This window comes from Balaenoptera acutorostrata, chromosome X, assembly GCF_949987535.1.
Source record: "Balaenoptera acutorostrata chromosome X, mBalAcu1.1, whole genome shotgun sequence".
Taxonomy (NCBI): Eukaryota; Metazoa; Chordata; class Mammalia; order Artiodactyla; family Balaenopteridae; genus Balaenoptera; species Balaenoptera acutorostrata.
In genome coordinates this window covers 36714422-36786510 of record NC_080085.1, presented here as the reverse complement: position 1 = coordinate 36786510, position 72089 = coordinate 36714422, and the positions used below count along the sequence as shown (strand labels likewise).

Genomic DNA, 72089 nt, shown 5'->3' with positions numbered 1-72089 from the left:
GGGACAAGACACAACCGCTAGATAAATGAAGAAGGGGCGCAGCTGTTGGGATTCGATAACGACCAGCTAGAACCAGCTGAAACCAAGGAGACTTTGAGAAGAGTCCGGTGATTGACCTTTAGCTCATTATGCCTTCATTGTAATACTCAAAATCACTCCCCCTTACACCATAACAGTTCCAAGACAACGGTAAAAGACCAAAAAGTGGGCAGTGGCCCAATTCCTGCGAAGTCCCCACTCTTCCCCAAAACAGCAAGAATATTCCTCCTGCTCGTTAGCATACGAAATTATTCAGCCCATCAAAACCAACGACCCTATACCCCAGGGCGCTCTCACTTTCTGAGGCGGTCTGCATTCTGCCTATGGAGTGTGTATCCCTCTGAATAAACTCACATTTGCTTTTCTTTGGCTTGCTCTTGAATTCTTTCCTGCGCGGAGCGAAGGACCCTCACTTGGGGGGATCCCAGGACGCGACGTTTCCTCTCCGGCAACAGTTTTACGGATGGGGAATCTTACAGGTCTGAAGCAAGGACCTGGCGCAACATCCCACCAGCAGGACATGGCAACAGTCTTCAGTCCGGGGGCAGGGGGAGGTTGCCAGTTATAGGGGGAATTGATGTCAGGTGGGCTTATCGGTTACCAGGGAAACCAGCAGAGGGGCACGCCCCTCACCACCCCTCTGATACGCTATCGTGGTGGAGATGTTCTGATCTAAAGGTTAGAACAAACCACTAGCTGGAGCCTGGGGCCAATATGTAGGAAGGTCAGTCATGTGAGTAGGTGTAGGTGAAGCACTGGTTGGGCTGGGGATATACAGAGAGCAAGAGAACAGCCATCTTGGGTGGCCTGATCGTACAATAGTTTAGAAAGTTGGGAAGTCGGGTGAGTTCTCTCAGGGGTGGGGATAGGGGGAGGGGGCTCTGACTTTTAGTCCATATGTGACCCTGGAGAAGTTTGGATGTGAAAGTACCCTTGTGTATATTTTGGTTGCCTTGGTCAAATGTCTGTTGACATCCTTCCCACAGGTGACTGGGGAAAGTTACATAACAGGCCTCTAGTTTCCTAGGGTGCCAACCAAGTTGTGGCAATCTCCCTTTTTATATAATTTCCCTTTTTCTGGAGTAATAGAACCCTCATTGTTTAGCTGGGTACATAACCAAGTGGGAGAAAAATGACATTTCCCAGCCTCCTTCCCAGCATTTTGGTTTGGTCATGTGACTAAGGTTTGGCCAATGGGACGGGAGCAGAGGGGTTTGTGCAACTGCCAGAGAACATTCTTGATAGAAGATGTGTTTTTCCTCACCCTCTTCCTCCCTCCTTCTGGCTAGAATGTGGATTTGTTGGCATGATACTGTGATTTATAATAATGTATTTGGTCTTCCTCTTGTTTCTAGCATGGAGCTCCTACAACCTTGGGATTTCCTAAGTGATAAAAGCCATGAAAGTGACTTTTTTACTCTTAACAAGCCGCTTTCAAGCACCCGTGGGTATGTTAATTAGGTATTTGGGGCAAGGTCCTGGATTAGCCTCGGGATGGGGACTGGTTGCCAGGGGAACCAACCTTGTGAGCCGAGGGTTAGAAATTTCAGCCCCACCCCACCCCCCAACCTCCTGGGAGCAGCTGGAAATTGAATTAATCACCAGCTGTCAAGGATTTAATCAATCATGACTCCACAAAAACCCAAAAGGACAGTGTTTGGAGAGCTTCCTGGTTGGTGAACAAAAATGCATCCACATCCACACTCCAAACTACATGTGGACAGAAACTTCTGTGCTCAGGACCCTTCCGGACTTCGCCCTATGTATCTGTTCATCTGTATTCTTTAATATCCTTTCTAGTAAACCGGTGATCTATAATAAGTAAACTGTTTTCCTGAGTTCTGTGAGCCACTCTAGCAAATTAATCAAACCCAAGGAGAGGGTCATTGGAACCTCCAATCTATAGCCTGTCAGTCAGAAGCACAGGTGACAGCCTGGATTTGTGAATGGCATCTGAAGTGGGGGCAGGAGGAAGGGCAGTCTCGTGGGACTGAGCCCTTAACGTGTGGGATTCTATCTCCAGGTAGATAGTGTCAGAATTGAGTTAAACTGTAGAACACCCAGCTGGTGTCACAGGATTGTTTGGTGTGGGAAACATCACCGCTCATTTGGTAACCAGAAGTGCCAGGAGTGAAGTATTAAGTAGAGGAGATACACAAAGGAGTGTATTTCCCCTCAGAGTTGGATGGTGCTCTGGCAGCCCTCCTGGATCAAGAGATGACTGTGAGAAGAGAAACCACACCCAGAGGACCAATAACACAGGCAGAATCTGGGTCCTTAAGAGCTCTGTGGAGCAGAGCTGCCACACATGCTCCAGACTTTGGAGGGTAGCAGAATATGCCACCCCAAAATACACCTCTTTGCCATGTTAAAAAAACAAAATTCAACTAAGTAAATTGTAAAGATCTTTTTTTTGTTTGGGGTTTTTTTTTGGCCGTGCTACACAGCTTGCAGGATCTTAGTTCCCCAACCAAGGTCAAACCTGGGTCCCCAGCAGTGGAAGTGCAGAGTCCTGACCACTAGACCACCAGCGAATTCCCAATTGTAGAGATCTTACTGGCTTTATTCAATGATTCATGAATTGGGTAGCATCCCATCTAGCAGATAAAAAGGAGCTCTGAGGAGCTGTACAAAATGAAAGACTTTTATAGGCAGAAGAGGGTAGGACAAGGAAGTTACTGGCAAAGAGTGGATTGTTTGTGACAAGGTCACATTCCTTTGCGGGACGACAGATTACCTCATCAGGCAGATTACCTCACTAGTGCTGACCTTCCAAACTGATTGGTTTAAGATTCTACTCCCGGGAGAGGTTGAAACTGTATTTTTTTTTTTTTTTTGCTCATTTAATTTTTATTGGAGTATAGTTGCTTTGCAATGTTGTGTCAGTTTCTACTGTACAGCAAAGTGAATCAGCTTATACATATACATATATCCCCTTTTTTGGATTTCCTTCCCATTTAGGTCACCACAGAGCATTGAGTAGAGTTCCCTGTGCCTTACAGTAGGTTCTCATTTATTATCTATTTTATACATTGTATCAATAGTGTATATATGTCAATCCCAATCTCCCAATTCATCCCACCCCCCCCTTCCCCCCTTGGTATCCATACATTTGTTCTCTACGTCTGTGTCTCTATTTCTGCTTTGTAAATAAGATCATCTATACCAATTTTTTCAGATTCCACATATATGTGTTAATATACGATATTTGTTTTTCTCTTTTTGACTTACTTCACTCTGTATGACAGTCTCTATGTCCATCCACGTCTCTACAAATGACCCAATTTCATTTCTTTTTATGACGAGTAATATTCCATTGTATATATGTACCACATCTTCTTTTCCATTCCTCTGTGGATGGACATTTAGGTTGTTTCCATGTCCTGGCTATTGTAAATACAGCTGCAATGAATATTGGGGTGCATGTGCTTTTTGAATTATGGTTTTCTCTGGGTATATGCCCAGTAGTGGGATTGCTGGGTCACATGGTAGTTCTATTTTTAGTTTTTTAAGGAATCTCCATACTATTCTCCATAGTGGCTGCATCAATTTACATTCCCACCAACAGTGCAAGAGGGTTCCCTTTTCTCCACACACTCTCCAGCATTTATTGTTTCTAGATTTTGTGATGATGGCCATTCTGACCAGTGTGAGGTGATACCTCATTGTGGTTCTGATTAGCATTTCTCTAATGATTAGTGATGTTGAGCATTTTTTCATGTGTTTGTTGGCCATCTGTATGTCTTCTTTGGAGAAATGTCTATTTAGGTCTTCTGCCCATTTTTTGATTGGCTTGTTTTTTAAAATTTATTTATTTAGCTATATTGGGTCTTCACTGCTGCACGCGGGCTTTCTCTAGTTGCGGCGAGCGGGGGCTACTCTTCGTTGTGGTGCACGGACTTCTCATTGAGGTGGCTTCTCTTGTTGTGGAGGATGGGCTCTAGGCGTGCGGCCTTCAGTAGTTGTGGCTCACGGGCTCTAGAGCGCAGGCTCAGTAGTTGCGGTGCCCGGGCTTAGCTGCTCTGCGGCATGTGGGATCTTCCCAGACCAAGGCTCGAACACATGTCCCCTGTATTGGCAGGCGGATTCTTAACCACTGTGCCACCAGGGAAGTCCCGAGTGGCTTCTTTTTTTGATATTGAGCTGCATGAGCTGTTTGTATATTTTGGAGATTAATCCTTTGTCAGTTGCTTCATTTGCAAATATTTTCTCCCACTCTGAGGGTTGTCTTTTCGTCTTGTTTATGGTTTCCTTTGCTGTGCAAAAGCTTTTAAGTTTAATTAGGTCCATTTTTTTTGTTTTTATTCTCATTACTCTGTGAGGCAGGTCAAAAAATATCTTGCTGCGATTTAGAAGCTGTATTTAAATTAGGTATTCAGTCTCGGTTTGGTGACGTGGGTTTAGCACAAGTGACTCCATTTTGGGCCCATTGTCTTTTTTTTTAACAAACATAAGGATAATTTTGAGCTGATTATTTTAAGAAATGAGACATAAGAGAAGCTCTGAAAACAGAAGCTACTCTTTTGTAAGAGACATTTACATTTACAAGGAAAATCTCCATTTGTGTGTCTCCCTCTCTATACCAGGAAGAGAAGAAGGACTAAATCACAAGAAACTCTTATCAGTGAAGAAGGTGCCAACTGAAATCTACATAACAACCTTACCCTTGTTTACCATGCTTTTCCTGGTCACCCCCCAACACACACACCCTTCTTTCTTTTGTCTTTAGCTGAAGATGGTATTGAAACTGGTTAGGCCACCTCAGGGAGTTACTAAGTTTCCCTGGGTCTCTCCCAGGTATACAGGAGATACATATGTTAATAAACTTCTAGTTTTTTTTTCCTTTGTTCTTTGTTGTGTGTGTGTGTTTGTTTGTTTGTTTGACCGCACCTTACGGCATGTGGAACTTCCCTGACCCGGGATTAAACCCACGCCCCCTGAAGTGGAAGCACAGAGTCTTAACCACTGGACCACCAGAGAAGTCCCTTTTCTCTGTTAATCTTTTATTACAGTGGTCTCAGCTAAGAACTCAGAAGGGTACAAGGAAAAAATTACTTTTCCTTCCCCACAACTTCCCTGAGACTTGGTCATGAGAGAGGAATGAACTTCTACCTTGTTTAAGCCACGGGTATTTGGAGGTTTCTGTTACTCACAGCTGAGCCCAATCCTATTTGAGACTCAAATGGTGACTCACATTTCCTTGGCTGGCACAAATGCTTCACAGCTATTTCTACTCTCCAATCCTCACAATAGCTCTTTGAGGTAAAAAGCCTTTTCCCAATGAGGAAATGGAAGCTTAGGCACTTGGTGGTGAAGTGAGACAAGTGATGCTGGCTTTGTCTTTCCAGGAGGCTGTGCCTGCAGTCACTGTATTAATCACAATGAGTCAGCCCTGTGATGTCAACCATGTACCAGGGAAACCAGAAAGCACAAGTCGTTCTTGGTCAGCCCTAACCTGAAATTAGTGAAGTTCTGTGGTGGGTTCATCTGTCTGGAAACCAGCTCTGGACCAGAGGATGCTAGTAGTTTACAAGACCAAAACGCATGCCAGGGAAACACGCAATGCCACTTCTCAGCTTCACAGAGAGACATTTCAAAGCCCCAGGGGGGGAGTTTTTGATGATGTTCTGCATAGTGGACAGTGTTCTGTTTTGCTGATGAACATATTTTAAACTAGAGAAAGCAACAAAGGTCAGCAAAGAAAATTACTAGTGGGAGCCAGGGCAAGCCAAAAAATGCAACCATGTTGTGGGAGACCAAAATACACCACTCTAACACCTCACACCAGTCAGAATGGCCATCATCAAAATATCTACAAACAATAAATGCTGGAGAGGGTGTGGAGTGCAACCTCTTGCACAGTTGGTAGGAATGTAAATTGATACAGCCACCATGGAGAACAGTATGGAGTTTCCTTAAAAAACTAAAAATAGAACTACCATATGACCCAGCAATCCCACTACTGGGCATATACCCTGAGAAAACCATAATTCAAAAAGAGTCATGTACCACAATGTTCATTGCAGCTCTATTTACAATAGCCAGGACGTGGAAGCAACCTAAGTGTCCATCAACAGATGAATGGATAAAGAAGATGTGGCACATATATACAATGGACTATTACTCAGCCATAAAAAGAAACGAAATTGAGTTATTTGTAGATGGACCTAGAGTCTGTCATACCGAGTGAAGTAAGTCAGAAAGAGAAAAAGAAATAACATATGCTAACACATATATGGAATCTAAAAAAAAAAAAAAGGTTCTGAAGAACCTAGGGGCAAGACGGGAATAAAGACACAGACCTACTAGAGAATGGACTTGAGGACACAAGGAGGGGGAAGGGTAAGCTGGGACAAAGTGAGAGAGTGGCATGGACATATATACACTACCAAACGTAAAATAGATAGGTAGGAGGAACCAAGATGGCACAGTAGAAGGACATGCTCTCACTCTCTCTTGTGAGAACACCAAAATCCCAACTAGCTGCTGGACAATCATTGACAGGAAGACACTGGAACTCACCAAAAAAGATACCCCACGTCCAAAGACAAAGGAGAAGCCACAATGAGACGGTAGGAGGGGCGCAATCACAGTAAAATCAAATCCCATAACTGCTGGGTGGGTGACTCACAGACTGGAGAACACTTATACCACAGAAGTCCACCCACTGGAGTGAAGGTTCTGAGCCCCACGTCAGGGTTCCCAACCTGGGGGTCTGGCAACAGGAGGAGGAATTCCTAGAGAATCAGACTTTGAAGCCTAGTGGGATTTGATTACAAGACTTCGACAGGACTGGGGGAAACAGAGACTCCACTCTTGGAGGGCAAACACAAAATGTGTACATTGGGACCCAGGGGAAGGAGCAGTGACCCCAGGGGAGACTGAACCAGACCTACCTGCTAGTGTTGGAGAGTCTCCTACAGAGGCAGAGGGTGGCTGTGGCTCACCGTGGGGACAAGGACACTGGCAGCAGAAGTTCTGGGAAGTAATCCTTGGCGTGAGCCCTCCCAGAGTCTGTAATTAGCCCCACCAAAGAGCCCAGGTAGGCTCCAGTGTTGGGTTGCCTCAGGCAAAACAACCAAAAGGGAGGGAACCCAGCCCCACCCATCAGCAGTCAAGTGGATTAAAGTTTTACTGAGCTCTGCCCACCAGAGCAACAGTCAGCTCTACCCACCACCAGTCCCTCCCATCAGGAAACTTACACAAGCTTCTTAGACAGCCTCATCTACCAGAGGGAAGACAGGAGAAGCAAGAAGAACTACAATCCTGCAGCCTGTGGAACAAAAACCACATTCACAGAAAGATAGACAAGATGAAAAGGCAGAGGGCTATGTACCAGATGAAGGAACAAGATAAAACCCCAGAAAAACAACTAAATGAAGTGGAGATAGGCAACCTTCCAGAAAAAGAATTCAGAATGATAGTGAAGATGATCCACGACCTCGGAAAAAGAATGGAGGCAAAGATCGAGAAGATGCAAGAAATGTTTAACAAAGACCTAGAAGAATTAAAGAACAAACAAACAGAGATGAACAATACAATAACTGAAATGAAAACTACACTAGAAGGAATCAATAGCAGAATAACTGAGGCAGAAGAACGGATAAGTGACTTGGAAGACAGAATGGTGGAATTCAATGCTGCGGAACAGAATAAAGAAAAAAGAATGAAAAGAAATGAAGACACCCTAAGAGACCTCTGGGACAACATGAAACACAACAACATTCACATTATAGGGGTCCCAGAAGGAGAAGAGAGAGAGAAAGGACCCGAGAAAATATTTCAAGAGATTATAGTTGAAAACTTCCCTAACATGGGAAGGGAAATAGCCACCCAACTCCAGGAAACGAAGCGAGTCCCATACAGGATAAACCCAAGGAGAAACGCGCCGAGACACATAGTAATCAAATTGTCAAAAAATAATACAATGAAAAATTATGGAAAGCAGCAAGGGAAAAATGACAAATAACATACAAGGGAACTCCCATAAGGTTAAAGCTGATTTCTCAGCAGAAACACTACAAGCCAGAAGGGAGTGGCACGATATATTTAAAGTGATGAAAGGGAAGAACCTACAACCAAGACTACTCTACCCAGCAAGGATCTCATTCAGATTCAATGGAGAAATCAAAAGCTTTACAGACAAGCAAAAGCTAAGAAAATTCAGCACCACCAAACCAGCTCTACAACAAATGCTAACGGAACTTCTCTAAGTGGGAAACACAAGAGAAGAAAAGGACCTACAAAAACAAACTCAAAACAATTAAGAAAATGGTCATAGGAACATACATATCGATAATTACCTTAAACGTGAATGGATTAAATGGTCCAACCAAAAGACACAGGCTTGCTGAATGGATACAAAAACAAGACCCATATATATGCTATCTACAAGAGACCCACGTCAGACCTAGGGACACATACAGACTGAAAGTGAGGGGATGGAAAAAGATATTCCATGCAAATGGAAATCAAAAGATAGCTGGAGTAGCAATACTCATATCACATAAAGTAGACTTTAAAATAAAGAATGTTACAAGAGACAAGGAAGGACACTATATAATGATCAAGGGATCAATCCAAGAAGAAGATATAACAATTATAAATATATATGTACCCAACATAGGAGCACCTCAATACATAAGGCAACTGCTAACAGCTATAAAAGAGGAAATCGACAGTAACACAATAATAGTGGGGGACTTTAACACCTCACTTACACCAATGGATAGATCATCCAAAATGAAAATAAATAAGGAAACAGAAGCTTTAAATGACACAATAGACCAGATAGATTTAATTGATATTTATAGGACATTCCATCCAAAAACAGCAGATTACACCTTCTTCTCAAGTGCACATGGAACATTCTCCAGGATAGATCACATGTTGGGTCACAAATCAAGCCACAGTAAATTTAAGAAAATTGAAATCATATCAAGCATCTTTTCTGACCACAACGCTATGAGATTAGAAATGAATTACAGGGAAAAAAACGTAAAAAACACAAACACATGGAGGCTAAACAATACGTTACTAAATAACCAAGAGATCACTGAAGAAATCAAAGAGGAAATCAAAAAATACCTAGAGACAAATGACAATGAAAACATGACAATCCAAAACCTATGGGATGCAGCAAAAGCAGTTCTAAGAGGGACGTTTATAGCTATACAAGCCTACCTCAAGAAACAAGAAAAATCTCAAATAAACAATCTAACCTTACACCTAAAGGAACTAGAGAAAGAAGAAAAACAAAACCCAAAGTGAGCAGAAGGAAAGAAATCATAAAGATCAGAGCAGAAATAAATGAAATAGAAACAAAGAAAACAATAGCAAAGATCAATAAAACTAAAAGCTGTTTCTTTGAGAAGATAAACAAAATTGATAAACCATTAGCCAGACTAAACTTTCTTTGGGTTATTTGTATGGAAATATGTTAATATAAATATTTCAGACATTACATGAAATTCCTAAAAATCTTATATGTTCTGGTATAATGTTATAAGTCATAATTCTATTATTTTAAAATGTATATCTCAGAAATAACTAAATTTCCTTGTCAACTGCATTATTATGAACTTTCATCAAATCTTTAACCATGGTCATTTTTAAGTCTTTTGTTATTTACAGACAATTCTTGGTGTACTCTGTTGGTTTTGCAAAAATGTTCCTATAAAAGGGTTTCATCTTCAAGGAATTCATGGAAAAGACTCTGACAAGCACAGGTTTCTGATAACTGACTATACTGCTGAACTGAATGAATAAGCATTTTCAGAACTCTAATGGAATACTGATGAATTCATAAAAGTGCTAAAAAAAGATCAAGATAAAAAAAGGTTAATGGGACTAAGTGAACTGATGAGGATGATTATAATTGTGACTTTCTGTTTGAATAAAAAAAAAATATGACTTCTGTTAACAAATGAATTACCTCTATACTTCAACAAAATTCTTTTAGAATCTTTATGTTTGGCATGATATAAATTTTGATTTTGTGTTCTATATTATGTTCTATCTTTATATACAGGATACAAATAATTTGTAAGCATTATTTCATTCCCATCTTTGGATAATTTACTATTCCTTAAAAGAAATGATATAAATTTATGCTGTTCTCAACCAGTCATTACCTGTAGTATTTAAGAGGGCAGAAGAAAAGACAGCCCTACAGACTTGGAAGGAGATTTTTAGCAAAAGTTAGCTTATGGCTATCCTGTAAATATTTGTTGGAAATTCAAATTTTAAACACTTGTTGAATATTATCATTAATTACAGCAAAATAATATAACATATATTCGTTATATACACTATAACATATATAACATTATACTATATAATATGTATATAACATGTAATTATATATGCAATGAAATCAATACCAATAATAATTTCAATTATAGAATTCAGGCATTTCTAGGAAAACAAAGGAACTCAACTTTGACACTCTTTCTGTTGTTATTATTTGTTATTTCCCTTTGTACAAGTCCTGATAGAACAAAACCCATTATGGAAAAAGCATCATTTGCAGAACTATTCTATAATATTACAATTTGGACCATTATGACTCATTAAAATGCTCTTAATTGACTTGAAAATTAAGCAAGGTAAAATATTTCCAAACAACAAAATGCAAACAAATGAAAAAAATCAAGGCTCATATTTATTTCCCTAAAAATGAGTAAATGGAAGATTGATCATCTGGAAAAAAATAATTTAGAATTAAAAAAAAAAAAGCTAGTGGGAAGCAGCCGCATAGCACAGGGAGATCAGCTTGGTGCTTTGTGACCACCTAGAGGGGTGGGATAGGGAGGGTGGGAGGGAGGCGCAAGAGGGAGGAGATATGGGGATATATGTATATGTATAGCTGATTCACTTTGCTATACAGCAGAAACTAACACACCATTGTAAAGCAATTATACTCCAATAAAGATGTTAAAAAAAAATACAGCACCCTGAATTGTGTCTCTTTGGCATGAGGATTGATGTAGGCTGATTATTTAAGGCCCCAAAGACTCAGGAAGAAACTTTGACCATCCCCCTAACTGCCTAAAAGGATTTAGATAGAGGACCTGTTCCAGGAAGGGAGCTATCACCATAGATAACTACAGTATGAACTAGATGAGGAGACAGGGAGGAACCTAGCAAAGTCTGTTAAAATTCCTGTGTCCCACTGTCTGCATGGCCCAGCAAACATTTATTTACCAAACAGTGCTTTTCCATCTCCTGTGAATTGCCTGCCCCCCTCCACTGCCCTTGAAGTCCCAAACCACTATCCCCAACATCCTCTTTTGACTTTCTTCCTCCTTGACAATGTCAAGTCTAAGAACCCTTAACCTAGTCGTAAATCCCAAGGACTTTTTTTCCTAAAAGTTTTATAATTTTATATTTTACATTTCATTCCAAGATTCATTTTGAGTTAATTTTTGTATAAGGTGTGGGCTTTAAGTCTAGGTTCATTTTTTTGCGTGTGGGTGTTCAATTGCTCCAGCACCATTTGTTAAGGCTATCCTTCCTCCATTGAAATGCTTTTGCACTTTTGTCAAAAATGAGCCGAGCCTATTTGTGTGGGTATATTTCTGGGTTCTCTGTTCTGTTCATTGATCTATGTTTCTATGCTCTTGTCTCTGACAATACCACACTCTCTTGATTACTGTAGCTACAGAGTAAGACTTAAGTCTTCACATAGAGTGATTCCTCCCACTTTACCCTTCTTTGTCAAGATTGGCTTAACTATTCTATGGCCTCTGCCTTTCTGTATAAATTTAAAAGACGCTTGTCTTATGTCTGCAAAGGACTTTGCTGAGACTGTGATAGAGATCACATTACTTTGCAGGAGGGCAAAATATGCCGCCCCAAAATGTGTCTCTTTGGCATAAAGATTATTTTAGATTGGTTATTTTTAAAGAAACAGCAGACATGGGAGGCACCCTGAAATCCAAGTCGAAGTTACCTTTTTGTAAGAGACATTTACATGTATAAGGGAAATCTCTTTTATAAGGGTGTCTCCACACAGTACCAGGAAGAGGGGGATGACCTTACCTCTAGAAACTCTTATCAGTGGAGAAGGTAAGGACTTAAATCTGCATAACATTACCTTTGTTTACTGTGCTTTTCCTGCTCACCTCCCACACCTGATACCCAACCCCCACCCCCCCCAGCCTCAACATCCTCTTTTGTCTTTAGCTGAAGATGGTATTTAAGGTGAGGGCTTTGGCCATTTTGGTGAGTTATTCGGTTCTCCTGGGTCTCTCCCACGTATACATGTGTGTCAAACGTTTGTTTGATTTTCTATTAATCTGTCTCATGTCAATTTAATTCGTAGACCAGCCAGAAGAACCTGGTAGGGTAGAGGGAAACTTTTCCTCCCCAGCAACTCCCCTAGATCAATTTGGGAAGAACTGACATCTTTAAATGTTGTCTTCCAATCCATGAACACAGTGTGTCTTGTTTAGGTCTTTGGTTTCTTTCATCAGCATTTCATACAGATGCTGTACATGTTTTGTTAAATGTATACGTAAGCATTTTTCTTTGGAGTGATTGTAAACGGTATTGTTTTTTAAATTTCTATTTCCACATGTTCATTGTTAATATATAGAAATATGGGGACTTCCCTGGTGGTCCGCGCTTCCAGTGCAGCGGGCGCGGGTTCAATCCCTGGTCGGGGAACTAAGATCCCACATGTCGTGTGACGCAGCCAGAAAAAAAAAAAAGAAATATGATTGATTTTTGTGTATTGATCTTGTTTCCTGCGATCTTGCTGAATATGCTTATTAGTTCTAGGAATTTGGGGTATATTATTTGGAATTTCCTATGTAGAAAATCATGTAATTTGCAAATAAGGGCAATTTTATTTCTTCCTCTCAAATATGTATGTCTTTTATTTCTTTTTCTTAACTTATTGTTCTAGCTAGAATTTCCAGTACTACGTTGAATAGAAGTGGTGAGAGTGGATACCCTCATCTTATTGCTGATTTTACGGGAAAGCATTGTCCTTCACCAGTATGCATGATATTAGCTGTAGATTTCTTCTAAACACTTCTTTATCAAGTTCGGATCATTCCCTTCTGTTTCTAACGTGCTGAGTGTTTTGATCATGAATGGGTATTAGATTTTGCCAAATGCTTTTTCTGTACCAACTAGCATGATTATATGATTTTTTTTCTTTAGTTCGTTGATATGTTAGATTACATTGATTTTCAAATGTTTAACTAGCCTTACATACCTGGAATAAATCCCACTTGGTCATGGTGTATAATTCTTTTGGTATCTTTTTTTCAAGTCATTTCCTCTGAACTTCAACTATTATCTCCAGAAGAGAAAAGTTTCCAGAGGTGAAAAATGTCACATCACGATCTAGAGGCAGGGAAGTTTACTCTGGGTCTGGAGCTTAGAGATCTGGACTCAAACCCCAGTTTTGCCATTTACTAGCTCTGGAACTTTGGCAAGTCACTTAATTATCTAAACCTCAGTTTCTACTTCTGTAAAATGGGGATAACAATGCCTGAATGAGAGAATTTGACGATTAGGCACTGACTCTGACACATAATAGATAGTCAATAATGGTACCCATTTGAATTCCACAGCAACAAGCATTTTGGAGTAGAATTAGAAACATCTTATAAAGGCAGTTATATAGAATATTAGGAACAGGGCATTGAGGTGACATAGCAGGATTTTCCTAAATGATCACAATCTCAATCATTTACCCTGGGGGATTTTTTTTAATTTATTTTTTTATTGTTATTATTTTATTAAATTATTAAATTATTTATTGATTGATTTTTGGCTGTGTTGGGTCTTCGTTTCTGTGCGAGGGCTTTCTCCAGTTGCGGCAAGCGGGGGCCACTCCTCATCGCGGTGCGTGGGCCTCCCACTATCGCGGCCTCTCTTGTTGCGGAGCACAGGCCCCAGACGCACAGGCTCAGTAGCTGTGGCTCACGGACCCAGTTGCTCCGCGGCATGTGGGATCCTCCCAGACCAGGGCTCGAACCCGTGTCCCCTGCATTGGCAGGCAGAGTCTCAACCACTGCGCCACCAGGGAAGCCCTGGGGGATTTTTTTTATCTTACTGGATGCTTTAATAATAGATATCACTGCGAGACACCAAGAGGGTCCTTCAAAGACATTCTCGTTACTAGTTATTAATTTATTAAATGAACAGCCATCAGTGCTCTGCAGGCCTCTACAGAACCTCACTGCAGGAGCCCCACACCCATTAGCCACCCACGTACCACTTCACCCTGACTCTTCAGGTCCATCAAAGAGCACCTCGATTCTAACTCCTAATTGCCCAGGTGCTCTTCAAAATGCTCAATCTTGCTTCTTTTGATCTAACGAGGTCTTTAAACAGGGAATAAATAAGGCTAGCCCACTTTTTAGTGGTGATGCAAGAAAATAAATTGGCTGGGAGAAAATTAATCAACAAAACAGAGTCCTGTGCTTTACTTTCAACCCCATGCTCTTTGAAAACAACTAAGGAATCAAAGTGATCTATGATACTGGCTTTCAAATATTTACGATTGTGACCCCCAATGAGAGATAAATTTTTTATATTGGGTTCCAGTATACACATACACACATATAACTGAAGCAAAGTTTAATGAAATAATACTTTTCTTACTATCTGTGATGCATGCTGAAGCTTCCCCATCTACTTTGTCACTATTATTTTTTAATGCTGGTTGCCACTACCAATGCCACGACCCACTAATGGATCATGAGTGAGCCACAAGTGGGCCTCGGCCATGGGTCACGTATGGCAGACAGAACTCCTGCTAGGCCACTGGGGACCACAGCAGTGTGCCCTCCACGGGCCTCCCTGCAGGTTGGCGTTTCACTCAGTCTGGCTGTGAACAAACACTCTTTTTCTCCTCTCAGGAGCACAGTAGCAAAAGTCAGCCACATTTCAAGGGAACTCCCTTAAAAAGTGCAAATGTTTGGGCTTCCCTGGTGGCGCAGTGGTTGAGAATCTGCCTGCTAATGCAGGGGACACAGGTTCGAGCCCTGGTCTGGGAAGATCCCACATGCCACGGAGCAGCTGGGCCCGTGAGCCACAACTGCTGAGCCTGCGCGTCTGGAGCCTGTGCCCCGCAGCGGGAGGGGCCGCGGTAGTGAAAGGCCCGCGCACCGCGATGAAGAGCGGTCCCCGCACCGCGATGAAGAGTGGCCCCCACTTGCCGCAACTAGAGAAAGCCCTCGCACGAATCGAAGACCCAACACAGCCAAAAATAAATAAATAAAGTAGCTATAAAATTAAAAAAAAAAGAATTGCTTTAAAAAAAAAAAAAAAAAAAAAAAAAAAAGTGCAAATGTTTGTCTAAGTGCTTCTGAATTTTCTGTGCCTGGAACACAAATAGAAGGAACATAAGCAACATTCATTCAGCAACTGAAGTTGGTCAGGCTCACCATGGAGGGGCCATGTTTCACTCCAGCTTTGCACCCCAGGCCACAGAGAGACAGATGCCAAAGAGCTAGCTCTAAGACTAGGGGTTGCCCATGACTCCTCCAATGAGCTCAGCCCCTGTGAGTGCGTGTGTGTGTAGAGGGCAGGGAGCAGAGATCTAGTTGTTACTGATGTTTAAAACAAGAAAATACCACCTCCCCTGGCCTGACTCCTGTCCCCTTTGGCCTTTCTTGACCACACTGGCCGCAAGGCCATGCAAAAGCCCCACATACATCACCCAGGAGAACCAGTAGGTGCAGAGACACATCCCAGCCAACACAGTGAACAGGCTGGAGATGAGACTCTCGGACTTCTGGAACCCAGAACACTCATTTACTGTCACAAGCAGTTTCTGCTCCCTGGGGTGGAGACTTGGGTGAGCCTCTAGGAAAGAGTCCTCTACTCTGTGAAGACATGGGGCCCAGTGCAAACAGAAAGGCAGGACCTACTCCTCGTTCTTGGGGGAAACCTGAACACAGTCTCAGAGGGGGAAGTGAAGAGTCCTGTTTGATAACAGAAAAAGGGAGTATCTTACAAGATTAAAGAAACTTTGGTCATACATGTAACACTTTTTTAAAAAAATATTTATTTGGCTGCGTCAGGTCTTAGTTGTGGCACACGGGATCTTCATTGAGGCATGTGGGATCTTTCGTTGCGGCGTGCGGGCTTCTCTCTAGTTGTGGAGTGCGGGTTTTTCTCTCTCTAGTTGAGGTGCGTGAGCTCAGTACTGGTGGTGCGCGGGCTTAGTTGCCCCACAGCACGTGGGATCTTAGTTCCCCAACCAGGGATGGAACCCACATCCCCTGCATTGGAAGGCGGATTCCTTCCCACTGGACCACCAGGGAAGTCCCCACACATGTAACACTTTAAAAGGAGGGGGATTGCTGTATTTTTTTCTGAGCTGTGTCTCCCAGTCTCCCAGTCTCCCAGATGCTGGTGCTCTTTGGAGAGAAATGTTACTTTACTTTGTGCAACTTGAGGCTAACTGGTGTTTCCAGAACTATTTGTTCATTCGGAGCTCTGAGCAGCAGTTTTCAGACCCCATGGAGCTGGGGTGAGGAAGGCACCGGCCAGCAAGCAGGCACACAGGCTGAGGATTGGACTTGACTGGCCCCTTCGGTTCTGATGGACCCACCCTGGGAGACAAGAAAAAAGCTCCCCGGGAGTTTGGTCTCAGCAACAGGAGGCCTGGGCGCTTCCAGCGTGTGTGGGTCGGGGAGGGAGTTAGGCCAGCTGAGACGCAGGGGCCCTTGAGGGCACAGTCACATCAGGTCTATCAACAGCCACACAAGGTCTCCTTCACTTCTCAGCTGCTGCGAGCTTCTGTGCTGTGAGGGACTTAGTGGGAGGGCATAAGCTGTCCTTGGGCCAGAGGATCAGAGAAGAGAGTAGGGTCCCCTCCCTTGAGGTTGGGGTAAAGATGGCAGAGGGAAGCAACAGCCCAGGACAGCTGGGCCCAGCAGACGGTGTCCTCCAGAAGGTAACACTGTGGTGGCCTGACAAAGGTGGGTGGACCGGAGGGCTGCTGACCATCCTGTGAAACCACCACAGGGAGACCTCTTCAAAACGGCCAGGGAGCTTTCCGAGAGGGAATTTTCCAAAGATCAAGCTTCCGGGGATTTTAATACCGCAAGTTGAGTCTTTGCATGGAAAACAAAGGGGAAAATATGAACCTTTTGTCTCTACGTTTTCTCTCCCCTTTCCTGAAAGAACCAGTACAGTGAGGCCACAGCATTCCTGTTGGCTAAAGCAAATACTGTGTTCAAAGCCTAGCTGGGGTGCTGGGAGGAGAGAAAGACTGGGGCTAGTGGCTCGCTCACCAGATTGCCCCCGCAAGCCTCTATTTCTTCTTAAAGTTCTGAGCAGTCCAGGCTTGGTTCTGTCAGGTGACCTGCCTGGAGCCTCTAGTGCTTTGGAATACTGCCAGTGTTCACCGATATTCCCAGGTCTCCCCCTCCTCCTGGGCACATGGGGAGACCATACTTCCCTGCCTTGGTGAAGTGTGGCCATGTGACATTTTAAAAAAATATTTATTTACATATTTGGCTGCACCGGGTCTTAGTTGAGGTGTGCAGGATCTTCCTTGCAAGCGGGATCTTTACTTGCGGCATGCGAACTCTTAGTTGCAGCATGTGGGATCTAGTTCCCTGACCAGGGATTGAACCTGGGCCCCCGGTATTGGGAGCATGGAGTCCTAGCCATTGGACCACCAGGGGAGCCCCATGTGACATTTTTGGCCAGTAAAATATGAGAAGCAACATGTGTCACATCTGGGTGGAAGCATTTAAGAGTGATGATTCTCCCAAGCTTTCTTTCTCTGTTGCAGCAAACCCTAGAGCCCATGTTTGGATAACAATGTCCTCAAATGGCAGATCCTTCTTCAGCCGTGGTCCCTGAGTGGCTACAATGCACAGGGCCCCCTAATAAGTCCATGTTGGACACGTAGCATGAGCAAGAAATAACCCTCAGTCAGCCACTGAAGTTTGGCGGTTGTTACCACAGCATAATGTGGTCCATCCTGACGGGTACACAGATTTGCTTAGCAGAATCCATAGCACCTCAACATTTCCCAAGGTACTAATTAGCCAATCATGGGGTGAGAAACTTAATGAACTCAAAACTGGGAACTCTCCACTCCCCTTTCTCTCATGAGAGCTCATAATGGCCACAATTGACTGGGAACTCATTCCAGGCAACTCTGGATCTGTTTGGAAAGTAACTCCCACGTTCCCAGAATTCTACTGGGCTGCGTAGCTCTATAAAAATCTGTCTCCCCGGAGGCTACTTCAGCGTTGATACTTGTTCAGAAACTTTAAGCCAAACAAATGTTCAGTAAAAAGCTCACCATCTAACTACCCAGGCAGACCTGGAGCAGCATTTTGAAGCTGACTCTCAGGAACGCACTCCGAATGAAAGGAAGGACATTCCTCCCAAGGTGGCACCTTGTTCCTCAGTAACACAGGCGGCAGGTCTGCTGTGGACTCCCATGGTTACCCAATGCAGAGATCTCGCCTCCAGGATTCTCATGATCCTCACTCAGTTACCATGGCCACAACACACAGTTTGAGCAAACAACATTTCTGACCTCATCTTGTTCTCACATTTGAAAAGTAAGACATTTGGAGAACGAATTCATTTTGAAACATTAAAATCAACCAACGAATTAAGAATTTTGAGTATTGTGATCAAATGAATACAAGCCACGAACTAGGAACCTCATTTTCCACCCATAGAAAAAACAAGGACTGCCTAAAAAAGCATTTTGACAACTGTTGAAATTTCAATATAGAGTATATTTTAAATAATAGTATTCTACCGATGATAAAGTTCCTGATTGTAATAATGGCATCATGGATAAGAGAAAGTCCTTGCTCTTAGGAAATACACACATAGGTATGTAGGGGTAAAGGGTCATGATGTTTACAACTAACTCAAACTGTTCATGAGAAATGATAACAATATGGAGAGAGAGAGAAAGCAAATATAGTACAATGTTAACAAATGAGAAACCTAGGTGAATGGCCAAAGTGTTCGTTCTACTATTCTTGCAACTTTTCTGTAGGTTTGAGAGTTTTCCAAATAAAAAGTTTAAAAAGAACCATGCATGTTCCAGATTAGTGACTTTCAAACTTTTTTAACGATAAGCCACAATAAAATATAAATATGCAGCAATCCAGACACACACACACACACACACATATATGTAATCTGAATAAATGCATACAGATTAAAAGTTCCACAAAACAATACTTATAATATTACACGTGATGCTCTGTGACTTTTCTATCCTGTTTTTTTTTTTTTGATTGGTAAATTCCTTTAATATTTCCATGACTCAGGAGTAAAGATTTTTTTTAAGGTTAAAGTGTTTTTTGATATATTTCCCATCCCCTGCCTGAGCTCCCGCCCCACCTCCCAATCTCAGACAACTAATTACCGGTTTAGAAAACATTGGCTGATGCCAAACATTTCTCCTCTGTTCTTTCTGTTCCTTTCCTCCTGCTCAGAGACTCCTGTTCTTCCTTAATCTTTCTCTAAACTGTTACTAATATTTGAGAAGTTTGTTTGCTGCAGCCTTGCTATACACAGTTGTGAAATTTGAATATAATGTGGTAACAGGCATATTACTTACTTTATTTTTTTTGGCTGCGTTGGGTCTTCGTTGCTGCGCACAGGCTTTCTCTAGTTGTGGTGAGCAGGAGCTACTCTTCACTGCGGAGCGTGGGCTTCTCATTGCGGTGGCTCCTCATTGCGGTGGCTTCTCTTGTTGCGGAGCACGTGCTCCAGGCACGCGGACTTCAGTAGTTGTGGCACGTGGGCTCAGTAGTTGTGGCTCGCGGGCTTAGTTGCTCCACGGCATGTGGGATCTTCCTGGACCAGGGATTGAACCCGTGTCCCCTACATTGGCAGGCAGATTCTTAACCACTGTGCCACCAGGGAAGTCCCCACATTACTTATTATTGTGAAATGCTCTGCTCTGGGCAATACCAAATAAAGAATATTACCACTCAGATCACATCTACATCAGCCAAATATTTTCACAATACTGGTATCAGAGTGTGTTATGTTGAAGATGAAAATAGCAGCTTGCGTGCTGCAGAAGACAGGAGATTAACCTCCTTCTATACACAGCAATCTACCTCTTGGATCTGGGCATTAGAGTCTATCCTGTTTTTTAAAATGCTGATTGTGACCCATTAAATTGAGTTGATGACCACTAATGGTCACAATCCATTTGAACACTCCTGCACTCAGTGGTGCTTTCTGCAACATTTCTAATACTTAGTATCACCTAGAGACACAGAAGAAGCACTATGGCCTTGAAGAGCTGACAGCTCAGTGCATCCTGAATCCATGTGGTCTTTGAAAACACACCCCTTCAAATACAGAGAGAGGACATTAAGATTAGGGATTGCCAGAATGTTGACAAAGGCAGTCATTGTTACATGTGTGTGGAGGACGGCTTGAGCACGTTATGTAGCAGACACACAGCCTCTACTCTGGCATTCAGGCCTGGGGGCTTACAGTTGGCCACCTCCCACCCTGAGAAATCGCTCAGCCCCCCTTCCCAGCTACTGGCTGCCTCCTTTCCTCTTGGCCCGTTAGTCAGCCCCAAAGTGTGCGGCCCATAATAATTCCCACACCTAATGGGATCATCCAAGCTGGAGACTAACATAGCATCTCTGGGTCTTTTGGACACTCTTCCCACAAAACTCTAAGGAAAGAGGATTTTGTGGCCTCCTCGGGAGAGTCACAATGCATGTCTGCATATGAAAGACTCTTGAAAAGTCCTGCAGAAGAGAAACCTGTTTAATCTTTTGTTTTTAATCGTAGGATTTTTAGAAATGTATTTATCCACAGACAATGCCCCCTCCTCTTTTTTTCCCTACCCTGCCCTAAACTTCCTTTGCGGCTAAGGCCACCCCTGGGAATAACTGTGGAGTAAATGAAATGATTCTTTGTTTTAAACACCCCCTAACACATCTCAGACCGCAGGAATCACTGCCACCACCTTGGGTCTAAGTCCCTTTCCCATCGCCCTTCTCTCCTGTCCTACCCATCTTCCTGGACCCTAGTGTCCCCAGGCTCCTGGGGGAGTGGGGGGAGGGTTGTAGTAGAAAACAAAGGGATTGGACTTTTTTTTAAATTTATTTTTGGCTGCATTGGGTCTTCGTTTCTGCATGTGGGCTTTCTCTAGTTGTAGCAAGCGGGGGCTACTCTTCGTTGCGGTGCATGGGCTTCTCATTGCGGTGGGTGGCTTCTCTTGTTGCAGAGCACGGGCTCTAGGCACGCGGGCTCAGTAGTTGTGGCTCGCGGGCTCTAGAGCACAGGCTCAGTAGTTGTGGCACACAGGCTTAGCTGTTCTGCAGCATGTGGGATCTTCCCGCATCAGGGCTCGAACCCGTGTCCCCTGCATTGGCAGGCGGATTCATAACCACTGTGCCACCAGGGAAGCCCCAAGGATTGGGCTTAATGGTTGCCCCACCAGGAGAATTGGCACAGTTTTTAGTATAGTCAATGGATTAACTCTAATTCAGGCATGCAGGCCCAGTTTCCTGGAAGATGGGGGGAAGGGATGGGAGTGGAGCCCTGTAGCCCTAGAAACTTCCAATTCCTAGTCTTCTCACCAGAAGGCACATGTTCCTTCTTGCTTCTTTTCCAATTATGCCCATGTGACAGGAGCAGAAATGCATAATCTCCCCCCTCCCGCACATGGCATTTCCCAGGGTCCTCCTCTTCCCAGGGCCATCTCTGGAGGCAAACTGTTCCTTCCACCCTCCGCTGGAATTTTCACCCCCCGCCCCCATCCTGTTCCCCTCTCCCCACACCAACCACCATCAAGCCCAGTTAACTAAACTCCCTTGCCTGGCAAGGCAATCTGGGCCACCCCAGTGTGGCACAGTCAGTCCATCTGGAGGACAAGCACCACATGCTGGGCCACGCCGAGCAGAAGACCAGAGCCCAGGAGAAACGGTGTCTTGTGGCCCGAGCTGCCCACCCCCCGGGAGGGAAGCCTGTCGGACAGCGAGGAGTTGACCGGCCCCTCGGTGGTATTGGCCGCCTCCGCCACCGGGGCCCTCGGGGCCAGCAGCTTGGAGAGGAGGCTGCTGAACCTGCTCACTGTGGTGGTCTCTGGCTCTGGGGACGGGCGTGGACTGGACGCGGTGAGGTTCAGCTCCTCGGGGTCCACACAGAGGCCGTCGGAGGAGCGCCCAAAGGCCACCTGGCGGAGGTCCAGGCCGGCCACGAAGCCCGGGGAGGCGCACGGCACGTCGGTGGCGCGCCCAAAGCTCTCCATCCAGTCCCGCAGCCACTCCAGGCGACAGTCGCAGCGCCATGGGTTGCGGAAGAGGAAGAGGCGGCCCAGGAAGAAGCCGGGCTGGAAGGCTGCCCAGGCGAGCACGGTGAGATGGTTGCCGTTGAGATGCAGGGCCAGGAGGCCCGAGAGGTTCTGGAAGGCGCCCTCTTCCACGAAGGCGATGCGGTTGCGGTCCAAGTACAGCAGCTCGAGCTCAGACAGCTCGGCGAACCAGGCGTGCGCCACGCGGCCCAGCGCGTTGCCCCCCAGGTTGAGCGTGCGCAGGCGGCGGAGGCCAAGGAACGCATCGGCCGGCAGCGCGGCCAGCAGGTTGTCGTTGAGCAGCAGGTGCTCCAGAGCGCTGCAGTCGCGGAAGGCGCCGCCGTGCACGGCGCGGACGCGGTTGGCCTGCAGGCTGAGCGAGCGCAGGCGGCGCAGGCCCAGCAGCGAGCTGGAGGCCACGGCCTCGATGCGGCTGCGCTCCAGGTGCGCATGCGTCAGGTTGGCTAGGCCGCGCAGAGCGCCGGGCACGCGGCGGAACAGGTTGTCGAAGGCGGCGAGCTCGCGTAGGGCGGGCAGCTCGGCCAGGAGGCGCTCGGGCACGCTGAAGAGGCGGCAGGCGGCCAGGTCAAGGCGCCGCAGGCGGCCGAGTGCGGCAAAGGTGCGCGCGTGCAGGTAGCGCAGGTCGCCGTTGTGCGCCAGGCGCAGCTCGGCCAGGCGCGGCAGGCCCTTGAAGGCGCCGGGCGTGATGAAGGACAGGTTGTTGTGGCGCAGCGACAGGCGGCGCAGCGACGGCAGCGTGCCAAAGGCCCGCTCGCCCAGGAAGCGCAGGCCATTGCGGTCCAGGTCGATGGAGGCCGCCTCGCACGGGAACTCGGCCGGCACCTGCAAGAGGCCCGCGCGGTCGCAGCGTACCGAGCAGCCGCGCTCCACGCTGCTGCAGACGCAGGCGGCCGGGCAGGCGCTCGCGCAGGCGCCCTCGGCGGCCCGGGCGCTGGGCAGGCCGAGGACCACCGCTGGCGGGGGCGGGGGCGGGGGTGAGGGGAGGGAGGATAAAAGACAAAAAAGGAACAACTGTCAGCCACAGGATCGCCCCAGGTCCAATCCTACCCGTAAGCGTGGCAGGATGCGACCAACCACCAAGTTCTCAAACGTCCCACAGAGCCCTGTCCTCCAAAGGGCCTCGTTCTGCCTCCCAGACCTTACGCAGGTTTTCTCACCCATCATGCCCTTCGCCTTTGCTCTCAAGTTCTGTTCATCAGCAAAACTCAGCTGGAATCCAGGCACCTGACCCAATCCTAAATCCCGCTTCCCCCCACCTGTATCATGGCTTGTGCTCTCCTAGACCGCGACCCAGAGGGCTTGTTGTCTGCATGCATAGAGGGACCTGGAGGGCATCACTGTGGCCTACGCTCTAGCACTGCGCTGCCCAGTACCTAGCCCCCAGCCACATGTGGCTGTTGAGCATTTGAAATGTGACTAGCCTGAACTGAGGTGTGCTCGCAGTGTAAAATACACACCAGATCCCAAAGACTTAGTACCAATAAAAGGTAAACTATCTCATCAATAATTTTTATATTGCTTACATGTTGAAATGATGTTTTAGATATATTGGGTTAGCGAACATATTAAAATCAATGTCGATAGTTTCTTTTCACCTTTTTTATTGGGCTGCTTAGAGAATTTAAACATGGGTGGCTTGCATTATATTTCTGTTGGTGCTGCTCTAGTCCCTCCCACAGTAAGAATTCAATTTTTGAGGGCTTCCCTGGTGGCACAGTGGTTAAGAATCCGCCTGCCAATGCAAGAGACAAGGGTTCGAGCCCTGGTCTGGGAAGATCCCACATGCTGTGCAGCAACTAAGCCTGTGCGCCACAACTACTGAGCCTGTGTGCCACAACTACTGAAGCCCGCGTGCCCTAGACCCTGTGCTCTGCAACAAGAGAAGCCACCGCAATGAGAAGCCTGCGCATCGCAACGAAGAGTAGCCCCCGCTCACCGCAACTAGAGAAAGCCCGTGCGCAGCAACGAAGACCCAGCACAGCCAAAAATAAATAAATGAATTTTAAAAAATAATAATTCAATTTTTGAAAACCCCCACTGAGCAAATTAAGCCTCATGAAGAAGGGAGAATTAGGAAACAGGTTGGGAATGCAAGTAAAGCCTATCAATCTTTTTTTTTTTCTTTAACAGTCACTATAATTAAGCCATAAGGACAGCATACTAAATAAACTATCGATGACCTTCTTACACATCTCAAAAATTACTTGTGGACACTGTGTGGTTAATTCCATTCACCAGGCTTCGCTCTCTAGAGCCTTTTTTCCATCATCAGGGGAAGGACTGGTGCTTATAAATTAATTTTGTTCTGAGCATTTGAATGGAGGATCAGATAAAGACTTCCAAAGCCCTCCAGGTGGCTTGCCACCTGCAGGAAAGCAGAATGGCATGGCCTGCTTCTGTGTGGTAGCCAGAAGTCCCAAGCCCCATCTTCAGTTCCAATGGAAAAGGCAGGATGGAAGATGCACAAGTTTTATTTTCTGGCCAGGAGCAGCTGGCAAGTGGAATGTGCTCCATCTGAAATTCCTGCAGAGGAGCAAAGGTACCCAGATGTAAAACCTGACCACTGCTATTCATAATTTCTACCTGTCCTCGACAGTACTCCCAAATTCCAGCAAACACCCTGGCTACCGTGCAGTCCCTCCCACTGTGTACACGTTATGCTGCCTTGCCTATCCAAGCCCTCGTGGGAACCTGAAGGTGTGGCCACACAAGGAGTGTGTATCAGTAGATCTGCTTGCTGCTGCCTCTGTAGGTTTGCTCGGCTTCCAGTGTCTTTTCAGCACATCTGTTATGGACACTCATGTTGTTCTCAGTTTCTAGGAAGGGGATTCAGCCCTTTCAGACTTGGCTGGAGAACACTCAGCCCTTTGAGCAACCCTTCAGTTGTAAACTGTAGCTAGTTGAAAATTCTGATGTTCCAGAGACTTAGCTTTTCCTTCTCCCTAAGAACTGTGAACTAGACACCAAGCTTCCAGCAAGGTTCTTGGACCCTGTGCTGGGCTTGGCTGTAAACAACGGCAGCTGCTGGGCGGGACAGACACCCTGTTAGAGAGACAGGGCCAAGAATGTAACCTTAACTCCAGGCATCAGCTGGACAGAGGCAGAACCTTTTTCTATTAACTCTTCCAACTGGGTCAAGCAGAGGCATCAGATTTCCTTACAAATAGTCCTTCATTCTACCCTCTTCTCCTTTCTAATTAAGGGAAGTGCACTCTCAACCGTATGACTCATGTTTCTGCTCCACAATAGCTAATATTGTTCCAGGCCCACTGTATGGCTCAGTAAATATTTGCAGAATTAAATGGAATTAATGCCTTCCTCTGTAACAATCCCTGCTGGGGGATGTCATTTATTTTTAAAACTTTGTCAAGAAATTCATGGGATTATGACAGGATACAACCAATTTGCTTGCATAACACAAGAGATCAAAGTTTTGGCTCTTTGGCTGCCAGTTTTTTTTTTTTTTAATACATGCAACAGGGGTGGGGGTGAAGCTTTTTATTGTATATCTTTTTACCTTGTACATTTTGAGCCATGTGAATGTATTACCTATTTCACAAAATAGATTAAAGTGTTTTTTTTTTAACTTTAAACACTCAAGATGTCACTACTAGAGACCTATTTTCAGCCTCTGAAACTTTGATAGCCATTAGGAACAATAACTAATTTACTGGATTATTTAGTGAAATTTAAATTAAATCAAGTAAATTCTCAGAACAGACAACCAAACTCCAGTATTGGTTTACCCAATATGAAGACTAAGTATATGCCTAGTGAGCCAGAAAAACAGGGCACCAAAGCAAAATTTTTATTTATTTATTTATTTATTTATGCCTGTGTTGGGTCTTCGTTGCCGTGCATGGGCTTCTCATTGCGGTGGCTTCTCTTGTTGCAGAGCATGGGCTTTAGGCGCACGGGCTACAGCCTGTGGCATGCAGGCTCTAGAGCGCAGGCTCAGTAGTTGTGGCACATGGGCTTAGTTGCTCCGCGGCATGTGGGATCTTCCCGGACCAGGGCTCGAACCCGTGACCCCTGCATTGGCAGGCGGATTCTTAACCACTGTGCCACCAGGGAAGTCCCCAAAACAAAATTTTAAAAAATAATAACATAGGGACTTCCCTGACGGTCCAGTGATTAAGACTCCGTGCTTCCACTGCAGGGGGTGCGAGTTCAATCCCTGGTTGGGGAACTAAGATCCCCCATGCTATGAGGCACTGCCAATTAATTAATTAATTAATTAAAGAATAATAACATATTTGGGTGAGTTCTGCTTGCAATAATGGCAGAGTAGCTTGTATCAGACTAACATTTCTGCTGATTGCTAGTGTCAACTGTGGAAAAATATTTTTTAAAAATCATATGAACACAACACTGTAAATCAACTGTACTTAAATTTTTTAAAAAATCACTTGAAGGCACTGGAGAGAAACCTAAACAGGCAACCAGAGTAGATATGATCCTTAAATGAAAAGAAGCAAACTAAGTGAGAGGCACATTTAACTGGCTTTTCCTCTCAGGGCATTTTCAAGTCCACACTGCACATGGGCAGTAGAGCTCAAGCAGAAAGCAAGAGTCTTACTGGGCTGAGAAATTAGAGGTCAGAGTGTATAGCAGCAACAGTGGCTGGAAATTGAGGAGGGAAACCATAAGAAAGAGGGAGCCACAAAATTTGCACACAAGCTCCCCTTAGATCCTTGTTTGAGTCCTAAAGTGCATGTATGTGGAGTGACTCCAAGGAGCCAAGAACAGAACTCCAAAAGAACTAAACAGAGATTTCAGCAATTTCCCAGTAATGGGAAGCAGATTAAGAGTTCAAAGTCCACCAAGTTAGAAGCTCTTATAAAATACCTCGAGCTTTCCATTGAAACCCCAGAGGACCACACCTCAGGAGTAAAGACCATTTCCCAGGGCAAAGGGTAAAACGGAACTAGGCCTTCCCTAACAAAGACTGAAACCAAGCTTCCCCTGTATCAAGGGGATCTGCCAGTAGTTTAGCTGAAGGCCAGAAGGAAATTCAACACTCTTCAAAGGAAGATAAGAGGATCTAGAGTTTCTATAACTACAATCTACAATATCTGCTATACAATCAAATAATACTAGACATGTGAAGAAGAAGCAAAACACGACATTGCTCAAGAGGAAAAAAAATAGTTAACAGAAGCAGACACAGTGGGCTTCCCTGGTGGGGCAGTGGTTAAGAATTCGCCTGCCAATGCAGGGGACATGGGTTCGAGCCCTGGTCTAGGGAAGATCCCACATGCCGCGGAGCAACTAAGCCTGTGCGCCACAACTTGAGCCTGCGCTCTAGAGCCCGCGAGCCACAAATACTGAGCCCCCGCACCTGGAGCCCGTGCTCTGCAACAAGAGAAGCCACCAGGATGAGAAGCCGGCACACCGCACGAAGAGTAGCCCCCACTCACTGCAACTGAAGACCCAATACAGCCAAAAAATAAATAAATTAAAAAAAAAAAAAGCAGACACAGTGACTGCCCAGATGTTAGAATTACAAAACAAGGATTTATTATAAATATGTTTAGGAATTTATAGGAAAAGATGGATATAATGCATGAGGACATGGGGAATGTGAATTTTAGAAGTATGGATCAATAAAAAAAAAAGGTATGGAAACTCTGAATATGAACCAAGTAGAAATCTTAGTACTGAAATAATACCATACCTGAAATTTTAAAAAAAATCATTGAATAAGAAAAACAGCAGACTAGACACAATGGAATAAATATTCATGAATTTGAAAGAAGTCAATAGAAATTACCCAAAATGAAGCTCAGGAAGAAAAAAGATTGGAAAAAATATGATCAGAGCTTCAATGACCTATGGGACAATATCAAGCAATTAGACTAACATGCATGTATTTGGAGCCCCAGAGGAGAAAAGAGAGAGAATATGGCAAAAAAATAATTGAAGACAATTTCCAAAATTTGATTAAAAACACAAAGCTCAGCAAACCCCAACTAGTATCACACACGCGCACACACACACATATTATCTAGGCACATCACAGTCAAACTGCTGAAAACCAAAGTAGAGAGAAAATTCTTTAAGGCATCCAAAGAAAAAAGACACATTACGTAGAGTAAACATCAATTAAAAAGTGATGAGTGATTTCGTATCAGAAACAGTGGAGGGCATAAGACAATAGAATTATGTCTTGTAAGCTGCTGAAAGAAAAGCAAAATCTGGCAACCCAGAATTCTATATCCAATGGAAATATCTTCAGAAATGAAGTACAACAGAGATGCTTTCAGGTTAACAAAATCTGAGAAAAATGCATCTCCAGATCTTCTGCACAACAAGAAATGAAGACATTGTTTAGCTTGAAGGAAAATGACACTAGATGAAAGTCAGATCTACAGGAAGGAATGAAGAGCAATGGAAATGGCAAATATGCCACTAAATATAAAAGACCTTAATTGCTTAACAGACAAGTGACTGTTGAAAGCAAAAATAACAATGTGTTGTGGAATTTATAACATATGTAAATGAAAAATATGACAATAGCATAAAGAATGAGAAGAAGGGTAAACTAAATTGTACTCATAAGGATCTCGCGTTACACATGAAACTGTATAAGACTAATTCAAAGTAGACCACGATACAGACTTGATGTAAGGGATATGCACCACCAGCATAACTGCGTGGGCCACAGAAACCATGCTGCAAGCCCATCTGGGTGCTGACTGCCTCTTGATGCTTTTAAAAATGGGCATTGCACGGGTGGTGTGGATCTCGTCAATTAAGTGGAGAATGGGGAAGCAAAGGCTTTTCCCCAAACCTTTAAGGTGGGTTTTTGTTTGGGGTGGGTTTTTCCCCCCCTCTGGATTTTTACTTTTAAATCTTAAATGATATACTGCAGGCCTCAGGCATGACAGACAATGAGCAGGTGAAGAACCAATGGGAAAGTGTTCAAAAACTCCTGTGTTAGCTCACAAGCTTCTGAATGTATCGCTGTAGTCCACAGAGAAGGCTGGGAAAGGTAGCAAGGAGATGCTGCATCAGCTACTGCAGCTTTAAAACAAAGTTGGTGTCTCTTTGGACTTTAAAATTGTTCCTGTGTAGCTTATTTTATTTTTGTTTAATCAAATAAACAAGAGGGTTTTTCCATGGGGGGGAAAAAAAGTAGACCATGATAAATTAAAGATGCATATTGTAATCCCTAGAAAATAAAAAAGAATCTCAACCCCTACCTCACAGCATACACAAAAACTCATTTTAGATGGACCATAGACCTAAATGTAAAAGCTAAAACTATAAAGCTTCTTAAAGATAACACAGGAGAATATCTTTGTGACCTAGTGGTAGGCAAAGGTTTCTTAGGGAAAAAAAAAAGCATTAACCATAAAGGAAAAAAAGTAATAAATTAGATTCATCAAAATTTAAAAGTTCTCCTCTTTGAAAGACACTTGAGAGAATGAAAAAACAAGCCACAAACTGTGAGAAAATATCTGTATATTTTCTCTGTATATATCTCATAAGTGACTTGTATTCAAAATGTATAAAGAACTCTCAGAACTCAATAATAAGAAAACAGGCAATAAATTATAAATAATTTATTAAATAATAATAATCAAATAAATATAATTTTATAAACTTATTTAATAATATTATTAAATAATAAACTATAAATAAATAAATCACCCAATTAATAAATGGGAAAAATATTAGAAGAAACACTTTACCAAAAAAGATATACAGGAGACAAATAAACACATGAAAAGATGGTCAACATTATTAGTTGTTAGAGAAATGCAAATTAAAATAGTCACCTATTAGAATGACTAAAATTAGAAAGACTGACCACACCAGGTGTTGGGAGAGCATATAGAATAACTGGAACTCTCTTACACTGCTGGTAGGAATGTCAAATGGTGCAACCATGTTGGAAACAATGTGGCAGTTTCTTTAAAAGTTAATCAGGGATTCCCTGATGGCGCAGTGGTTAGGAATCCGCCTGCCAATTCAGGGGACACGGGTTCGAGCCCTGGTGAGGGAAGATTCCACATGCCCAACTAGGGCCCTGCACCACAACTGCTGAAGCCTGCGCACCTGGAGCCTGTGCTCTGCAACAAGAGAAGCTACCGCAATGAGAGGCCCGTGCACCTCGACGGAGAGTGGCCCCCACTCACTGCAACTAGAGAAAGCCCGCACGCAGCAATGAAGACCCAACGCAGCCAAAAATAAATAAATAAAATAAATAAATTTATTAAAAAAAAAAAGTTAATCATACACCAGCCTTATGATTGACCCATTCTACTTGTAGGGAAATAAAAGCACATGTCCATACAAAAGGCTTGGGCATGAATGTTCACAGCAGCTTTATTCATAATAACCCAAAACTGGAAATAACACAAACACCCATCAAGAGTTGAATGGGGGGACTTCCCTGGTGGCACAGTGGTTAACAATCCGCCTGCCAATGCAGGGGACACGGGTTCGATCCGTGGTCCGGGAAGATCCCACATGCCGCGGAGCAACTAAGCCCGTGAGCCACAACTACTGAGCCTGTGCTCTAGAGCCCGTGAGCCACAACTACTGAAGCCCGCACGCCTAGAGCCTGTGCTCCACAACAAGAGAAGCCGCCACAGTGAGAAGCCCGCGCACCGCAACGAAGAGTAGCCCCCGCTCGCCGCAACTAGAGAAAGCCCACGCACAGCAACGAAGACCCAATGCAGCCAAAAATAAATAAATAAATAAATCTATAAATAAATAAATAAAAAGGAGATGGAGCTATTTGTATAACATGGAAAGACTTCTAAGATTTTTTTTTTAAAGTTGAATGGGTAAACAAATTATGATATATGCATACAATGGAGTACTACTCAGTGATAAAAAGGAATGGATTATTGATACATGTAACATGGATGACTCTCAAGATAATTCTGCTGAGTGAAAGAAGCCAGACAAAAAAGAGCACATACTGTATGATTCCACTTACAAAAAATTCTAGAAACTGCAAATTAGTCTATAGTAACAGAAAGATCAGTGGTTGCCTGGGGATGGATGGGGGGGGCAGGGAGGGGCAGAAGGGAAGGATTATAAAGGGGCATGAACTTTGGGGGTGATGGATGTGGGATATGTTCATTATCTCAGTTGTGCTGATGGTTTCATGAGGGAACACTTTAAATATGTTTAATTTGTTATATGTCAATTATACCTCAATAAAGCTATTTTTTAAAAAAGATACCATTTGTGTGTGTGTATGACTTGTATACAGAATATAAAAACTACTCCTACAAATGAAGAATAATGAAAAGACAAACTAAATAAAAATGAGTAGAAGACCTAACACTTTACAGAAGAATATATTAAGTAGCCATTAAGCGCAAGAGAAGGTGCTCTACATCATTAGCCATTTGGGAAGTGCAAATTAAAACTACAGTGAGATTTCCCTACACACTCACTAGAACGGCTGACAACCCTAAATACCGGTGAGGATGTAGAACAACGGGATTCTCTTACATTGTTGATGTGAGTGGAAAATAGTTCAATAACTTTGGAAAACTTTGACAGTATCTATTAAAGCTAAACATATGACTATGATTCAGCAATTCCATTCCTAGGTATTTACCCAAGAGAAATGAAAAGAAAATGTCCACATAAAGACTGTACAAGAAAGTTCATTGTGGCTTATTCAGAATAGACCAAAACAGGAAATTACTCAACAGCAGAGAAATAAATTACAATATAGCCATATAGTGGAACACCACTCAGCAATAAAAAGGAACAAACTATTGACACAACAAAAGCATTACGGTGAGCAAAAGAGAGCTGACACAAGAGTACATACTATACGATTACATGTACACGCAGTCCCAGAACAGAGCTGCTTGAAGTGGCTCTGGGAGCTCAACAGAACATGGCCTGCAGATGTATTCCACCCCCAAAGACAGCAAATATGCACAGGGCAGAGTTTGGGAAGTATGGTACCATATGTTGTCTAGGTGATATAAGCATGTCTAATGCTATTCAAATTAACCACAGTTTATAGGTTTCTTTTGCTCTTATAACAGCCAACTTTTTTTTTTGAAATTTTTATTTATTTATTTATTTATTTATTTATTTATGGCTGTGTTGGGTCTTCGTTTCTGCGCGAGGGCCTCCTCCAGTTGCGGCAAGTGGGGGCCACTCTTCATCGCGGTGCGCGGGCCTCTCACTATCGCGGTCTCTCTCGTTGCGGAGCACAGGCTCCAGACGCGCAGGCTCAGCAGTTGTGGCTCACGGGCCTAGTTGCTCCGCGGCATGTGGGATCTTCCCAGACCAGGGCTCGAACCCGTGTCCCCTGCATTGGCAGGCAGATTCTCAACCACTGCGCCACCAGGGAAGCCCCATAACAGCCAACTTTTAATAAGTATTTGCTCGGGGCTAAGCTTGCTATATATATTATTTCATTTAATGACAACACTGCAATGTAAGTATTCTTCTCTTCTACTCACAAAAAGAGGAAACTCAGGTTCAGGGTGGTTAAACACCACCAACCTTTGATTTTTGTCTTTCCACTGTACTGTACTATCCCCCACCCCCCAACCCTAGCCTTTCTGAGCTTCTGTTTCTTTAACTGTGAACTGAAGAGCCTGCACTTCCTGACCTTGGAGGGCCCTTCTGGCTCTCATTTTCCACAGTTGGACAGCAGCTGTTGCCAAGCACCACGTCTAAGAAAAAATACCCCACTCAAAACCCCATGTTTCTCTGCAGCCTCCTCCCAGCCACAGCTGTTTGGACCGCAGGTGAACATGTGACCTAAGCAGAGCCAATCAGATTCATTCCTTCCCTGTGAACATGGAACAGGCAGCGAGATCATGTGAGCACCAACTGCTATATAGCATTGGGGCTGGGGTTTGTCCCAAAGCCACGTACAGGTCAAAGTCATCGGGGGGCAGGAGCCAAAGGCAAGGTAAGGAAACTGGTGTGCAGAGAGAGGACTAGATTGGCCATGAGAATCACAGAAAAGGAGATCAGGGAGAGTGGAAAGCTCCTGGCCAGCCCTTTAGTTCCCATAAGGCCCTGCTATAGCTATTTCTGTGACATTTCCCTGCTTCCATTTCAGAAACCCACTCAAACCATCTGGGCAGACCAGTGGAATTCTGTTCCTTGCAACCAAACCATCTCTGCTTGTAGTGGACATTTGATGCCTTTTCTGGCTACCCAGCTCCTTTTAAGTACTGTTCATACATTTAGGGAATTTCCTACATTATAAGTCCTGCCTCCTCAACACAGAAGCCAGAAACTCTCTTTTCTCAACTTCCCTTGCAGTTAGGGCCCAGGCATGTGACCTAGCTTTGCCTGTCAGAAGTAGGCGCCAGGCAGAAACCATTTTCTGGCCAGGATGGTGGCAGAGGGCATCTGGCTTCCAGGCTCCCATGGTGGAATTTCAGGCACCCAGCACCCAGCATGATGCCTGTGAACGGTCAGGTGTATCCGCCAGTGGTGGTGACCATGGGGTCTTTGCTGGAACTGCCCCACTACCTGATTTAGGCATTGCTCTGGGCAGTGGACCTCCAACCAGGAAGCCTGGGAACACCTAGCATCCCTGAATAAACCCCTTCTCGTCTTCAGTGACCTGGAGTGGGTTCTATGGTTTGCAGTGAGATTCCTGAGCAACATGCTAAGTAAGACAGGTTCCCGACAGGTTCACGCAATCCCTTGAGTACCGTCTCCTCCTTCTGGCCCCTCCCCCTTTCCCTGAGAACCTCATGAACTCTTCACCTTGAAAGAGAAAACGACTCAAGTTCGAGACCAGGCAGCGCCCCTCAACCAAAAGGAAGCTCTTTGCCATTCATTGGCAGGAAATATAGAAAATGGAATCAAAAATTGTTTAGGCCATCCCCAATTTTTCCAAATTCAAATGAAAAGCGGCCTCTCCTGGAATCAGAAGGGACCATTCCAAAGACAAATCTCCTTGGCTGTCCAGAGCTGAGTTCCATGGGAATCCCTTGGCCAAAAAAACATTTACCAAATTAAAATAAAGATCACAGTTTGTGAGAAGAGAAAGTCAAACTCATTGGCAGTTGCTTAGCGCTTTATTTTCTCCCATTGGGATTTTTGGGAAGGCTCCATGTGGAAATCTGAAAAGGCTTCAGTGCTTTTATTCCCAGCCTGAGGTAGGGAGGGGAAGATGAGAAATTCAGCAGGATGGGCCTCAGCTCAGCCTGCCTCTGTCATAGCTCCAGGATTCACATGTGGGGCTTTCCAGAGCATTTGGTCTGGAAACACTCCTCCTGAGGGTGCAGCCTCTCACTCTAAATCTCTCATAAACTCTGATGACACTGCCTTTTCCCCCCTGCTCTCTCATACTGCTTTTTTTGTTGTTATTTTTTTCTTTTGTTTTTCAGTTTCCTCATCTGTAATAGGTGGACAATTATGAGGAACAAATGACTTGTAATACTTGAAACAGCTGTGAAAGCATTGGGCCAAGCTAACAGCAGATTCCATGAGCCACTGTTGTCACAAGATTAAATCTCACCAAGGGACCAGTACTTCAAGGACCATGTGAATATCTGCGCCAGAGTGGAAAGCAAAATACCAAGTGTCAGAATACTGAAGTTATTACCATAAGTAAACTACAAAAGAAGAATCTAGAATGGTTCTCTACCTGGGCTGCACATTAGAATCACCTAAGGAGCTTTTAACCAACTCACAACTCACCAGACAGATTACATCAGAATCTTCAGGTGTGGAAGCAGGCATCAGTACTCTAAAAAGTTCCACAGGGAATTCCAATATATAGCCCAAGTCAAAAACCAAGGGTCGGGCTTCCCTGGTGGTGCAGTGGTTAAGAATCCGCCTGCCAACGCAGGAGACACAGGTTCAAGCCCTGGTCCCGGAAGATCCCACATGACTCGGAGCAACTAAGCCCGTGTGCCACAACTACTGAGCCTGCGCTCTAGAGCCCTCGAACCACAGCTACTGAGCCCCTGTGCCACAACTACTGAGGCCCGCGTGCCTAGAGCCCATGCTCTGCAACAAGAGAAGCCACTGCAATGAGAAGCCTGCGCACCGCAACAAAGAGTAGCCCCCGCTCACCGCAACTAGAGAAAGCCTGCGCGCAGCAATGAAGACCCAACACAGCCAAAAATAAAATAAATAAAAAAAGAAAATCCAATCCCCCCCAAAAAAACCAGGGGTCTAGGTGGACCAACTTTATAAAGATGGGATTCGTCTGTGTGGTATCAAACGCTACAGGGTGTAACATAAAGTTATCGCATGCCCCAGCAATTCCACTCCTAGGTGAAAGTGGGTGTTCTAACAAATACTTGTACTCAAGCGTCCATAAGGCACTATTCACAATAGCCCAAAGATGGAAGCAACAAATGTTCAACAACAGGTAAATGGATAAACAAAACATGGTCTAGCCACATGGTGGAATATTAATTTGCCATAAAAAGGAATGATGTACTGACACATGCTACAACGTGGCTGAACCTCAAAAACATTATGGTAGGGGAAAGCAGCCAGACACACAAGGCCACATATGATTCCATTTATATGATGTATCCAGAATAGGCAAATCCATGGAGAAAGAAAGTGGATTAGTGGTTGCCTGGGGCTGATGGAAAGAAAAGAGTGAGGAGTGACTGCTTAATAGGTACCGGGTTTCCTTTTGGGATGTGAAAATGTCTTGGAACTAGATAGAGGGATATATGCAAAACATTGTGACTGTACTAAATGCCACCGAATTGTATGCTTTAAACTGGTTAATGGTTAATCTTTTGTTATGTGAATTTTACTTCAAACAACAAGAAAAAAGGTACAAGGTGTCCCTGAATTGGGGCAAATACCAGAAATGGGTCCCTGCCTTCATGTTCTGGTCCAGTATACTGGCCAGCCCCCGAGCTGCAGGGAGGCGGCAATGGCCGGGCTCAGATGCCCGCACAATGATGTCTTTTTTTTAATTATATTTTTTTTGGAATGATGTCTTAATGCAGACCAGCTGAGGGATTTCTCCGTAGGTCCTCAGCTTTTCGAGTATATGCTTTTGCCCCTTGAGGTTTGCTAGGAAAAGAGTTACTCATGGAGTTTCCAACCACAGACTGAGTTTGAAGTGTTTCTTCATCCTCATTGTTTTCAAAGAACTTGTGCCTCACGAAGCCAAAATAGCAAGGGAAAATGTGGTCCATTTTCTGATTTCAGCAAAATCTCTTCAGCCACTTTGGCTCTACAAGTCATTCCCCTCCCACTCTCGGTAAATGCTATCCCAATTACTCCTCAGACCAAGCCGCAGTGCTGGATTTTCAGAACCAAATGGGCTGAGAGAAGCAGAAATGCAGTGAGGGAGACCATTCCATGGCCTCTCATCTCACAGTGACCCCAGAACTTGCTTCTCACATCATGCAGGTATCTTCTGTGACAGAAAAGAAAGGCTCATGGATTCACACTGCAGCTTTGCTGGCCAATGTGAATCATGGCGGGGGTGTAGAAATCAGTTGGTCTTCAGAGGGGTGGTCTGCTGACGGCCTCGCAGGCCCTGTGGATCTCGAGGTGGAGCGCTGTCCCATCTGAGGAGGAGAACACTAGGCCCCAGAAAGTCCTCCAGGTCTAAATACAACTGCCCCAAACTGGAAACAACTTAAGTGCTCAACAATAGGGTAATGGATAAACAACCAGTACACCCAGGCAAGGGAAAACTACTTGGCAAACAAAAGGAAGGAGCTACTTATCTATGTAATGACGTCGATGAATCTCACCCACATACTGCCCAGCTCTCCACAGCGCCTGACTCTCGATAACGAGGGATTTGTTCTCCTTGGGGTGCAGCTGCTCTCTCCCTACAACCTTCCTTTTTTTCTTTTAAGTCAAGTTGATTCAGGTATAATTTACTCACGATAAAAACGTATCCATTTTAAGTGTATGTAGTTCAGAAAGTATAACAAACATATACACCCACATAACCCCCACCCCAATCACAATTTAGAATATTCCTACTACCCAGAAAGTTTCCTCAGGCCCCTTTGACAGCAGTCCCCTCCCCATCCTCTGCTCCAGGTAACCAGTAGTACAGTTTCCAAAGTATACTCTTGCCTGTTCTAGAACTTCATGTAAATGAAATCAAATGGTTCTTTCAGTCAACATTGTGTTTGTGAGATTCATCTATGTTGCTCCGAACATCAGCTGATTCCTTATTATTGCTGAGCAGTGTTTCGTCGTATGGATGTACTGCCATTTGCGTATTCAGTCACCTGCTGATGGACATTTGGCTTGCTTCCAGTTTTCACCTATTGTGACTAAAGCTGACTAAAGTGACTAAAGTCACCTATAGTGACTAAGGACTTGGGCACAAGTCTTCTTGTGGACATGTGTTTTCATTTCCCATTTATCTAGGAGTGGGATTGCTGGCTCATATGGTAAATATATGTTGAACTACCCAAGAAACTGCTAAACAGTTCTCCACAGGGGCCGTGCCATTTGCATTCCCACCAGCTGGAGAGTCCCAGTTGCTCCACATCCTCACCAACAACTGCTATGGTCTGTCTTTTCGACTAGCCATCCTAGTGGGTGTGAGGAGGCATCTCACTGTGGTTTGGATTTGCATTCCCCCAATGACTACTGATGTGGAGCATCTTTTCATATGCTTATTAGCATTTTGTATATCTTCCTTGATGAAACAGCTATTCAAAAATGTTTGCCAATTTTTAAAAATTGGGTTGTCTTATGATTGGATTTGAAGAGTTTTATATATATATATATATATTTTTTTTTTAATGGAAGACCTTTATCAGGTATTGTCATGGTTCTAACCTGGGCAGCTTCACCCATTCAACAAGCAAACCCTTATTAAGAACTTACAGTAAGACTCTAGAGACAGGAGGCAAATAAGCCCCAAACCCTAGCCCTCATTAAAGACTCATGGTTTAGAGCAAGCCAAGACCCCGGTAAAGCAAGACAAGGAAGTGGGATATTGTGGACAACAGGAAGACCCTGAAGGGGTTGCCATGGGGGAGGGGGGAGAGGAGAGGCATTTCCAGGAGACCCTCCTGTGGAGAATTTCTGTTTCAGTTTTGCCCTAGATTTACCCTGCTATGAGCCACCTCTGATTCCACCATGATCTTGTTTTGTCAGGCTGATTTAGTCATTTTTCTCTAGCTGGGGAGGTAGAGTCCTATCCCTGCCTGCTTCTCTGGAACACGTTGTCTGCAATCCTTGTGACTTGTAGTCAGAGTAATATTGTCTGTGCTGCTGAGTGCATTTTAAATGAAAGCGCCAGGGGATGTGGAGATGGTCATTAATTTTAAGTGCATCTATTGTTAGCAAATGATGTCACCGCTCAGCTCTCCAACTTGTCACAAGAAGTCTGTCTGTATTTCGGGTCTCTGCAGCAGGGACAGTTCCTGTTTGGCAGCATGCAGGCTATGAATACTGTCTGCTTTCTGTGAGGAACGGGAGAGCTTTGGGTACAGAATTAAAATAATGTTGGCTCTTCGAAGCAAACATTCTGTCCCAATGAGTCAATCAAACTTCATATCCTTTCTAGGTAGGAGAAATGGCAAGGAGCTGACTGTCTGTAATTATATAAATGTCAACCTCTGTCCTTTGGAGACTCCTGCAGCTAGGAAGTCATGTCCTATTTATCCATACTGTTCCCTGAGCCTTGTTCCAATTTTTTTTTCTCATTTACTTACTGAGTCGGCCATTAAAGAATGTAAATTTCTCAAGGACAAAGGCTATGCAATTATCTCTCTCATGATATCCCCAGAGTGTACTGAAGGTACAGTGTGTACCTGTTGATTCCTTGAATACAGCAAGTTCTACTTTTTGAAAAGGTGGAACTGAAGAATAAGAAAATTCTATTACTACCCTTCTTAGAATTATCTGGTAACATTTTCTCTGCCAGCATGGCATAGAGAGGTCTATTATGTGGGTCGTTATAACCTCAAATAATTACATTCACCTGAGGGTCAGAAGAACAGAGTCTTTGTGTAAATTGCTTACTGCAGAACTTAACAAGGGATTTTTCCTTGGGCTATTTCGGTTGGCTTGGAACAGCTGGAGCTATAGAGGTGTGGAAAAATATTGGAGATGAGTCTTCCTGTTATATTAAAACCCATATAACAATAGGACCAAAAAACTTGGAAAAAATTCCTGAACATCCATAATCACATAATTCCAACATGATATTTTTCATGTCGTCTTCTTCCTTTAGGAAGATGATTTCTTTAAGGGATTTTTTTAACGAAATGAGCTTAAAATAATGTGATTAGAAAACCACTATAGTTTTTGGTAATTACACCAATGAATTCATATCTGAAATTAGAATAAGAAAACCATCAAGAGTTTATTTCATATATTTGGCTCAGGAGTTTTGTTTTTAAAACAAACAAAAAACCAAAAACACCCCCCGCCCCCCCCCCGGACCTGCTGTTTTCTTTAATTCTCTGTCCCCTCCCCCATGATCGCACATTCAGCGAAACCTAATCAGAAGCATTGGTGTCCAGGTACAGCTTTCATGGAAGCCACCTGAAGCCCACACTTCTTGGGTAGAAGCCCTGTGGTTTCCACGCATGTTCTAGCATCTTCTACTGACTTCCCAACCCCCGCACCCACTGGCAGGTGTCTGCTAGGGGACGGAAGGAGGGGGCCTTGGAACTCACCATGCAGCAGCAGGAACAGCATCCCGCAGCTTTTCACGCACCCGGTGGCTTAGAACCACCCAGCTGTGGAATCCCTACCTAAGGGGAGAGAGCACAGGTCACCGGGTGCCCAGGAAGGGTCCCTTGACAACCAGGTCACTCAGGCCCCTCTCTATACCTCCACTTCCTCCTGAATGCCCTGCCTCTCCCCCTTCTTCTCTGCATGCCTTTCTCCCATCACCTTGGTGCTGGGTTAAGAAAAACCAGTAACAACAGCCAATCAGATGCTCCCCCCAAACTGACAGCTTGGATGTGTCTGGAAACCCTTCGTCAGCAGCAACTCACACGGACTCACTGACAGCCCAACAAGGAAATGGACAGAGAGGAAACCTCTGCAGAGGAGCATTAGTGAATAGTCCCCAAATGTTGCTTACCATCCTGGGGCTCTGCCTGATCCCGCTCCTCCTCCGAGGTGCCCTTCGGCTCCCCCAGCCCATCCATCTCCCAAGTCAAGCAGCCACAGATGCTAAAAATGATTCGACAGAGAAGGAAAGTGGGGGCAGGGAGGATGGTGAGCCGGGGCAGAGGAGAAATAGTTGCTTATGCAGGTTTGAGTGCCTATTTTTCTTTCTCCAGATTTAATGGCAGGAAAATCCTGTATCAGATGAGGATTAACAGAGATGAGAGAATGTGTCTGCCTTTCGAATCACCAAAGCCAGTGACAGATTTTGCTGACACACCAATCAGCTTTATTCCCAGGCCTCAGCTTCTCCATCTGCCTGGCCCCTTTCTCTCCTTAAACCTTCCGCAGACCCCGCCTCCTGCCCTGACCCCAGCCCCAAGCAATTTGCAGCCAGAAATTGGCTCCCTGCCACCCAAATAGCATTATCAGCATTTTCAACAAGGACATGTCATATAACTTGGAGAGGTGGGGAAGGGACAGAACAGCTTAAAATAATGATGTTTTCCCGAAATGCAGGCTGCTGCTTTCCTTTCTCTGTGGAGTGGTTGAAGGCGGATGATCCAAAAACAGACTGGAGATGGCTTTGCACTATCACGAGGCTTAGAGTCCCGGCTTTGGGGTCAAGGCCATGCTTGCCACCCCCTAAGGTAGCAGGTCCGTGGGCCATTTTCAGAACCTGGCTGAGATTTCTCAAACCCATCAGGACTCAGAGTGTGGCCTCAGACCAGCAGCAGCATCTGGGAGCTGGTTAGGAATGGGGAAGTCTCAGCACCTCTACCCCAACCCCAGACCCCTGGAATCAGCATCTGCATTTTAACAAGACTCCTATGCTCCCTAAAGTGGAAAGCCCTGGTTTAGGGGAGTGATGAAGGGGGTCTGCTCAAGGTGGTGGCAGCAGTTCGGGTGCCCTCACATTCTTCTGGGCCCAGCAGATCCACCAGGCCTGGCTGTAGGGTCTGGCCCTCTGCTCGAGCAAGCTCCCAGGTATCCATGGCAACCTGCTGCATCCTGGCCGTCATGGCCTCGGTGTGCCGGTGCTGATGGGCCAGGAGTCCCATCCCACAAAGAGGTCTCAGGGTGTGAAGCTAAGCATCTGAGGCTGCTGTGCCCTGGGGAGTTTTTGTTTTCTTCCATTTGGGTCTTGAAAGCCAAAATACGGCTGAACTGGTCATAACCTCTGCTGGGGAGGAAGCCATACTGGGGATGGGGTACAGATGTGGGCGGAGGAAGCCCCCCAGATGACGTCCCTGTCCCCAGGGGTGGGCTCGCCCTGCCCAGGTGAGAGCGGTAGGCAGCTCTCCCCTTGTGACCGCTCGTGTTGGGGGCATCCTTGCAGCCTTCATTCCAAACCTTGGCCCCATGAAGCCTCTGCAGCAGGCCACAGACTGAAACGTGGCTGTGAGAGCAGCCTGTCGGCACCTACAACCCTGAGCTGTGCTTACTGGGTCCACCTTGCCTTCAGTCTTCTGCAGGCTAGTGGGCCTGGGGCTCTAAACCAAGGATCTCCCTCAGGAAGACCGCCTCTGAAATCAGACATTTCTCCCGAGCGGGAAGTAAGGAGCAATGAGAAGCCTGTCAAGGGAGAGACGAAGGGCCCGTTCACTGGGCCAGCTAGTCACACTGACAACAACTGGGGAACAAGCAGCCTCGTCATCAAAACCTAGTTTCCAAGGGGAAAAAAAGCAAGGAGGGAGGGGCTGTCACAGGAAGTGCGATTGACTGGCATGCCCCCAAGGAGAAACTTCAGACTGGACCCTGTTACCCAGAGAGCAAGACAGCAGGCCCCCGGCCGCTCGGGGGCTGCCGGGGCAGTTAGCACCAGTGCTGGCTCTCTGTCTCCATGTAGCTGGTGGCTGATTAGAGGGGCAGGAAAAGGGAGGAGGGGTAAGCTAAGTGAGCCCGTGATATACAGGCAGCCCAGGATGCCAGGCTTTGCCTTTGCAGGTGGCCTTCTAGAAAAGCTTCCACCAGCAGTGCGGGGGGCGGGGAGGGAGGGAGCCCTAGTGTCTCTTTGTAATTCCTGCTGCACTGGTTTGGAGGCAGCCTGCAGGGACTCAGCACGGGGCCTCTAATGATAGGAAAAGACAAAGTTCCTCCTCGGGTTCAGGGGTTCAGACTTCAGCGGCCTCCGATGGGCACCCTCAGGGAGGACTTGGATACTAAACCAGATTCTTGCCATTCCTCTGCTCCCGACTCCTGCTGGCACACACGTACACACACACCACAGGGAAACATGACCATTCCGCAGGGCCAGCGCTCGAGGGCATGTTCAGCCTGGCACCGAGTGAAACAAAGCAAAGTGCCCTGTTTCCATTTGATACGAGGCAGGAGTTTGAGGTAAACTCCAGCAGAGCCTGGGAAGGAAGTCGGCGATCGCGTCATTCCACGCTTTTATTTACTGATGAGGAAGCCCCGGCCCAACTGCAACATGAAATGTCCTTATGCTGAGTTCAGATTCCCCCCGAGGCAGGTCCTGGGACAATGATACGAATGGAAGTACTTGACTTGTGAAGCGATTGCGGAAGCACCAGCAGGAGAGTGGGGAAGGTAGAAATCAAGGTGTTATCAAACAAGTTGGTGCTGTAAGCAAGCGGAGCCTAATCCCGTGGCAAACTCTGCAAGACAGAGCACACGTCTCAGAATTCTCTCTCCTGCAGGGCAGGGAGCTGGGGCACTTATCCACCAACTCCCGCCCTTGGTAGAGGCTGCTCCCAGAGGAGATGAGGGGCCGTTCCTTCTCCAGCAGCCTCTGGCTGGCAGGCAAAATGAGGCTGATGCACCAATTCCTAAAGAAAACTTCTTTCCAGGCTCACCTCTTACACCAAACCAGGGCGGCTGGGGGAGTAGCTAAGTTTCCCCAACTTGGAATTGGTAAGGAAATGCTGATTACCAAGGAGGCATGGTGCGGGGAGGGATGTCGGGACTCCTGCCCTATGCAGAGCTGCCCTGGGATGGGCTGCAGGGTCTCATCCTGCTCTGATGGGTGAGGCTGCCCCTCAGGGGCTGCACAGCTGGCGGCTGCACCCTACGTGGTACGGCGATATTCGGAGGACACAGATTTGCCTCCAGCCTTTCTACACCATGGTCACAATTCACAGACATTCCGACTCTGGATGGCTGATCCTCAAGGCCTTTGCTCCTTTCTTTCCCCACTTCTCCACCTGCTGAAACCTCAACCTTCCCGCCGGCTTAGCCCAAGTACTACCTCCTCTAAGAAATGAGCCCCTCTTGGCATCCTCCCTCCTTGCCCACAGGCATCAGCCCTGTCCTTTGGAGTGTCTGGATGGTCCAGGGCTGTGCTTGGTCCAAGTCTGCACCCCCATAACGCCTGGCAGGTACCACCCTCAGACTGGGCAAGATGGAGGACGAGGAGTCAAAGTGCCAAGGAGATGTCCACCGGATTCTGGGTACCTGGGACTGTTCCTGGTGAATTTGAGATTCTTTCTTTGTCACCGAAAGAATTTGGAGACGAAGTGATAGGTAAGAAGTGGATTTATTTAGAGATATACACACTCCACAGATAGAGCGTGGGCCACCTCAGAAGGTGAGAGAGCCTCCAAATATGGCGTGGTTAGTTCGTATGGGCTACTAATTTCATAGGCTGATGAGTGGGAGGATTATTCCAACTATTTGGGGAAAGGGGTGGGGATTGCCAGGAATTAGGCCACCGCACCTCAGGACTCCCTGCCCAACAGATTCTGAACCCGCTTTTCTTAGTCCATCCTCCAAGGATAGTACCACCACTGTGCACACTGGAAAAGTGGCCCCTTAAAGGGCATCTGTTTGCACTTGAGGACATGTGTGGGAAAGGGTCCTTGTGGTGTGGGATGGACACAGGCAGGGAAGAGGGAAGCCATGCCACAGCCCTTGAGCTGGGGCCACTCTCTGCGCCACCACATACCTGCTCAGAACGCTGAGGAATACAAGAATTCCAAACTGGAACCTGGCCTTCCAGATTGTTATTCATGGAGGTATATCTGTCAAGGTAGAAAGATAGAACACATTTTACTTAAGAGTTTGTTGGCTTGATTTATAACTTTTAAATATTTAGACATATGGTATGTGGTCCTCTGTGTGTACTCTTGTCCCAGGTCCCACAAACATCAGGGCCGAGCCTATGTTTGGCATGCAGGCAGTGGTGCACAAATGTCTGCTAACGAAGCCCATGTGAGAATTGGTGGGCAGAGGTGGAGGGGGGACTATGGAAGGAGGACTGGGGCACATGACAGCCTTGGCCCCTGGCGCCACCTTCTTCTCTGACTTACTCGGTGGTCTCAGGACAGATACCCTCACTTCCCATGCCTTACAGTACTTGAAACTTCCACAATCTAGTCCAGACCATCATTCTTCAAGTAGGGAAACTGAGGCCCACAAAAGTTAAGTGACCAGCTCCCCAGGGTGACAGTTAAGTGGAACTAGGACCCAGTCCTCCTGCCTCCCAGTCCCTGGGTTATTCTGGGACCCTAGTAAGACAGGGACACAATCTATCCCCATCCCCGTGGCCACTCCCGCTGCCAGCACTAGGAGAAGGGGAAAGGGGGAAGGGGAGGGGAGTCACTCCCCTTCTTGCCAGGCACCCCTAAACTACCTTGGCTGAACCCATTCTGTGGCTACAGCACCTAACTCCTTTGTTCTCTATGAGCAAACCATCCTACTTCCTTTCACTTCCAACCTTCCAATGGAAACCCAGCTCCGACGGGTCTGGTTAGATCTGCCTGGGCTCAGGGGCCTCGTTTCTGGAATTGGGGGGAGGGGAAGGGAGGGGCAGAGAAAACTGTGCCTTCATTCCGCGGACTTCCGGTGAAGTGACGTCGCCCCAACTGCAGGCCCAGACACAGTCGGGGTGCGGGCTCGCACCCCCTTCCATCCTCCTCCCCGGGGCGCAGGGCGCGCCACCGCGCTAATGGAGGGGCAAGTACGCAGCGAGTCAGCGGTCTGGACATTTCGGCCCAGCCCCTCCTTCCATCCCTCCCTCCCTCCCTCCCCGGGCTTCGGAGAACTAGTTCAGCTCGCTAACCCCGGTTAGCAACCACTCGTGACACAGTGGTTTTTTTCCCCTTAAGGTCACGTCCTTGTGAAACTCCTGCCCGCATCCGCCGGCCCAGCCCCAACCCCTCCGGGGGCGAAGAGGCGGAGCCGCTGGGCGCTAAGCCCCACCCCCGCCAAGCCCCGCCCCACCAGGCGCGGCCGCCAGGGGGCGCTGAGGCTCCGGAGCCGGGCCAGGGCGGCTCCCAGCACTCAGCCCCCACCCGTCCCCGCCTTCGCGCGCCACTCTCACCAGCTCGGCGGGGCGGGACGGAGGCCCGGGAAAGTCCCAGGGTGCGTCTGTGCCGGAAGCGTTAGTCACGCACCTGGAGCCGCAGAATATCCGGCTGGAAGGGATGCCAGGGCGAGGGCCTGACTTGTCAAAGGTCACACCCTGGGAAAGGTGTTCCCAGAGCCTTGCCCTCCTGACCCGGCCATGTAGCTCCGATTGTGGCTGATAACCCTGTTTGCTCATCTGTAAATGAAGAGCTGGCTCACGGTCCCTTCCTGGCGTATCACTCAACAAACGCTGCCCACTGCCCAAAGGTACACCTCCTTGGAGCCTCTTTTGAAATCATTGCTCTTTACACTGCATCAAAAGTAGGTGTCTTCATTTCCAAGTAAAAGGAACCAGAGCTCCTTGAAGAAAAGTCTGTTTCCAGGTCTGGGGCAGGCAAAGTACAACATGATCCTGGAACGTCTTATTATTTCAGAAGACAAGCCATCAAAGATATTTGAGTAGAAGGAACTTTGAGTGGTTCCACTGGCCAAAGATGGACCAATAAGAATATTGACTGTAAAATGAAATAAATATATTTGTTAAATCCATGAGTTTATAATGATATTTGAAAAACTCCTCAGCAGACTTTGGAGGTTACTAGGGTGTTATTCTGAAAGGTGATAACTAAAGGGAAAGAGTCAAGCATTTATCTTGCCTTTCCTTTATGGGCTGTATTTCAGGGTAACCAAATACACTAGTTAATAAGGGAAAGTTTTTCTTTATAAAAGAATCACACATAATAAAAGCAGAAGTGATAGAATGAGGAAATCACTGTATTGCAATGAAATCATGCATCCTGCGGATCGTTCTTAAACATACCCCCCAGGTGGCACAACCAGACATTAGGTACCTCTTGATCTGACATAATAGAAAGTACAGAGCACTACCATTGAAGTGTTTGGAGCAGGGGAAAAAAAAAAAAGAACCTGAAGCTAATCAAGCCTCCAGATCTAGCTACCATTTAAAGAAATGTGAAGGATGGAGAAATATGTTAAAAGACTCCAAAGATACAATAAGCTAAATACACACTGTGGAAAGTTCTACAGGGCAAATGATCCAGTGTTCCCAACAAATTAATGGAATGGGGGATGAAGGGGAAGAAGGAAGACCTGTTAAGTAAAAGAGACTAAAGAGAGAGTCACTGGGAGTTCCCTGGTGGCCTAATGGTTAGGATTTCGGGCTTTCACTGCCTTGGCCTGGGTTCAATCCCTCGTGGGGGAACTGAGATCCTGCAAGCCACGTGGCACGGCCAAAAAAAAAAAAGAGATAGTAGTCAATGCAATTTTCAAACAATTTTGAAACCATCAGTAGAAACTAAATACAGATTATTAGATAATATTAAAGAATTGGTTTTCTGTTGGGTGTGATAATGGTATTATGGTTCTATTTTTAAAATTCTATGCATTAGGAAAAATACAGAAGTAATTATGGTGAAATATGATATCTGGGATTTGCTTTGAAATACTCCCACAAAACAAGGGGCGGGGAGAATTGAAACAAAAATAGCAGAAAGTTGATAAATGTGGAACCTGGGTGATGAATACATGGGGGTGTCTCTACTTTTGTGTGTGTTTGAAATTTTTTCATAATAACTTTTTAAAAGTATGCTCCTCATTTGGCCCCTTTCAGATACATAGCTAAATATATTTGGTGGGAAGAAAATTTTATATTTTTCTCTGCATTTCCTTCCATGCATTCCTATCAACTTTCCTATATTTCCTTCATTGAAAATGAAAACAACCTATAAAAAGTGGAATAATTGGCAATCGTGCCTTCCTTTTCTGATCTAGAACATTTTCATACATAACCCAGAACTCGAAATGGTTAAACTATAGAGGAAACTGAGAATCAGAACTTCTGAGCTGTATAGTCCCTTTGATTTGTTTTGGTTTTCTTGTTTTTTGTTTGTTTAGATAACTTTAGGAAGTGGCTTATAATAAGTAATAATTTCTCATGAACCCTAAAATGTTCTGTTTTGGCTCAGGTGTCTAGCGTGTCAAGATGGGAACCAATTTGTGCTTCTCATTTAAAGCTTGTGAATGTCAGTTCTTGGTCAAGCAGAGGAGAAAGATTGAGCTCAGTGCTGAGCTGTGAGGAGGCAGCTTTATTCTACCTCCAAACAGGACCCTTCTTTGTGTTTCACTTTCCTCTTTTGTAAAATGGGAGCTGTTTTACTTCTTCCTAGTAGAGTTATAAGGGCTAATTAAAGCCTGTGGAAGCACTTTTAAAGAAGATCCTAAGATGTAGGGTGCTTGAGAAGTGAAAACTATCATTAATATATTTTAATCATCACGTTAAATACCCACATAGACACACCCACCTCTTCTCCATTCAGGCAGATTTTTGCAAAGGGGTAATTAACAGAGATGATGTCATAACCACAGATGGCTGCTTTCATCCTGAAAGCTGCAAAGTTTCCAAATGCTCACTAACTCCTCATTAGACTTTTAAAACATATTAAATAAGTACAGAGTCCCCAAATCTGAGCGAAAGCATGCTGGCAAGAGAAACCTTTTTCTTTGTAAACAGAATAAATGAACATTTAAAAGTAGCCATCTTTTAGGTAAGCCTGCCAAAACCCAGAGGGCAGCAGTAATAAAATCAAATGCTGAGATTGCATGTTTGGAAAAATCAACTTGACTACATCCAAAAAGATCTCCAGAGACCTGTACCTGCTTTTTAAGTCTTCACCAGGAGGTGAGGAGCTACAAGAGTCCTGTCTCCTGGCACCTAGAAAGGGATGAGGGCAGCTTTTCAGCTGTTAAATGCCAAACCCTCTGGGAAACAGCTGACAAGCGCTTTGCTAATGCAGACACCAGCTACAGTGATGCAGCTCTTTGAAATTCTAATATAATGTTCTCAAATTCCCCTGTGATGGGAAACCCTGTGTCCTTTTCCAATATCTACAGGGAATCATGGGATAGTGGGGTGGTGAAGGGTACATTTTACCTAGTGACTTCCGGTTCTGATTTCCGGGGTTTGCTCAGAATTCTATCACCCACACTTCACCTCTTGTTTTCTCTCCACTCTCTGTCAACCCTAACATGTAATAAAGCCCCTTTTCCTTGATCTCCCCAAAACGCCACTCACCAAGGCCGTCGTGAATGTGTAGCAGAATTTGGCTGAGGACTTGGAGAGTTTAAGACATAATGTAGGTAGCCTCAGCCATTCATCTTCCCCTCACTCCACTCCCCTTTCCCCACCGAGGACCCTTTCCCTCTCCTTTGTTCCTCTCCCGAGCAAACTCACCCCAGATTCTCATTCTTTTCTTATGCTGAGCAGTCTGGCTTTTTCTCTGTCTCATTCCCAGGTGGCCCCAGCCCTGCTATCTTTCTAAAACCACAATGGCCCATTAGTTTGCTTTTCTAAACAAAGACAGTTCTCACCCAAGAAGAATTCTGTTCCAAGTCATTCAGGAATGCTTTTCAAAAATGAACAATTTCTGCAGCAGTTAACAGAAGAATCCACCTAATAATGCCTTTGGTCAGAAGCTCTCAAACTTTTTTGGCTTTCAGGACTCCTTTACACTCTTCATTCAAAATTATTGAGGATCCCCAAAAGCCTTTGTTTATATGGGTTATATCTATCAATATTTACTGTATTAGAAGTTAATACTGTATTTCCCAGTTAACCGAGAAACTTTTTAAATTTGTATTCATTTGGACTTCCCTGGCGGTCCAGTGGTTAAGACTCTGCACTCCCAATGCAGGGGACAGCCCTGGTCAGGGAACTAAGATCCCACATGGTGCAGCCAAAAAAAATAAAATTGTATTCATTTAAAAATAACAGTAATAAGCCCATTGCATGTCAACATAAATAATACATTTTTATGAAAAATAACTATTCTCCAAAACCAAACCAAAAAATGAGTGAGAATGACACTGTTACAGTTTTGCAAATCTTTCATATCTGACTTAATAGAAGACAGCTGCATTTCCTAGCAGCTTCTGCCTTCAATCTGTTGTGATATTAAACAACATGGAGCCTCCGGAAAACCCCACTGTATGCTCATGAGAGAATGAGGATGAAAAGGGCTAATAACATCTTAATACTGTTGTTACTAAACCAAACTTGGGTCCGGCTCGCCTCGCCGGCGCAGTAAAGCCAATGTACTGACACTGGGTCGTGGTGAAGGGAAGTGCAGCGTGTACTGCAGGGCCCCAAGCAAAGAGTCCAGGCACCTAATGCTCAAAAGGCCGGAACTCCTGATGGCTTTCAGGGGAAGGTTTTTAAAGACAGGGTGAGGGAGAGGGTTGCTGGGTATGTGATCAGCTGGTGGACATTCTTCTGATTGGTTGGTGGTGAGGTAATCAGGAGTCAACATCAACCTTCTGGTTCCAGCTGGTCTGGGGTCTGCGTGCTTGTGGGCAGCAGACAGTTAACTTCTTCCACCTGGTGGGGGCTTCAGTGTCTGCAAAACAGCTCAAAGGATTTGGCTCCGAAGATTATCTATAGCCCTTGAGGAGGAACTAAAGGTCCTGACTTTGTTTAATGGCCAAACTATTATTTTGTCTTGTTTGACTGTTTTTCTTTGTTTCTGCATTTTCTCACTTCTCTGATTAAATATATTAAATATATTCTTTGGAACTCAGGGAAGGCCTAGGAGGCTAAAGGTTTTCTACAAACAAGAGACAGGTAGAGGACATGGGGGAGGGGTGGTCCTGTCCCAGGAAGGCCTTATAGGGTCCTGCTCAGTTACACTATTATAAAGGGACCTCTTAAAGGGTCTCAGGGATCCCCATAACACACTTTGAGAACCACTATCTTAAGATATATCTTATATATCTTAAAACCTAAAGACATTTATTGTTTATTTAATAAGAGATCTGAGGTAGGTGGGCTCAGGGTTGGTTCGGCACGTAACACCACCGAAGACCCTGGTGCTTTCCTACCTTCCATTCCCCCCACCATTGCATGTTGGCTTCTCACCTTCAGGCTTGTTGCAAGATGGCAGCCACAGCTCCAGACATTAACTTCATGCACATTCAAAGGAAGCAAGCAGGGAGGTGTACCTAGGGAAACCACCACCTTCTCCCCATCTCTCTGTTTCTTACCAAGAGTAAGTTTTTTCCAGAAAGCTCCCAGCAGACTTCTCCTTCAACCTTATTGGCCTTGATGGGTCACATGGCTACTCTTAACTGCACAGGAAGACAGGAAAGGAAGTCTCTTGAGATGGGGAACAAGAGGGCTATGATAAGCTAAATTCAAGACTCCTTGTCCCCTGAGGCTAGGCACATGGTTGCCCAAACAAAATCAGGGTTCTGTTAGCAATGTAGATGGTGGATTGGCTGCATGATAAGCAACAAATAGTGCTACCCCCGACTCTTAAACTAATAAATATTTCTCCTACTACATCTTTATCCATAACAAGGAAGCAAAATGTGTAATTGACCCAATACTATTGGCAGAGACTCAACTACAAGGATTGGATTTCTAGTAAAGATGGTCTCATGGGAATCTCTAGTTAACTTGAGCCACCAAATTGGGTGAAAGTGCAGAAAAGCATTGTTATTTTTCAAACATTAAGTTGAATGTTAAATTGGACATGAAAATCCTTCATCATATAGATCCCCAAGGCCATCTCTAAGGTCATTTTGTGAATATCATATCAGAAATGAGATCTCTTGTGGTTTCCTTGGATGGAAGATCTTTGTGGAAACAATAGAACTCCACACTAAAGATTATCATAAAGATTGAAGAGTATTCTTCACTTAAGTGGATTATCAAGCAAAGCTACGGGCCCCACATAATTCTAATGGGTGGGTGTCCACAGTTGATGAGCCACAAATTTGGAGGTGCTCAGCCAATCTTTTGGGAAATATCCATTGAGCAGACTTGGAACATACAAATAAGAATATTATTATTTGTTTTTCTTTGAAACTTATCTCATTCCAAAAGGGATTCTAGTAGCATACAACACAAAATATAAAATAAAATACTCTCTATAATAAGAATTTTTCTCCCCCAATTTTTTCTAACCAAAGTGAAGAAATTGGACAGGAAGGAAAAAATAAGATGAAGCTAAGGTTAATGCCTAAAATTCATGATATAAGGTTACATACTGTTTTTAGAGCTGACTTTCAAATTTAACACAACTGCCAGCAGCCCCATCACAGACAGAAATACGATGAATTTACACAATGCCACTGTTACTAAGGAAAATATTCTCCTCAGGCTCACATATATACATAGGTACACACACACATATAGGCGCTGAGATATCTAAACAAACAAACAAACAAAACAAGCTTTCAAAACCATCTCCACAATAAATAAAGAGTTAAATAGGGCTACTTCTCATTACAGTCTTCAATATAATGTCAAAGCAAATTTCCATAAACATCATGCTACAAATGCCTACAAGATGGGGCACAGGTACATAGCTCTTTGAGGATCTGCTTTAATACAAAAATAAAATTTAGAGACGATGGAGGTCTGCAAACAGCAAGAAGCAAATGAGAGATTAGTACATTTTCTTTAACAGCTATAAATTATTTTTTAATTGAAGTATAGTTGATTTACAATGTTGTGTTAGTTTCAGGTGTACAGCAAAGTACACCTATATATATATATAGAGAGAGAGAGAGAGAGAGAGTTGTACAGTGATTCAGTTATATATGTATATATGTATATACATATATATGTATGTGTGTGTGTGTGTGTATATATATATATATATATATATATATATATATATATATATAAATCAGTACATTCTAATATCACCAAAGGACAAGTTTGATGAGAAAAAGTAAAATAAATCTTACATTTTTTCTTTTTTTTTGCCACACCGTGCATACAGGATCTTAGTTCCCTGACCAGGGATCAAACCCGTGCCCTCTGCAGTGGAAGTGCAGACTCTTAACCACTGGAACGCCAGAGAAGTCCCAAATCTGTAAATATTTTGAGAAATAATTGGTACAGAGTTTTTTTTTTTTTTTTTGCCATGACACTCGGCTTGCGGGATCTTAGTTCCCCAACCAGGGCTTGAACCCGAGTCCTCAGCAGTGAAAGCACAGAGTCCTCACCACTGGACCGCCAAGGAATTCCCTGAATTTTAATAAGAATATCTCACAACCATAGATGGTTGAGGGTGGGAGGGCAGAGAACAGAGAATAAAGGTTTTTTTAAAGTTATTTATTTGTATTTATTTTTGGCTGCTTTAGGTCTTCGTTGCTGCGCACAGGCTTTCTTTAGTTGCGGCGAGCGGGGGCTACCCTTCGTTGCGGTGCGCGGGCTTCCCATTGCGGTGGCTTCTCTTGTTGCAGAGCACGGGCTCTAGAGCACAGGCTCAGTAGCTGTAGCGCACGGGCTTAGCTGCTCCATGGCATGTGGCATCTTCCCAGATCAGGGCTCGAACCCATGCCCCCTGCATTAGCAGGCGCTTTCTTAACCACTGCACCAACAGGGAAGTCTGAGGATAAAGTTTTCAAGACTAGACTTTTAACATTCCTACATGAGAATTCAAAGTATCCCAGGTTAATAATAGAAGTAAATACTAGAAGTAAACAGTTGTGTAAAAGCCTGATAAATCAAAACCTTTAGAAAAACAGATTAGTTAAGGTTACCTTCTAATAGAATTCAAAAGGAAACAAAAAGTTGAAAGAACCTCACATAAAGTCCATAAATCGAAAGGGAGAGAACAAATGAAAATTTAAATAAATTTAAAAGGAAATGGGATATGGTAAAATTTCACCAATTAAAGCGTTAAGTGTAAAGAGGCTGAACTCTGCTCTTAAAAAAGGCAGTTCATTGACTGTTAAAAGAGCAAAATCTAACAATTTATTGCTTACAGGAGACATACAAACCAAAAAAAATCAACAGAGCAGCGGTGTAAGAGGATATTCTTATGTGAACAGAAGAAAAGCTGGGATTACTGTTTTGGTAGCAGATAAAGCAGATGTAATAGCAAAAGGCAGTACAATAAGTAAGGTCATCACATAATGGCCAAATGTACATTAAATTATGAAAATTGAAAAATACTGAATGTATGTGTTACAGAAACCATTGCAACAAAGTCAGGGAAAGAAAATGGACAAAAAAGGACAAAAAGGCAAGAAGAAATGAAAAACAAATATTACTTTAATTGAAACCCTCAACATTCCATTTCAGGAAGTAATAGACAAAGAATATATTGGAAAATACTATATGATTGAATAACTCATTCAATAAAAATCTTGGTGGGGTGTTCACTACGTTCCAGGGCCTCTGTACTCCATGCTAGAAGACAATTCCATAAACAATATGAGTTTAACAGACATGTGGGGAAACTAAAGATGGGACAGGTTCATATGGTCTTTTCTCAAATGTACATAAATCATACCATTCGCAAACAAACATACGAAAAACTATGATTCTATACTGGACCACAAAGACTCATTTTTTCATTGATTTAGCACACATTAACGAGTTTATTCAACTTACTAGGTTCAGTATTTGCAGAAAGGCAGAAATACGGTCCACCAAATAGTCAAACCACAAGGCATTAAAATTTTTAAAAATAACAAAACCAAAATGCCGATCACATAGGAATGCTATGTGACACATTTAAATGCTCTCTTTGGAAGTGCTTGAGTTACACAGGAAATCCAGAACATATGTAGGGGACATCTGTTGTTTTTGTCCTGCCCCATTTCTCCCTTCTGGTAACAGAGGTCGTCTCTTTCTCTGGGGAACTTCCCCTCCCCCACTCTGCATGACTTTGGTGGAACTGTCAACCCCTGGTTCTGTGATGAGGAGGTGACCCAAGTGGCCAGAGTAACTCATTCTTCTGAAGATAGTGATTGTCCTAATGGGCATGTGATCCACACGGGTGAATCAAGAGCCCTTTTCAAAGACTGATATGAACATTGGGGGAGAGAGAGTCATGGTAAATTCTCCAAGATTCTGAGGGTTAAGGAGAACATAAACCTTGTGACGCTCGTGACCATCTCAATTGCCTTGTGGAGAGAGTCTACCTGAGACTGAAACCTACACAAAGAAAAGAATGAAGATATGGGAGTGAGAGGGCCAGAATCCTAATGATATTGCTTTGATCCCTGGATCCAGCCGTGCCAGAAGCACGTCCAGTTGCTCCCCCTCTTTTTTAAAAAAATTGTGGTAAAATATATAGAACATAAAATTTAACATTTTAAACCTTTTTAAGAGGAGTGGCGTTAAGTATACTCACATTGTTGTACAACCATCAGCACTATCCTTCTCCAGAACTTTTCCATCATCCCAAACTGACATTCTGTACCCATTAAATAACAACTCCCCTTTCCCCCTCCTCCCAAGAAATTCCCTATGAGGCTTTAAACTGTTTCTAGTTCAATTTCTGTACCTTTTAATTAAAACAGTCGACTAATGCAACTCTGTAAGAGAATATTTTTTAAGCAATGAAAACATAATACAAAATATACAATTATTACATATAACAAGAACTATAAAATTATTCAAACTCTTTGACACAGTAATTTTATTCTGGGAAGTATAACCCAAAGAACCCTCTGCCACACACACTCACACACACAAAACCTATATTGAATAAAAAGCATTCAGGCTATTGATAATAGTGAATTATGAAAACAACATGATATACAGCAATATGGGTGACAACTAAGCAAAATTTTAATGACATATGTGGACCATGTAAAAACATGAAAATGTTCATATAAAATAATCTAAAGTGGAAAAAGCAATTGAAAGAGCAGGCATGCATTGATGGTAAGTGTAAAGGAATGAAAGACTTGAATACACACTTCCCAAAAGCCCATGTAAAGTTGCTCAACTTCATTAATTACCAGGGAATTACAAATGAAAACCATAATGTGATACCACTTCACACCTACCAGAATGGCTCAAAAGACAATACCAAGTGTTGGTAAGGATATAGAATAGTGAACTCTCATACACTGTTGCTGGGAGTGTAAATTGGTACCATCAAATTGGAAAACCATTAGGCAGTATCTATTCCGCTCCTGGGTGTATACCCAAGAGAAATTCATGTACTAGAATGTTCAGAGCAGCACCATTCCTAATAGCCCCAAACTAAAAACTACTAGAACACACCTCAGCAATAGAATGGATCTGTAAATTGTGGATATTCACACAGTGGGATACTATATATAGTGGTCTGCAACCTATAACCTGCAGGCCAAATCCAGCTTGCTGCCTGTTTTTGAAAGTTTTACTGGGACACAGTCGCGCTCATTTGTTTACATTCTGTCTAAGGCTCTTTTCACCAGCATCAGAAACTATAGTAGTTGCAACAGAAACTACATGGCTCACAAACTTAAAATCTTTACTCTCTGGCCCAGCACAGAAAAAGTTGGCTCTATAGCAACAGGAATGAACCACCAGTACACATGACAAATGAATGAATCTCACAAACAGATTGTTGAGCAAAAACAACACCAGACCCAAAGAGCACACGTTGTATGATTCCATTTACATAAAGTACAAAACCAGGCAAAACTCCTCTACACTGTTAGCAATCAGGATGGTGGTTATCTTTGGGGAGGCAGTGTCTGGAATAGGGCATGAAAGGGGGTTCTGAAGCTATGGTCACATTCTGTTTCTTGTTCTGGATGCTGTTTGTGAATATTCATCCAGCTCTGCACTTATGATTTATGAGCTTTTCATAATCTATTGTAAGTACAGATCTGGGTGTATATTATGCATTCACCATAATGCATACATTTTAAAAGTATAAAAGGACCATTACTGAAATTTGAAAAATTAGGAAAAACTACATGCATTAAATGTACTATCTCAGACTGGATCCTGGAACAACAACAACAAAATAACATTAGTGGAAAAACTGGGGAAATCCAAGCAAAGTCTGTGGTTTAGTTAATAGTAATGTACCAGTGTTGGTTCCTTCATTCTGGCTAACGTACCATGTACATTATGTTAGATGTTAACATTAGGGCAAGCTTGGTGAGGGGTGCATAGGAACTCGGTACCAGCTTTACAACTTTTCTGTAAATCTAAAGTTACTTCAAAAGAAGCACAGGGAGATCAGCTTGGTGCTTTGTGACCACCTAGAGGGGTGGGATAGGGAGGGTGGGAGGGAGGGAGACGCAAAAGGGAAGAAATATGGGGATATATGTGTATGTACAGCTGATTCACTTTGTTATAAAGCAGAAACTAACACACCATTGTAAAGCAATTATACTCCAATAAAGATGTTAAAAAAAAAAAAAGGAAAAGTAGTTTTTGAAAAAACTATAGAGCTAGCAGCAGTTCACGAATGTTTTGGTCTCAGGACCCCTCTACACTCTTAAAATTTACTTAAGACCTCAAAGAGTTGTTGTTTGTGTGGGTTACATCTATCAATATTTACTGTATTAGGAATTAAAACAGAAAAATTTAAAATATGTATTCATTAATTCATTTAAAATAAGAATAAGAAACCCATTACATATGAACATAAATCATATTCTTTTATGAAAAATAACTATATTTGCCAAAACAAAAAAAAATTAGCCAGAAGAGTGGCATTGTTTTACACGTTTGCAAATCTCTCAGCTTTTATGCTTAAAGAAGACAGCTGGATTCTCCAAGTGCTTCTCCCGTCAATCTTTTGTGTTAGCAAACATAAAACACTACTGTACATTAGGGAGAGAATGACAGTGACAAATGCAAACACTGCCTTAGTATTATTATGAAAGTAGTTTTAAACAGGCAGGACCCCTGTACTACACTATATAGGAATGGATTAAACAATAAGATTGTTTTTCATTTGATTCCTTGTTCAGTAAAATTGCTTCAACTAGATAATTTTTTTGATGTTAAAAACAAAGTCTCCTGCAGGAAGCTAATTAAGCATCGCTGCCAAGAGGCCAGCAACTCCTGTTTGAGCTTGTGTTTCTGCATCTTTCCTGCAACAGAATGAGGCTCCTGCCCGGGTGGCCAAGGACGCACTGTCCCCGCTGGAAAGCCCTGCTCACCACGGAGGCTCCAGCAGATGTCCATAGAGGGTTTTTTAATGCCGTGCTAAGCGGCTGGTACCGAGGTCATGCATGAGAGGGGAGGTGCAGCCTGCTCGGGATTTATTCGGGGGCTCACACCAGGGACCTAGCCTCTCAGGGCTGCAGTGCATGAACGTGCCCGGGCTTGCACACCACCGGGAACGGCTGCCAACAGGGCACCGCCGGCCAGCACCGCCGGGCCCAGCGCTGCCTTCTTTCTGTTTGTTTATTCTTTATATCAAGTAGATGTGATTTTGCACTTTTTAATTGAAGTACAGCCTGGATATGGAAAAGTGCACCTATGATAAGATAGAGTTTCATGAATTTCCACAAACAGCACAGCCGTAGCCGTGCAGCCCTTACCCCAGAAGCCCGCCCCTCCCCCAGCCCATCCCCAGACAAAACTCAAGCACCTTGCTGGATAGCCACTCTCCTAACTTCTACCGCCATAAATTCGTTTTGCCAGTTTCTATACATAAACGGAATCAACTGTACCTGTTCTTCTGTGTGTGGCTTCTTTTGCTCAAGGTCTTATCTGTATGAGTATCTGTCTTGTGACCTTAAGTGTAGTTCATTCATTTCCACTGCAGGATAGTAAGTATTCCATTGTATGACTATACTGCAATTGTTTATCCATCCTCCGTGGACATCTGGGCCATTTCAAGTTTGGGGCTACTATGAATAAGGCAGCCATGAACATTCTTGTAGGAATCTTTTTGTGGAAACATTAGCTAGTTTTAAATTTAAACTTAACCATGTTTTTATTTTTTTAAACACAACAGTACAGGTTATAATGTGAAAAGCAGAAATTGCCTTCCTCATTTCTGCCTCTTTTTTGTAAGCCCTATTAAATTTCTTTCAGAAATTTCTTAAGCATCTAAACACTCACGAATATAAATGAATGAGATCACTCTTTTGGCACTTGGTTGTTTTTTTTTTTTCACTTGATTATCATGGAGATTGTATTAGTCATGATGGGCTGGAATATGCTGAAGTAATGAAAAGTATTCACAATCTCAGTGGTTTAAATGTTTATTTCCCCCTCCTACTATGTTCATCATAGTCGCTCAGAGACCCAGGTCCCATCCCAACATGTGTGTCCACAGTCATTGGGGCAGGGAGAAGGGGATGTCACACACCAACACTTAAGGTGTTCCCCCAGAAAGGACATATGTCATTTTTGCTTGGTTATCATTGGCCACACCTATCTTCAAAGAGGGTGGGGAAATGCAATCCTACCCTGTGTGGGGAGAGAGAAGAGAGGCAGAACATTTGGGAACATCTTTAGTGACTACCACGGAGATCTTTCCACATCAGGACCCACAGATCTACCTCATTCAACCACAGTAAAGATGTACTGCAAATGACTTAACCAATGCCGCTCCTCGGACAATACAAGCCATGTAACAATGAATGTTCTTTCACATTTATCTTTACTCACTTGTTTCAGTATATCTGTAGGATAAATTCCCTGAAGTAGAATTGCTGGCTCAAAGAGTTTGTGCATTTTTAAACTGTACTAAATATTGCCAAATTGCTAGGTCTTGCTAAATTATCTCCTGAAGTAATTGCCAATTTGCACACAGACCAAGAGAGAATGAGAATTTCTGTTTCCACCAAGTCCTGGTTCTATCTAACTTTTAAATCGTTGACCATTAGATAGGCTAATATTGTCATTTTAATTTGTGTTTATTTAATTAGGAATTACATTGAGCATCTTATCACATGTCTATTAGTCACTTATATTTCTTTTTCTGTAAATTACCCATTCCTGACCTTTGCCCATTTTCTGTTGGGTTACTAGTCTTTGTTCTCATTGATTAGTAAGAGCTCTTTGTATATTCAGGAAATTAGCCTATAGTCTGCCATGTGTATTTCAAAGTTGGTTTTTTTTTTGGTATATATTTATCTTTTGTCATTATGGTATTTTTGTTTACACAGACATTTAAAATTTGATCAAAATATTGATCAAAACTACCAGTTTTGGGACTTCCCTGGTGGCGCAGTGGTTAAGAATCCACCTGCCAATGCAGGAGACACGGGTTCGAGCCCTGGTCCGGGAAGATCCCACATGCCACGGAGCAACTAAGCCCGTGCGCCACAACTACTGAGCCCGTGCTCTAGAGCCCGCGAGCCACATCTACTAAGCCTGTGCGCCTAGAGCCCGTGCTCCGCAACAAGAGAAGCCCCCGCAATGAGAAGCCCGTGCACTGCAACGAAGAGTAGCCCCCGCTCGCCGCAACTAGAGAAAGCCTGCGCGCAGCAACGGAGAACCAACGCAGCCAAAAATTAATTAATTAATTAATTAATTTAAAAAAAAAACTACCAGTTTTTTGCTTTGTGAATTCTGGGTTTAGGAACTTGTTTTAAAAGGCTTTTCCCAGTGAAAATATTTTTTTTTAAAGGCAAAGAGACATTTTATTAATTTATTAATTTATTTATTTTTGGCTGTGTTGGGTCTTCGTTTCTGTGCAAGGGCTTTCTCTAGTTGTGGCAAGCGGGGGCCACTCTTCATCGCGGTGCGCGGGCCTCTCACTATCACGGCCTCTCTTGTTGCGGAGCACAGGCTCCAGACGCGCAGGCTCAGTAGTTGTGGCTCACGGGCCCAGTTGCTCCGCGGCATGTGGGATCTTCCCAGACCAGGGCTTGAACCCGTGTCCCCTGAATTAGCAGGCAGATTCTCAACCACTGCGCCACCAGGGAAGCCCGAAAATATTTTTTTAAATCACCCATGTTTCTTTCTAAAACTTTTATATTCCTTCACTCTTGGAAGATCTTCCTCTCTTCAAAGGACAGGGTTGGTGTTACTAAAAATCTGTTTCTTGCAGAAAGTGGGTGGATAAATATTAAACTGAACTCTTATTTTGCACTTCAACTGCCCCCGCCCCCCCCCCACACACACACATGCATGTTGGGCTCTGAAACCCTTTTCCTAAATTCACTCAATTCTTTCTCCAGGAAAATATCATTACTGGCCTAATTACAGATATTCACTCAGAAGAAATTGATCTGGGTCAGCAGGAGCTGTTTCTGCCTCCTTTCCACATCCTGTTTCCTGCACACAGACACCATAATTATAGGACTGAGTTGAGCTGATGGAACAACCACAAAACTGGCAAGATAAAAGGAAGATCAAAAAAATTGAGTGGCTACTTTGTATTCCCTTTTTCCTAGGACTGAGAACTTCAGAAATCCACAAACTAAACAGCTATGATACCTAAATTTAAAGTAAAAGAAGCAAGAGTGGGTGGAACTGTATATTCTCATACGTACATAAAAATGACATAGCTTTCTGGCTTAAATTTGAACAACAGTTTGCTCATTGAATTAGGTAAGATTCTTCATTTTTGTTTTCATTCATTTGTCTCTTAAGCACAGACTTCCAATACATACAATGAATCCTATCTGGATGTTTATTTCAGCTCCATATTTTGGGAATCTAAAACCTAGAGTATTCCTAGGAAAATCCTTGTATATATGCACGAGGATATGTGTGCAAAAATAGTCTTGGTAGCATTGTTTATAAGTGCTCCAAACTGGAAACACCCCAAGTGTTTACCAACAGCAGAAAGAATACATAAGTTATGTAATATTCATACCATGGAATACTATACAGCAATGGGAGTGAACAAATAGAGCCACATGCCACAAGAGAGTGTTCAGAGCCCTCACAAAATAAATACAGTATAACTGATTTCTCTAAATTCAAGCACAGGCAAAGCTAAACCACATTGTTTTAAAATGCATACATGCGAGGTCAAAATATAAGAAAATGCATGGAAATGATTACTATAAAAGTCAGGAGAGGGATTATTTCTTGAGGACAGAAGACAATGATCAGGAGGGAGGGATACCTGGGGATTTCGAAGATGGGGGTAATGTCCTATTTCTTGATCTGGGTGTTGTTGACATGCGTGTTCCCTTTAGAAACATTTGTTAAATCACACGTGTAGGTTTTAGGCACTTTTCTGTTTTTTTACTTCAACATGAAAAAAGTTTTTTAAGTTTTTTAAAAAACCCTAGCAGGTTACACAAAGTTGAGTTACAGTAAAAATTCACAGGAGATTAGAGTGGGTTGTGGGCGGGTGTCTGCCTTACATTTGAGGAAGTCGGGTAGGGTTGCCAGATAAAGTAGACGATGGTTACGCAGTAAATGTAAATTTCAGATAAACAATGCATAGTTTTGTAGCATATTTCAAATATTTCATGCAGCAACATGGATGGACCTAGAGATTATCATCCTAAGTGAAGTAAATCAGACAGAGAAAGACATATACCATATGATATCACTTATATGTGGAATCTAAAAAAAAAAATGATACAAATGAACTTATTTACAAAAGAGAGATAGACTCACAGACATAGAAAACAAACATATGGTTACCAAAGGGGGAAGGGGGGGAAGGGATAAATTGGGAATTTGGGATTAACGGATACACACTACTATATATAAAATAGATAAACAACAAGGACCTACTGTATAGCACAGGGAACTATATTCAATATCTTGTAATAACCTACAGTGGAAAAGAATCTGAAAAAGAATATATATATACACACACACACACACACACACACATAACTGAATCACTTTGCTATACACCTGAAATATTATAAATCAACTATATTTCAACTTAAAAAATATTTCATAGAATGTGCTTATCCTAAAAAATTTATTCATTGTTTATTCAAAATTCAAATTTAACTTGGCTTTTGTATTTTTATTTGCTAAATCTGGCCACAGTATACTGTCCAGGACAATAGTACAAAAGGAGGCCCCTACACCATATGTCTGAAAACTAAGTTATACACCCATCTAGCAAACTGTTCAATAAAACATGTTCTATTCTCCTATCTTGACAAATACACCCTCACAATGACAAAGTTGATAAATATATATGTAAAGCTATGATATTTTTTGTATGACTGAAATTCAGTAAAACATCAAAGACTACTGAAGTCAGTTATGTTTGTGTGTGTCTGTGTATTTTGTGAGTTTGGAGGATTAATAAAATAAAGACATACATAATTCATACATTAGCATATATATGTTGCTTAAATTTTATTTTATTGCCTGAGTTTACAAAGTCACAAATTATGCTACGATAATTAAAATTTCACATAACTTGTGTTCTGTTGATAGTAATTATCTCAAGAATTTTAAACAGAAGATGTGTGTTAGAAAAAATTCAGTCTCCCTCCTATGTATCTCTGACACCCACACTATGACCACACTCACAACACTTCTGACACCAGATGTGTGTGGGTTTCCCCACCAAGCAATTCTCTGCAACACCAGCTGGGTGTCCTACAATTCAACTCAATTCTGACACTATCTACCTGGAGACAGAATCAGATTCCACAAGTTAAAAGACTTAGTCCCACAAGACTGCCCCACCCTCACTTCAGATGCCAATTGCAAGCCCAGACTATTACCTGTACTTCTGACCATCCAGCTGTAAATCAGAAGTTCCCATGACCCCTTCCTCGCGTTTGATTAATTTGCTAGGATGACTTACAGAACTCAGAGAAACAGTTTACATACTGTTTACCAATTTATTATAAAAGGATATGATAAAAGATACAGATGAACTGGCAGATGGAAGAGATGTGTAGAGCAAAGTATGTGGGAAGAGGGTTGGAGCTTCCAGCCCTCCCTGGGTGAGTCACTCTCCCCAAATCTCCACATGTTCACCAACCCGGAAGCTCTCCAAACCTGGTACTTGGGGGATTTTTATGGAGGTTTCCTCACATAGGCATGGTTGATCATTAACTCCATTTCCAACCCCTCTCTGCTCTTTGGAGAATGGGGGATGGGACTGAAAATTCCAAGCTTCCAATCATGGTTTGGTCTTTCTGGTGATCCAGCCCCCATCCAGGACCCCACCAAGAGTCACCTCATTAGAACAAAAGACACTGCTATCACCCAGGAAATTCCAAGGGACTTAAGAGCTCTGTGTCAGGAACTGGGGCCAAAGATCAAATATTAGAACAAAAGATGCCCCTAGTGCTCTTATCAGTTAGGAAATTACAAGGGTTTGGGGAGCTTTGTGCCAGGAACCAGGGACAGAGACAAATATATGTTTTCTATTATCTCACAAGATGTAACTGCATTAAAATTGTATACATTTTTAATATATTTACATCAAATTTTTAAATTAAGGTAGGTAGCAAAAATCAAAATATTTAAACATTTTCTTATGTTTCAAAAACATTTTTCTTATAAAATATTCAAAATTGTGTATTAAAGTTAAATAGCAGGACTTCCCTGGTGGTGCAGTGGTTAAGAATCCGCCTACCAATGCAGGGGACACAGGTTCGAGCCCTGGTCCAGGAAGATCCCACATGCCATGGAGCAGCTAAGCCTGCGAGACACAACCACTGAGCCCACATGCTGCAACTACTGAAGCCCATGAGTCTAGACCCTGTGCTCCGCAACAAGAGAAGCCACCGCAATGAGAAGCCCGCGAACCGCAACAAAGAGTAGCCCCTGCTCGCCGCAACTAGAGAAAGCCCGCGCGCAGCAACGAAGACCTAACGCAGCCAAAAATAAATAAAATTAAAAAAAAAAAAAAGTTAAATGGCAGTGGTTGCCAAGGGCTGGGGGGTCGGGGGATGGGGAGTTACTGTTTAATGGGTACAGAGTTTCAATTTTGCAAGATGAAAAGAATTCTGGAGAGGGATAGCAATGATGATTGCAAAACAATATAAATATATTTAATACTGCTCAACTGTACACTTAAAAATAGTTAAGGTGGTAAATTTTATGTTATGTGCATTTTACGATAATAAAAACATTTTTAATTAAATGGGAAATATAATCAACAGACATCAAATTTTTATCTGAATTATTTAAAGATGACATTTTAATTTAAGTTTTTGAAAATTTAAATAATTCTTATTAAATATTTTATAACAGTAAAACAATATAAAAAATCTGGTATCACATTTCACACATTAGGTTGAGACCTGCATATATACCAAATTAAGAGTAATATAAGTTTTTTATATTATGTTTTAAAATATTGCTTATATTATTTATATGTTTTAAAATATTGTTCAATATTTGGCCAATGTTCCTCAGTTGCGATGTTGTGAAAATCACCTTAATTCCGTGAGTACCTCCAGAACCATGAATTGGGATTCTAAGAGAAGCAAGAAAATGGACACTTGGAACCCACTGGGGCAATCGCTTATATTTGTGTGATATTCAGTGATGATGTCTTTTCTCTTACCAAGCAGTTCAGTCCCTCTAACCCTCCTCCTCCCACTCTGAAATGCTCTCCACCTCTGGCGTCCTCAGCAGCCCAACCCACAAGTCTCCACAGCATGTGGCTCTGGTCACCTTTGGTTTGAAGGACACAAGATGCCTGAACACCAGTCAGTCATGGGAGTGGATGTTCAAGGTCACAGGCCAGAGTGTGCCAATGCCGACTAGCTGATCCTAAGCCAAGAGGTGCCCATGTGCTTGTTAATAAGTGTGTTTTTGTGACCTGTGGGGCTCTCTGAAATGTGGAGCACATTTCAGAGAGCAGGGGTCCCTCTAGCCCAGATCTAAGGATGGTACTGGTTCTGGGAACCTGGTCAGATCAAAATGAATTCAAGAAGGAAGTAATCATCCAGACCCTTGGCAAGAGTAAGTTTGACAGGCTTTCCTCCAGTTCTACTAACATAAGGAAACAACCATGCTTTTGTAGGAAGTTCCATCACAGCTAAGTGAAATGTCAACCAGGCAACAGCTAGCCTGAAGCTAGATAATAAGAAAGCCCCTCACTGAGGCCTTCCCTGTTTCCTTCCCTCCACCAGGTAGCGACAGAGGGGAAGCTGCTCCTTCTACAGTCCCTAACACCAGGATGCCATTTCCCCCCTCCAATGGAAATAAACTTCTCTCTTCAATTTGGGGTCAATTTACAAAATATTCAAGTTTCAAATGCCGAGGCTAGGGGCTTGGCAGCTGGCCAGGAAGAGGCATGAGGCCGGAACTGAACTTTGCCCTTCCAGCTGACTGATTGTCCCCACTCTGCCTGCCTTTTTCAGCAGTTGTCAAGTTCCCAGCTTCATCATGGTGTGCCCCACCACCCCAGGGCCCCGCCCCCACGCTGGGGGCATTATAGAACCCTCCATGCTATTCCAGTGTGGAGGAAAGGGAAGTTCCCTACACTGTTGGTGGGAATGTAAATTGGTGCAGCCACTATAGAAAACAGTCTGGTGGTTCCTTAAAAACTAAAAACCAGCAATTCCACTCCTGGGCATATATGCAGAGAAAGCGCTAATGCAAAAAGATACACTCACCCCAATGTTCATAGCAGCACTATTTACAATAGCCAAGACATGGAAGCAACCTAAGTGTCCATCAACAGATGAATGGATAAAGAAGATGTGGTTCATATATACAATGGAATATTACTCAGCCATTAAAAAAAGAATGAAATAATGCCATTTGCAGCAACATGGATGGACCTAGAGATTATCATCCTAAGTGAAGCAAGTCAGACAAAGACAAATATCATATGATATCACTTACATGTGGAATCTAAAAAATGCTACAAATGAACTTATTTACAAAACAGAAAGAGACTCACAGACATAGAAACCAAACTTATGGTTACCAAAGGGGAAAGAAGAGAGGAGTGATAAATTAGGAGCCTGGGATTAGCGTATACACACTACTCTATATAAAATAGAGAGAAAATAAAGTCCCCCTGTATAGCACAGGGAACTACATTCAATATCGTGTAATAAATTATAATGGAAAAGAATCTGAAAAAGAATATATATATATATATATAAATATATATATATATAACTGAATCACTTTGCTGTACACTAGAAACTAACACAACATTGTAAATCAACTATACTTCAATTTAAAAAAAAAAGACTGTATTCAATGTCCTGTTATAAGCCATAATGGAAAGGAATATGAAAAAGAATATATATATATGTATAACAGAATCACTTTGCTGTATAGCAGAAATTAACACAACATTGTAAATCAACTATACTTCAATAAAAATAAAAACAAAAAAAAACACACACAAAAAAGAACCCTCCCTGCTATTTCTTTGAGCAAGAAGCTGAAATCTTCGACCAATGCAAAATCTGCAGTAGACTTCTCACCTGGGGAGGCGGCTACTGGTCTTCTACCCCATGACTCCATGAAAGAGGTTGATTTTCATTATTATGCATTCTCACTGAGGCTTTTTTTCATGAATTTTTAAACATAAGCATTTGTACGTCACAAAAAAAATCTCAATAATGATTCCATTTTAGATCTCGCTAGGTTAGTTAGGTGGAGTTGCCATCAGTTTAGAGAACACAGGAGGAAAAAAATAACGTAGATGGGAAAGTGATGAGGCCAGTTTGAGACATGTGAGGCGGCAGAGCCCTTGGAAGTCAGTGAAATGGCTAATGGGCGATTGGAGATTTAAGCTGAAACTCCAAGGAGAAGTCTGGGATACAAATACATCTATCATTCGTGTCTACCGGTCAGATGAAATTTGGGGCTGAAGCATACTCATACCTTTATATTCCCACAGATAGCACAGCCCTTCAGTGACTGGGAAGGACAACTCCTAGGACTTATGTGATGTCACAAGGGGAAAAGCAGAGTTGTTGAGAAGAGTAGTTAGCTGAGGGAGCCGAAAATAGAGCTTTGTGGCAGAATCAGACCTCAGGTTTGCAGACTGCAGGTTTAGCCCCAGGAAGTCAGGAGACAAAGGGGAAGTGAGGGGCTTAAGATAAAGCGGAACACTAAAGACAACTTAGCAGAATCTCCTCAAAAGGTTAGAGGAATTGTCCCAGGTCACTCAGCAGAGCACCTTAGTTAATCAGTGACTCAATTCTATCTCCCCAAATTCTGGTCCCAGCTTTCCTGTGAATCCCCTGGGTGGCTGTCTGTGTCTTTGTCTTATCTTTCAAAGGAGTGAGTGGGCAACTGCTCTAACCTAGAGAATTAAGAAACGTGTAAATGAATATATTTAACCTATAAAATTTATTCCATTTCATTGGAATAATAACTAATCCATTTTAAAAGGGTTTATTAATAAATGAGTCACAGGTATGAAATGTACAGCATGGGGAATGTAGTCAACAACTATGTAATATCTTTGTATAGTGACAGATGGTAAAAGTAGACTTATCATGATGATCATTTTGTAATGCGTAGAAATATCGAATCACTGTGTTGTGTACCAGGAACTAACATAGTGTTGTAGGTCAATTACATTTCAAAACCAAACAAACTCATAGAAAAAATGATCAGATTTGTGGTTAACAGAGGTGGGGTGGGGGGGAGGGAGAACTGGATGATGGTGGTCAAAAGGTGCTCACTTCCAGTTATAAGTAAGTACTAGGGATGTAATGTACAACATGATTAATATAATTAACATTATATTATATATAATGTGTTATATATATGTTATATAGTATGTATTATATATAATGTATGTTATATATGAAAGTTGTTAAGAGAGGAAATCCGAACAGTTCTCATCACAAGGAAAAAATTTTTTTCTTTTTCTTTTATTTTGTATCTATATGAGATGATAGATGTTCACTAAACTTATCGTGGTAATCATTTCATGAAGTATATAAGTCAAATCATCATGTTGTACACCTTAAACTTATCCAGTGCTGTATGTCAACATATCTCAATAAAACTAGAAGAAAATAAAATAAAATACAATAAAATAAAATAGGGTTTGTTGCATAAGCTTGTGTACAGAATATTGAAATCATTTCATAGGTCGGAAGACTTAGGTGGAGGACAAAATAAACTAATCCCAAAACAATTCAGAGTTGTCACCTCCTGTTCCTGACTTTCCTCATTCTCAACCGTCATCCATTTGGCTTCACCCTGTGGCTTTTTTTTTCCCCCCCAAAGAATAAAGCTTTGCTCTTCTCTCCCCAGCTTCCAGAATGGTGCCTGGCACATAGTAGACACTCAGCCAATAGTCACTGAATGACTGAATCAATTCTCTGAAAGTCTATTGGAATCAGATTCCTAATCAAAAAGAGTTACATCTTTCTCAACAACGGAAGTGTGTCTTTTTTTTTTCTTTATAATTTCTTTCAGATGACAAATGTCATTTAGAAAACTTGAAAATTTAGAAAAGTGGAGAATTTGGAAGCAACAGAAAAGTTTTGAAGAGAAGAAATCCTGACATCTTACTACTCCGGGCTACCACAAAACAGTTGAAGGGTTTTAGGATTATAATTAATCAAGTAATCTGTGTTCATAATTGAAATATTAGAGATAGAGGCAAAAAGGGAAAAGGGAGGAAACTGTAGCATCCTCAGAGGAGAATGGGGGACTTCCCTGGTGGTCCAGTGGTTAAGAATCCACCTTCCAATGCAGGGTACGTGGGTTCAATCCCTGGTCAGGGAACTAAGATCCCATATGCCGTGGGACAACTAAGCCCGCATGCCACAACTAGAGAAGATCTTGCGTGCCGCAACTAAGCCCCAACACAGCCAAATAAATTAAAAATAAATAAATAAATGATTTTTCTTTTCTTTCAAAAAAAGGAAAATGGCTCAGGTCTTTAGCTTTAAAGAAAGCAGTTTGCAGTTAGCAGGGCTTCTGGGACATTACTCTGAGCTGCCTGGGAGCCTGGGGCCAGGACAAGGTCTGGCCCTGAGGTAAGAAGACAGCTGGGACTTCCCTGGTGGTCCAGTGGGTAAGACTCTGTGCTCCCAATGCAGGGGGCCCTGGTTCAATCCCTGGTCAGGGAACTAGATCCCACATGCATGCCGCAACTAAGACCCTGCACAGCCAAAATAAATAAATATGTATTTAAAAAAAAAAAAGAAGATAGCCACAGGCCCCCATAGCACATGTCTACTTAAAATGTATACATCAGAATTTAAAGTCAAAATTATTTAAATCATGCTGAAATTTTATTAATTTGAAAGTTTAATTAAATCTTGGTAACTGTTTTTATAAATACATAACTTTTTGCATTATTAGTTTTCAATGCCCATTTTGGGCTCCATAGTAGAGAGCTAACATCATGCTTCCTGCACATTACAAGTGTGTGTGTGTAGACACCACGCATATTATAGATTTAAGAGTAATATGGGGCTTCCCTGGTGGTGCAGTGGTTACGAATCCGCCTGCCAATGCAGGGGACACGGGTTCGAGCCCTGGTCCGGGAAGATCCCACATGCCGTGGAGCAACTAAGCCCGTGCACTACAACTACTGAGCCTGTGCTCTACAGCCCTCGAACCACTACTGAGCCCACAAGCCACAACTACTGAAGCCCGCGCGCCTAGAGCCCGTGCTCCGCAACAAGAGAAGCCAACGCAGTGAGAAGCCCACACACCGCAACGAAGAGTAGCCCCCGCACGCCGCAACTAGAGAAAGCCCACGTGCAGCAACAAAGACTCAATGTAGCCAAAAATAAAATAAATAAATGTATTTTTTTAAAAAAGAGTAATACGAATTTTTTAATGTCTCATGGTGCTCCTAGCCACCATGTGGTACCTCTGGAATCACAAAGACAAACAAGAATGCGGACGTGCAGCATCAATGGGACATTATACTTGGTTATGTGTGAATCTCTTGCATTCATGCTCTCCGGAAGGAAGGGTTTGACAAGTCAATTTGTCTTTTCTTTCACCTCAACTTTCTGCAGCTCAATTTCTCCGGCCCTCTGAAGCAGTGGCCTCGCCAAGATCAGGGTAGGCACAGCCCACAGACCTTCATGGCATCCAGAAATAGTCGCCTTTTGTTTTGAAAACAGTGTAAGCCGCTGCGCAGAAGTATTTCCCTGGGGCCTGAACAGTTGTGAGTCACGCCAGTGGCTGTCCTGAGAAGCACACAGCTCCGGGCTCAGGGCTCTGCCAGCACTGACCACTGGATTCCAAGGCGGAGATGCCCACGCACTCTCTACCACATGTATTCTGTATGTTCTTGTGGTATGTGGCACCCTCCAAAGCATGGAGCCCAGGGCCGGGCCCTCTTACCCAGGTCGCAGGGCAATATTGGATTAGGACCTCCCTTTGCCTCCTGGGGCAGCCCAGCCCATGTTGTAGAGCTACCCAGGACAGGACAGTAAAAGACTGTGACAAAAAAACACTTCCAGGCTCACCTGTGCTTCACGGGATACACTCTCACTTTTTTGTGTTAATTCAGTATTTTTATAGATTATACTCCATTTAAAGTTATTACAAAATAATGGCCAAATTTCCCTGTGCTGTACTATATATCCTCATTGCTTATTTATTTTATATATAGTAGTTTGCATCTCTTAATCTCCTACCCCTATCTTGCCCCCTGCCCCCCATACAGGCTCACTTTTGAAGCCACTTGCCGGACGCGTTACCGCAGGCAGAGATCGCCTGACCCACTGCAAGGCTGTTTTATGGGAAGACAAGCCCCATCCCAGGCAGGCTCTACAGCAGCTTTTGCGGAGAGGGCTGGGTGCTTCCCGCAAAACCTCATTGGAGCCAGCCAGAGCTGGGAATGAAGCCCAGGCACTGTGGCTGTGTGCGAGGTCCCCTGGCCCTGGGATGGCATGGGGGGCACCAGGAGGGAGTTTCATGAGGACAGCTGGGCCTGCTCAGAGCCCAGTGGACCAGGCTGAGGAAACAGGAGTCACCACAGCCACGGAGAGCTAAGTATGCACCAGTCCCACTCACAAGATCTCTGGGAAAAGACCATGGATGAGCTGGTGAGGTGGTCACGTTTGCCATTTCTCCTTTTCACAGACCAAGTCTCCTCTGATGGAGGGCAGAGGAACGGGCCATGAATATGAATGGGCAACTTCCAGAATAATGGAAACCCTACAGGACAAAATGGTTCAGGCCCTTCAACAGATAAACTGTAAAGAAAAGAAAGGGATGGGGGACTTCCCTGGTGGCACAGTGGTTGAGAATCTGCCTGCCAATGCAGGGGACACGGGTTCGAGCCCTGGTCCGGGAAGATCCCACATGCTGCGAGCAACTAAGTCCGTGTGCCACAACTACTGAGCCTGAGCTCTAGAGCTCACGAGCCACAACTACTGAGCCCACGTGCCACAACTACTGAAGCCCGCGTGCCTAGAGCCCATGCTCTGCAACAAGAGAAGCCACCGCAATGAGAAGCCCACGCACCGCAACGAAGAGAAGACCCCACTTGCCGCAACTAGAGAAAACCAGCACGCAGCAACGAAGACTCAACACAGCCTAAATAAATAAATAAATAAACAAATAAATTAAAACATAAATAAATGAAATAAAATTGGAACGATACAGAGAATATTAGCATGGCCCCTACACAAGGATGACACAAATTCATGAAGCATTCCATGTTTTTGTGGGAATGTAAACTGGTACAGCCACTATGGAGAACAGTATGGAAGTTCCTTAAAAAACTATAAAAAAATAGAACTACCATATGACCCAGCAATCCCACTCCTGGGCATATATACAGAGCAAACCATACTTCGAAAAGCTGTA

The 72089-nt window shown here is 43.6% G+C and overlaps 1 protein-coding gene and 1 pseudogene across 1 annotated transcript; one reads left to right on the top strand and one right to left on the bottom strand.

The window, feature by feature from the left end:
* Positions 1-21835: 21835 nt before the first annotated feature.
* Positions 21836-45851, bottom strand: NYX (nyctalopin). Its single transcript, XM_057538533.1, has 4 exons — positions 45739-45851; positions 44289-44364; positions 39946-40023; positions 21836-23298 (listed from the first exon to the last, which is right to left on the bottom strand). Exons 3-4 carry the CDS (start codon positions 39965-39967, stop codon positions 21887-21889), a joined length of 1434 nt encoding a protein of 477 aa, XP_057394516.1. The 5' UTR covers positions 39968-40023; positions 44289-44364; positions 45739-45851; the 3' UTR covers positions 21836-21886.
* Positions 45852-71845: 25994 nt separating this feature from the next.
* On the top strand, positions 71846-71946 carry LOC130706550 (U6 spliceosomal RNA; annotated as a pseudogene).
* Positions 71947-72089: the final 143 nt, after the last annotated feature.

Excerpts from the sequence above, each read along its gene's own strand:
- NYX (XM_057538533.1), bottom strand. The coding sequence starts at position 39,967 with ATGCTGTTCCTGCTGCTGCATG. Across the intron at positions 23,299-39,945 it reads GCTGTTCCTGCTGCTGCATG|CGGTGGTCCTCGGCCTGCCC; the intron begins GTGAGTTCCAAG and ends CGCCCCCGCCAG.